The 72,089-nt window shown below is 40.1% G+C and overlaps 1 protein-coding gene across 3 annotated transcripts; it reads right to left on the reverse strand.

The window, feature by feature from the left end:
* Positions 1-36,432: 36,432 nt before the first annotated feature.
* Positions 36,433-52,685, reverse strand: LOC148018578 (Iron-sulfur cluster biosynthesis family protein). 3 transcript variants are annotated; one of them, XM_087661781.1, is made up of 5 exons: positions 52,310-52,685; positions 52,004-52,137; positions 37,368-37,476; positions 37,227-37,288; positions 36,433-36,643 (listed from the first exon to the last, which is right to left on the reverse strand). In XM_087661781.1, coding segments are annotated over exons 1-5 (576 nt in total). In that variant the 5' UTR covers positions 52,580-52,685; the 3' UTR covers positions 36,433-36,642. The 3 variants fall into 3 exon arrangements, 2 of the variants coding, with proteins under 2 accessions (XP_087517907.1, XP_087517906.1); XR_015687693.1 differs by having other exon boundaries at positions 36,435-36,643; positions 37,159-37,288; positions 52,310-52,684; XM_087661780.1 differs by lacking the exon at positions 36,433-36,643 and adding an exon at positions 36,806-37,103.
* Positions 52,686-72,089: the final 19,404 nt, after the last annotated feature.

A 72,089-nucleotide genomic window follows, 5' to 3' on the forward strand; every position in this document is an offset into this window, starting at 1 on the left:
CCGATGCTTTTGTATTTGTTGGAAAGAAGGCTAGGTTATCGATTACATGACTACTATGACTTATATCTTGTATAGTGTTTGAAACCTTAACATATTTCGAAAGAAGGGTGTGCTAAGTAAATTTTACATGGAACCACTCCTGATTCCAAGGGGGAGAGTAAATACGCGATGGAAAAGTTATCACGACTATTCCTGCAATGTTTGGAAAAGGATACCATTGTTTTTGTTGATTGATCAAATAATGTCCTAAATGCTTTTACATTAAACTTGTTGTTGGGATGTGATTTGGATGATTATTCCAAGTGCTTGTGTTTAATGGTAAATGCATGGCAGGGGTCTGTGATGACAAGTTGCCATGGGAAATAAAGGAATATTTCTTGGAACATGATATTAGGATTGACTACCTTGATTGTGCTTGATTCTTAATTAGATTAATTAAGGAAGGATATTTGTGCGGGTGGATCATCTCCAGGAACTTGTTTGTCCAAAAGACTGCTTGCTCTGTTTTCGTGGCTGTGCCGTAAATTACACAAATGAACCCTGTTCCCTAAAGGATTAATTAAGGAAGTTGGTTTTAAAAGTCACATGTAATTGTGGTAGGACCTAATTAGAAAACTAAAGCTATCAAGGGAAGCGGGTGGGCAGACGACAGGTCTGTCCTATGGTAGGGTGGTCCCAGAGAACTAGGAGGCTTGTCACAAGGAATGTTTCGTTGCGAGGTAGACTCGAGAAACCCTAGGCGACAAACCCCGAAACATTCCATGGGAGTGCCGGGTGCGGCGACGCTTAGATTCGTTTCTCGATGGATTGCTAAAACGTGCTTGGACACCCGAAAGGCGAGCAAGTTACACCTAGCTAGAAGGGCCAATGCATTGTGGAGAGAGGGCAATGCTCTTTCATGTTTTGGTGGATTTTATATTTATCATTGAGTTCACATATCCAAGTGACTCCTAATCTTACCGATGTATCCAATGCCAATTCTATGATGGGACGTGTGACCTATTCATGTGGTCTTGCATAAGGGGACTTGAAGGGCATGCATATGCTCTAGTGAAGGAATCTTGGTGTTACAATGAGCTATCCATGGAGCTTGTGTGGCCACATGAGGTGCAGGGTGGCTAGCTTGACTACTTTGCTTTTAGAGACAGCTAATAGTGTTTGGCCTTCTTTTTTTACTAAATGTCATGCAACAAAGTGTACACTACTAAACTATCTATGGTGCACTTTGGATATTCTTGTTCTTTATTTGTTCACCTATTCTAAGAGAGAATAACAAAAGTGATCATTTTATAGGTATTTGAGTACCCACCACTTTGTTTATGGATAACCTCTTTTTTGTTTATTCAATTATTAGTCAACCTATCTTATGATAGGACAACTCTTATATTTTTCCATAAAAGGAGGGAGTCTTATAGTAGGACAACTCTTATGTTTTTTCATAAAAGGAGGAAGTCTAGTCATAGTCAATGATTTATTCATGTACTTAGTAGAGAGAGCCTATGGAATGTGTTAATTGGCACTCAACTATTTATACTCTTGATCATCGTATTGGGTTTCTATTCCAAATTTCATCGTGTCCATTATCTTTTCCACCAATCTTGTCTGTTTTATTAAGCCACATTTGGTTTTTTTCATTCTAACAATGTGTATATGGAAACATTTGAGACCGCTCTCCAATGATGTCATATATATGTCGATGCTCCACTCATCACCTAGTCACACTCTATTAAGGGTAAAATGTGAAAGGAAAGTCAAATAAGTTCCATGATTTATTATTGGAAAATATGAATTTTGTGAGTTCCATTATATTGTCTTCAGGCACTATAATTTTGTGAAATAATTGTATTATCAAGCGAGCCATGCTCACTGCCATACAAATTAAATTATCATTCAAAATCTTGTCAACCCACATGAGATATGAGAATTGCAATTAGGTGCTCTATTTGATTTTTTACCATAGGCTAGTCTGCAAACCTTAGAAAAAGCATGTAATGAATAAAAGACTTGTTACAATCCCCATAAGGTGGGCAAGATAAGGGCAAGATTTAAAAGAGGTGAAAACCCTAACATTTTGTATAAAAAGGACGAAAAAGAATAGAGCAAGTTGCTTATATGTGTGCAAACTTAAATCTCTACACTTCTTATTATCAATTTTGCTTGCTTCCTTGAGAATGAAGGAGAGAAAGAGAGTAAGAATGCATGTGAGGGTGGGAGACTAGAGAGATGAAGCTCTTCCCATTCTCATTTTAGTAAGAATGCATGTGAGGGTGGGGGATTAGAGAGATAAAGCTCTTGCCATTCTCATTTCTTCTTATCCATATCCCTTTTGATGAGAAGTAGAATTAAGGAGGTGTGTGAGGAATGAGTTGAGAGAGAGTAAGAGACTCATATGTGAAGTTCTCTCTTTGCTTTTTTTATTCTCTTCTTCTTTATCATCTCCTCTCTACATGGCATGGAAAGGTAATTGCAAGGACATGGAGATATAACTCATGGACTACGACCAAAGAGGTGATTTGATAAGCTCATTACATCTCAATCTTGGTTTTGCATTTGTTGCTTTAGAGGAAAGAATAGGGAATATATGATTGGTTTGAGTGGAATGTGAAAGATGTGAGATATACTAACATGGTTAAAAGCTCTTGAAAATAATAAGAGTTCATCCAATGTCCCACTTGTTGTGCAAGTAGCCCAACATTTTGGTGGTGAGTTGATAAATTCACTACATCGTGATATTGATTTTTCATTTTTTAATTTCACGTATGGAAGAGTGAGTGTAGGATTGGTTTGAGTGGTACGTGACGTGGGTAGATATGAGATATCCCACTAACTTTGTTAACTCTTGAAAATGGTAAGATTATCCCAGATACCACTTGTTGTGCAAGTAGCCAACATTTTGGTACTAGGATCCTTGTGTTCTTACCATGTAACGAAATAGGAGTCTATTGAGGCACTCACTTCAAAACGTTCAAGGCTAGATTAGAAATGTCGGATCAATAGCATATTAGTTATTTGGATTAGCATTGAGTAGGATTTGATAGAAAGAAAGAGAGAGAGAGAGAGAGAGAGAGAGAGAGAGAGAGAGAGAGAGAGAGAGAGAGAGAGAGAGAGAGAGAGAGAGAGAGAGAGAGAGAGAGAGGAGAGAAACCAAAAACAAAACTCAAAAATTGTATAAACTTGTAATGTATCTGTTATCTCTCTTTGAGTATAGAGGACTCACTCACATGCACTAACCCACAAGAGTTTTCCTCTCACACAGTCAAGATTGACTCATTAGCATTGCAAGGATCAGACCTTCAAATTTTAAATCCACAATAAAGCACTCATATTTAGAGGTTGGATCTTGGGTCTTCATTAAGCATATTGAGGAGCATCAAATTAGAAAAGGGCGTTTTCTTTTCTAAAAGTGTTGTAGAAAAGCATAGTTGAAAAGTAGGAGTTAAGAAAAAGTACTAGTGGAAGAGGATTGGAGAAAATGCATCAACTTGAAAAGAAGAATTAAGTCTTTATATTAGAGCAAGAAAAGGATGCATGCATGATGCTTTCAAAGCAAAATTGAGGAGAAGAAGAAGAGTATGATCACTAGGAGCCCAAATGCCAACCGAGAAGTGAGATTTTGTTCAACCTAAGCATGAGCATCATCAAGCTCATTGTCTATGCATCATCATCATTAAATCATAGATATATTTCACATTCCCAATTGATTCGTCTTGAATGTATATAGGATTCAATTCAATTACACTAGTAATAGGGCTTTGATTTGCAATAATTGCTGACGTATGCGTTCGAGAGATTTGTTAGATGCCACACACCCACATTGTCACAAGCACATAATATTAATTGTTATCTTCTTGTGATTACTCGAGCACCTACCTACTTCTTGCACTCATAAGCACAATAGGCATACTAGGGTGCTTGTTCATGTGGAAGAACACTTGTCTAATTTCAATTAGGTGCAATAGCACACTCATAGACCACTTCTTGCACTTGCGCACTAGATCCACTCGTGCACATTGCTAAAGCACACATGCATGCACATGAGCAAGCACACTTACTCTTGCATAACAAATAGGACACTCCTGCACTCAACCTAGAAACACTCATGCACAAAGTAACTAGGACACAAAACCTTAGAAAATTTGCAACCTATAGCTGGTAGGACAGCACCCAGACACATATTAGGGTACGTTCAAGCGGACACAAGAGAGCAAACAGATTCTTGCATCTTAAGAGGTTAGGCCACTTGTGCATAGTAGGATTTGCAATTAGGTAAAAGTTATTTTTTAATTTTTTAAAACTTATATATTTTGGTAAGTAAATATATCAAAAAATTTTAATAAGTCATTGTCGTGATATTCTCGTGGTCACATCAAATCTAGAAATCTAGGCCGCCATAAAGGTGACAAAGATTGTCATAATGAAGATCTTACTCATCCTCATTAAAGTGAAAACTAATATTCAATTTGAATTTTTTTCAACGTTTGATTACTTCCCTCCATTCTCACTCTCTTCTTTATTTCCCATCCTTACTAGTTTCTTCTTCGTTTTCCTTCTTGTTTCTAATTCGCATACTTTTTCAATCCAATCTTCTAATCACATCCTTAGCTATAGATCAGTCATCGAATGATCTCTGTAGCTCTAGTAAAAGGCATCTCTATCATCTTCATATTGAGTTGGATATAGTGAGTATGAACCAATAAGGAAGAGAACAAAATCCATTACTATTACAAAGTCTACGAAACATATACTCAAGTTTGAAGGAAATAAGAATCTTGATCTTTGGTTAGATGGCAAGCTATTTCCCAAAGATCCTAGCAAAAATAGCACTCTGTCTTTCTATAATAGCTCTTCATTGTTGAGGTTCATTAGTGATGGTTATAATGGGTTCTTAGGCTAAACACTTAACTTGGTTGCAGAAAAGGATGTCCTCAAATTGAAGAACCATCTTTTATCAAAACATAACAACAAGTTACTGCAGAAACTAAAAGGCTATCAACAAAGGATTCATTTATTGGAGAAACGCATCAAATCTTATCAATGAAAATAAACTATTTTAGGACTTCAAAATCGACAAAAGGCTCTTAGAAATATTGAGAGTCTCAGATGAGGAGGAGATGGTTGTAGCAAAAGAATCCAAGCAGCAAGGTATTTTTTTTTCACTTTAAAAATATGAAATATGACTTTGTTTATAATTAATTATATTGATTTGCGATGTTAATTTTGTTTAGGTCTCCTCTTCAATCGAATGTAAGTGAAAGAGATTCTTTGAAAGCATCTTAGTTTTATTATCATCTTGTCCATTGAGTATGAACCAATAAGGAAGAGAACAAAACCCATTACTATTACAAAGTCTACGAAACATATACTCAAGTTTGAAGGAAATAAGAATCTTGATCTTTAGTTAGATGGCAAGCTATTTCCCAAAGATCCTAGCAAAAATAGCACTCCGTCTTTCTATAATAGCTTTTCATTGTTGAGGTTCATTAGTGATGGTTATAATGGGTTCATAGGCTATACACTTAACTTGGTTGCAGAAAAGGATGTCCTCAAATTGAAGAACCATATTTTATCAAAACATAACAATGAGTTACTGCAAAAACTAAAAGGCTATCAACAGAGGATTCATTTGTTGGAGAAACACATCAAATCTTATCAATGAAAGTAAACTATTTTAGGACTTCAAAATCGACAAAAGGCTCTTAGAAATATTGAGAGTCTCAGATGAGGAGGAGATGGTTGTAGCAAAAGAATCCAAGCAGCAAGGTTTTTTTTTCACTTTAAAAATATGAAATATGACTTTGTTTATAATTAATTATATCGATTTGTGATATTAATTTTGTTTAGGTCTCCTCTTCAATCGAATGTAAGTGAAAGAGATTCTTTGAAAGCATCTTAGTTTTATTATCATCTTGTTCGTTCAGTAGTTTCAAAAGATATTTTGGAGAAGAAAAAAATTAAAAAGGCAAAGAAACAATGCTTGGAGTCAAATATAAAATACCTCTCTTTGGATACTGAGTTAGTGAAGAAGACATTAGATAATATTGGAATCAGTCGATATGCTTAAATACAACTTTTGCAGTCAAATATGAAGCAAGGACAAGTACATAATTGCATACTTTCAAGGCCATATGTGATTAGAACTATTAAACAGGGAGTGAATAACAAGGTAATGGAGGTTATGGGTGAGCCTTTCCATATCAAGGCTAGCTTCAAGGGCCAAAAAAAGGAAGTTGTATTCAATGAACTTAACAATATTTTCCTTGACTTGCCCACCCTACAATGCTTTATGATTAGATTCTATGACTTGTCACACTAGAAGAGGCACAAGGAGCGGCTAGATTTGTGGTTAAGCTTAATGAAAGTGAGATTCTAAAATGTACAAAACTAGAGAGGGTCTCTATTACCTTGATGAATAGAGCACTTTCATCATATCATTACAATCACTCAACTTCATTTAGTGTTTAATCGAAACACAACATCTAGTGGCTAGGAGCATTCGAAGTAGATACAGAGGATTTTGATATATTATATTGGGTTTTTCATCAAACACCAATACCTAATGTTATTAAGAGACAAGCACGAGAAGAAGAGCTATTTGTTGAAGGATTTGGGAACTATAAGATTGAGTGGCACATATCTGGTGACTTAAAGACACTTAAATGTATGTACAATGTATCAAAGGGAGGAAACTTGAGATCTCCTTGCCTATATTGCATGTCCCCAGCCATAGAGTTGAACTCAAGCAATTGGAATAGAGCTCCCTCTAGGCACAACAAGGATCCATAGTTTTAGCTAATCCTAAATATTCCTTTAGTGAATGCCCATATCTGTACACTTTATACGCTTTGTAGGATAATTGAAAATCTTTTTCATCTTTATATAGAATTTGCATGGAAGTTGAAGCCATTATCAACTAGAACAGATGCTATAACAAATATTGAAAAAGTCTTATCTACAATTGGTTTACTTATGGTAATGTTGTTATTGAACCAAATCTTGAAAAGTCTAAGGATGAAAATTGTGTCCCCAAAAAGCCATCTATTGGTGGAGTGAAGGCTATAAGGTTCCTAAACTTTCATGGGAGACTTGGTAAGATAAACTTTAGGAATGGTGGCTCAACTATTAGATGCAATCAATGGAAGTACCTACGCAATGCAGTTAAGGATCATGCTGATAATGGACAAGCTTGGAATAGAAAAGTCAATGTTTGGGAAACACTAGACAAAGTATTATTTCATTATGACAAAACAGAGTGGAATGATGATGATCTCAAAGATTTCAAAAACCAATTGAACCTTTTTAAAAAGGCAATGACGGAAGCTTGGAGTAATCAACACTTCACTTACTATATGGTAAGAAGTTTGCATATGTATGTCTCTTTATTGTCTGACTCATATAGGGTTTTCTAATTGAATTTCTTTATTTATTAACTATGTAGTATATTTTATACAACCATGCTCCATATTTTATCAAGAAATATAGATCTCTATCTATTTGGTCAAACCCAAGGTATGGAAAAATCACATTATCAAGCAAGAACAAAATACTTTAGACACACAAGACATGGAGTTGGAAGATATAAAGCAAACAATTTATTAGAGATCTTTCAATGGTTCTAGAGACAAATTTGTCACAAATTCAAGCTCAAAGACACAATCGCATCATGTAATACATCATCTTTGGCAAGGACTATATCTACTATTACCCAAAGAAGAAAATAGGGATATTTAAACTCTTGTGCAAAGCAAAGATATTCTGAATGGTTACAAACTAGACAGAGAGATGGAAAAATATGGGTTTCAAGAAACCCTTAACATCTTTTAGTCTTGACTCTGAAGAGTCTTTAGTTTTAGGGAATTCACAAGGTCCTCTAAGAGAATATTTTGTTTCATCCCACTCGATGAAACCTCTACATTTCAGGAAGAAGGGGCTCAAATTCTTGGCATCTCCTACATGGGAGAGCAAATAAGAGGTAAGAACTCCAAAGTATCCTACCCTAAATCCACTGTATCCAGGCATGAAGCCAAAAACTCTTACAGCTTCTTCCTTCTCCACCAAAATTATCTTGTCTGAACCTCTATTGAAAGCTTGGGATCCAATCACCTTGGAGATAGCTTTCAAAGCCATTATTGGTAAGCTTGGAGAGCTTGACAACCTCCTATGATAAATTGCAAGTGTTTGATTATTTAAGCTTCCAATATAATGACCAAGGCCTTGACTTTTGCCAAGCTTCAATGGCCTTGAGCCCTTGGCTCTTCAAAGAAAGTTGTATGCATCTTCAATTTCTATCTGCACAATAAACCACAATAATATAAGATGTCAATAGATAAATATCCAAAAATATTTGTCTATAATGCATAACATACTCTAATATAAATCACAATGGATATCTTAGAATTATCTTTCATACCTTAGGGTTTTCATATTCTTCAAGAAGACTATCATCATATAGATTTGTTAAAATTTTTGGTTTCTCCTCTAATGGAGACTTCAGTTTCTCTTCATACCCCATGTTATCAATACCAAGTCTCTGTTGAATTTGTAAGTACTTTTCCTCTGTAGGTATCCTCTCCCTTTCATATTCCACGATCTGATTAATACAAGAATGCAAGGCTACAGAACTGCCTTGAAAATTCTCTCCCTCAACATCAAGAGTTGCTAGCAATTCCTCTTCATAACCTATAAAATTCTTATCATTTTGACCCCATACAGCAAGGATTGCCAAGCTCTTGCAAATCAAAGGGAACATTGAGTATATCTCTAATGTAAATAAATCTATATGTATTTCCAATTGCATGAAGAAAATCAAAGAGCTTTTCATCACAGGTATCCTTAGATCCTCCTCCTCCATTCCCTCGAAAGACAACTTCCTTTTAGTCATCTTGATTACTCACAAAAGAAAAATCAGAAAACAAAAACAAAAATAAGTGGCATAATATAAATCCATATTTGCTCATATCCAGTAGAATAAAGAAAGATTGCAATTTTTTTTAAGGAAATACAAGATGAATGAAATGAATTAAAACTTTATGCAGTAAAGAAAGCATGAAACTCCAAGTCTCATCGATCATTAACATTTATGACTCATGAAATACGAAAACAATGATTCAAACCACCTCACAGTTCACAAAATTGTGTTTCACACGTCAATTTTAAAAAAACTTGATGATTTCGTGTTTTATACATCCGAAAAATTTGAACAAAACAATTTGTCAAGAACATCAAAACAACATCGTTTAACATGTGTACCTGACGAATGTTGATAGAAAAACAAAGTAAAACCATTACATAATTTCTAAGTCCATGAATTATCTTTCTCCTCTTAAACCAACTAACATCTTCAATGCCTCAAAATTTAGGATTGCACATAAAAATATTAAGAGAAGTGTGATACCCGATATTTGCAGATTTTGCTCCTAAGAATAAATTTTCTTGTAAGAATATGCTTGGTTTGGCTTGTGATGCTTACAAGACAAATAGCTGGTTGAAGACAAGACAAGATACATGAAAGAAATAGTAACCAAAACCTAATCTTGAGTGCTCATATATACATGCCAAGGGTCACTACACGTCCGATCAAAAAGTATACTGCACTAATTCGGAGGAGGTGCGCTTAAAATAAAAATAAAAATGAAAAAAAAAACTTAAAAATCGGAGCCATAAAAGCACTATCATGCCGAAAAAGTGAGTGACATATGGCACTTCCTAGGTAAAAATTGTATGCAGTCGCACGTGTGAAATTTACTATGCATTACAATAGCCACACGTGTAAACCAACATCCTAATAAACCCGATTTCTGAACCGCAAAAGAGTTTTTTCGACCACAAAGCTCTCTCTATGCTCAACCGGACCAACACAACGCTAATTTGATCATAGTGCAAAATTATTCTTCAACGCAAGGCTACTAAAGAAGGCTTTATCGCCCAGCATACGCACCAAACCCGCGAGAATATAAGTTTTTTGCTCAAATATAAGTAAACTCTGAATCCCTTGACAATTTCTGTCAAATCATCCCCAAAAATACCAAACGTATGAAACACAATGGGTGCTAGGTTTCTCTTGTCCATGTGAGGCCTCCTTGTGTTTCATACAACTAAGGCCTACACTATTTCTGTCGTGACGTGGGTGTAAGCTTTTTCTTGTCCATTTAAGCTATCCTCGTGTTTTATACACCATGTACATGCATATCCAGGTTATAGAACTTTCAAAATCCTCTATGACCTTTCAATATCTTCCAAATGCATGTATCTATTGGAACAACATATATTACAAAGTCGAAATGTTTAGGGTAAATAATGTTGCCCATAAAGTAGTCTAAAAGCTAAGTTGAACTATAAAATTTTAAATATAAATTCCTTGAAATATAATTTTTTCTACTTGATAGTGAGATGGAAAATGTTGCAAGAAGGTACTAGGTGAAGCTACTAATTGGATACCACATATTGTTCTTTGATTAATATAGCAAAAATATGCACGTATGAAACATGATGGGTGTTAGGTTTCTCTTGTCCATGAAAGGTCTCTCCATGTTCCATACGACTAAGGCCTGCCATTATTCTGTTGTGACGTATGAAACACGATTGGTTTTATGTTCACTTCTCCAAGTGAGGCCTCCTCATGCTTCATACAACTTGAGCCTGCATTGTTTCCCTTGTATCTTATGAAACGCGATATGGTGTTAAGTTCCCTGGTCCAAAACGCCTCTTCGTGTTTCATACGTCTTGTGCATTGTTTTATTGAAATTGAATTTAGGCTATGTGGTTAGTGTTTGCTTGCTACTTAGTGATTGTAGATGGCTACTTAGAGATATTTCCTAATTTTTTTGTATTATTTGTTTTTTTGGATGTTTCAGATGGCTAGAACTAAGGCCACTACAAGGAAGCAGAAAGTTGATCCTAGAGATCTTACTTCAAAGATCCATCATTCCTCCAAGCCTTCCAAACTTACAAGGAAATCAAAGCCAAGAAGAAGGTTCTCACAGCGTGCGAGGTGCCTTAAGGAGATTAGAAGTGCAATGAAGGCTCTAAATAATGCAATTCCAAAGCTGTCTTTTTAGAGGCTTGTCAAATAAATATGTGACAAGCATAGTCTACATAGTTTTAGATGGAGTAGGGTAGGTCTCAACTATATTGAGGAGGCTACATAAGATTTTTTGATTGAGTTTTTTCAAGATTCTTATATATGTACTGCTCATGCATATAGTCTTATGCTTATAGACAAAGACATGATAATTCTTAGGAGATTGAGATATAGGTTTTCAAAGGTCCTTGAGCCAGTATCTCTTTTTGATGTGAAGGCTTTCAATATTTTAAATGTACCTCCATATAGAAAGAAGAAAAATGATCTTGCTTTTTACTATGTGATATTAACAAAAGATCTGATATGGTATTTTTGGACTTTGATTGTGTTCAAATTCTCAAGAATAAAGTGAGAGAAATGACTCGATTTCTCTTGTTGGGATGAGGTATAGTTCACCAAAATTTATTTTTACTCACCATATTTTTCTAGCAATGGGCTTTCATGTTGATACTTACTATCTCCATTCCTTTGTCAGGTGTGTAATGCATGAGCTCCCCTTCGATATACAACAAAAGATTGAGGTTCTTGATCCATCTATCTCATATTATATGAGGAGTGAGCTTGATGTAAGTGCTTTTGACCATTGGTTCAATTCAATTGAATCAATGGTCAATTGGTTCAATTCAATTGACTTTGAATCTTTGGAGCTTCTTCTAATTCCATTCAATGAAAAGTAAGTAATTTGATATTTTGTTAGATTTTATGATATATTGTTTTACTAGATTATTGAAATATTTTTATTTTCAGTTCTCACTGGAACCTAATTGTCAAGATTGTGGGAGAGAAGGAAGGAGTCTCACTTGTAGCTTTCTTGCTTGCACAATGGTGGAATACACACAGAGGTGGAGACTGAAAACAGTTTTCCTCTTCTTAGTTGTGTAAGCCAAAAAGAACTCTCATACAAAGAAATAGAAGAACCCTATATATGGATCTCAAACCAAACTCAACTAACTAAGGTGGCATACTAACTAAGCCACGAACTAGAGTAGATAAGGATAGCTATCATGTAGCTATTATTCATGGGCGGTGTACCAACCGCATCTACAACTGACAAGTCGGTGACATAAATGCACAACGGTCACGCTGGCATATCACGAGTGGAGCTCGATATCTCAACACTCCCCCTCGAGCTCAATCCCAATTCCTGCACACCAAGCAGGTCTCTGAACTTGCGCAGCTTCTCTGCGCCCAATGCCTTCGTAAATATGTCAGCTACTTGATCCTCTGTGCTGACATAAACTAGATCAATAAGAGCTAGTAAAACCCTCTCCCGCAATAGTGATAATGCACCTCAATGTGCTTTGTTCTAGCATGATAGACTGGGTTATTTGCCAAGTGTATACTGCTCATGTTGTCACAATAAATGACAACTGGCCCATCTGTAGACTGATGCATATCATAAAGTAGCTTATGCAACCAAGCTACCTCACATGCAGCCATTGATGCACCCCTGTACTCAGCCTCTGTGCTGGACAAGGCAACTGTAGGCTGTTTCTTGCTGCTCCAAGTGACTGCAGCACTCCCAAAAGAGAACACATATCCACTGGTAGATCGTCTATCAGAAATGCTACCAGCCCAATCAGCATCAGTGTATCCATGCAACTGTATCTGAACCCCAGTCTCATAAAATAGTCCATACTGCAATGTGGACTTCACATACCTGAGTATGCGTCTAGCCGCATCCAAGTGCGGTTTCCTTGGAGCCTGCATAAACTGACTTACTAATCCAACAGCATAGCTCAAATCTGGCCTGGTAATAGTCATATAAATCAAACTTCCTACTATGCGTGTGTACATAGTAGGGTCTTCCAGAAGCTCACCTGCATCTATGCTTAGCTTCACACTCTGCTCCAAAGGAACTGAAATAGGCTTACAGCCTGTCATCCCATATTTGGACAGCATGTCCAATCCATACTGCCTCTGCAAGAGCTGTATCCCACTTGGTGATCTAATCACCTCAATGCCCAAGAAATAATGCAGCTCTCCCAAACCCTTCATCTCAAACTTCTGCTTCAATAGCATTTTCACATGAAGGATATCTTCATCACTGTCACCTGTCATAATCAAATCATCAACATAAATGACAAGTAGCATAATATCTTTCTCTGTTTTTCTCACATAAAGTGAGAAATCTACCTTGGAAATCTGAAAGCCAATAGTGACAAGATACTGTCCTATCTTGTCAGACCATGCTCTAGGTGCTTGCTTCAAGCCATACAATGCTTTCTTCAACCTACAAACAAACTCAGGATGAACAGCATGCACATAACCTGATGGCTGCTCCATATAGACCTCTTCTTGCAAATCACCATGCAAGAAGGCATTCTTTACATCCATCTGATATAAAGACCATCCCTCTGATGCAGCCATAGCAATGATTGCTCTTATGGTTGCCATCCTTGCAACCGGACTGAATGTTTCTTCATAGTCAATGCCATATGTTTGTGCATACCCCTTGACTACTAATCTTGCCTTGTATCTGTTCACAGAACCATCTGCATTGTGCTTCACCTTATAAACCCACTTACAGCCAATTGCATTCTTACCTTTAGGCAAAGGTACCAATTCCCATGTAGCATTTGCTTCCAAGGCATCCATTTCTTCATCCATGGCTTTCTCCCATTTTTCTTTTCCCATGGCTTGCTCAAAAGAAGTGGGTTCTGGTTCCTGTATCACTTTGACCATATATGCATAGTGAATGGCTGTAAATCCATCATATTTCAGCCTATCCACAGGATACCTAGCTCTCGTAGGCCTGCGCAAAGTAGGTTCACTCCCAGGTGCTCTCAAAACATCCCTGGTCTTCCTTACTCCAGGTATAACAATAGAAGGAATATCCAAATCATCATCAATGCTATGTTCTGAGCCACTGGATTCACCATCCACATAAGAGTGACCTGCATTCACATCAAACATGGGCTGATCAACCTTCTATTTTCCTTTTCGTGATACCTACATACCACTATCTGCATTGCTTTGAGAAGATTCTCCTGATCTCAATCTGCCTGTCCATGGCGAAGAATGTGAACCACTGCTAGAGGACGCTCCAAGTCCACTAATATTTTGTGACTGCTGTTGTGAATTCTGTGCAGCATTACCATTTTGTGCATCTACATCATCAATCACATTTACTGGTTTATACCAGCTACTCATCTCATCAAAAACAACATCTCTGCTCACTGTAAACTTACGAGTAGAATGGTTATAGCATCTATATCCTTTTTGCTGCAGAGAGTAACCAATAAAGATGCACTTCTCAGCTTTTGGATCCAACTTGGATCTCAACTCATCTGGCACATGTACATAGGCAATGCAACCAAAAATTTTCAAATGAGAAATATTTGGTTTCCTACCAGTATACCTCTCCTCTGGAGTCATCCCATGTATTGCTGCAGTGGGAGTCCTGTTCATTATATAGACTGCTGTAGCAACTGCTTCAGCCCAATAAAAATCTGGCAAGTCTTTTTCGTTGAGCATGGCACGAGATACCTCTCCAATATGCATGTTTTTCCTTTCTGCAATTCCATTTTGTTGTGGGGTATGACTGCATGAATATTGCTGCTTTATGCCATGCTCCTACAAGAATCTTGCAAACTCATTTGAGAGGTACTCTCCCCCTCCATCTGACCTTAGGCATTTTATTTACAGGCCTGTTTCTTTTTCAACCATAGCTTTAAGAGTTTTGAAATGCCCAAAAACTTCACTTTTCTTTTTCATAAAATACACCCAAACTTTTCTGCTATAGTCATCAATAAAAGTGACAAAATAATGACAGCCTCCAAGAGATGTAGCTTTAGTAGTCCACACATCAGAGTAGATTAATTCCAATGGCTTCTTACTCTCTTGAACATGTCTAGGAAATGGTTTCCTTGCTCAACCTGAGACAATGCACTCTTACAATTTCCGGTTGTGCTACCTGCAGAGATCTGCTCCCAAAACAGAAAATGAAAGCAACGCTGCTCCTCTTACCAGAACACCGCGAGCTTGGCTTGCTTTCTTGAGCTCCTTACCACGAACAAGGCTCTGATACCATGTCAAGATTGTGGGAGAGAAGGAAGGAGTCTCACTTGTAGCTTTCTTGCTTGCACAATGGGGGAATACGCACAGAGTTGGAGGCTGAAAACAGTTTTCCTCTTCTTAGTTGTGTAAGCCAAAAAGAACTCTCATACAAAGAAATAGAAGAACCCTATATATGGGTCTCAAACCAAACTCAACTAACTAAGGTGGCATACTAACTGAGCCACGAACTAGAGTAGATAAGGATAGCTATCATGTAGCTATTATTCATGGGCGGTGTACCAACCGCATCTACAACTGACAAGTCGGTGACATAAATGCACAACGGTCACCCTGGCATATCACAAGTGGAGCTCGATATCTCAACACTAATTTGAATAGATTGTGTGAAGAGGCAATGTTTTCTCATCAATTCTATAAAATGAAGCCATGGAAATTCCAAGTTGTAAGTTATATGATCTAGGGTCTCCTTGATATTTTGATCTTTTTGTTGTAGGTACTCTAAATATTTTGATCTTTCTTTTGTAATAACTCTAAAGTTTATTGCATTTTTGGTACAGAGTTGTAAAAAGATTGATTGAAGTGCTAGAGAAAAGGCCTCTCATACCATTTGACTTACTTGCAACAATGCAATATAGACAAGTTGTAATAAGGTCTTGATTAATATGGTTAGAACATACAAAGAAAATTTATTCTAAAAACTACCATAAACAAGTTTCTTAGTTTTACTTTATATTGTTGATTGCAGTGTCCTCATCAGGATAATAGTTACTCTTGTGGCTGGAGAGTAATTATAAATGTCAGAAGATTGGTTCAATTTATTTATCTCAATGATGATAAACTTATAAAGGTAATGTGAAACATACTAAACTTTAAGATAGAGTTTTATTGTAAAATAGTCCATTGTAAAAAATAACAATGAACTAAAATTATTTTTTTACAAATGCATGATAGTTTACAAGGGACTACTATACAAGTGAGTATGTTTGGTATATAAGAGCAAAGCTCATGAAGTATATAATGGCCAATTGTATACAACCAACAAGAATGGACAATAGTGGGGGCTTGGACATTGAAGGAGAGAAGATGCATGTAACTATAGCAGGTGAAGCTATGCCTTCACCACCCAAGGCAACCAAAGTATCAAAGATAGGTAAAAGGACTGCTAGAAAGGATGTCCCTTCTCTTAAGAAAAGTTCTCAAAAAAAGTAGCTTTGCCTTAGATTGTAAGCCCTTGTGTATAAGTCATGGAGATGGCTGACAAAAATTTATACATGTATTTTATATTGACAGTAAAGAGATCTTTCCTTCAATATCCTTGCATAGTATATTCTTCTCTCTCCTTGTTGATATCTGTAAAAAAAATATGTTACAAATGTTTATTAATCAAAAAGTGAAATCAAATATATACCTAAGTGGATATAATATAATATAAAAACTTACTCGTTTGTTATTAAGTTGAAACACAAATGAGTATGGTAGTTCAATATCTTCATTCAATAAATCCATCCTCACTTGATGTAGCATACATGATGATCTAACCTTTAGGATTGCAATGATGTCCTCATTGTACTAAACACTATAGGTTCTTTGCTAAAATTATCAAGATTTTGGTCTAAAGCAGCCAAACTACCGCTAACATAATGCCATCTACTATAATAAAAGCTAAGGATGAAATTTTGAGTAGCAATCATATATTTACAAGCTATAGAGCCTTGATCTATCTTACGTATAATTTTTCTTTGTGTCCTAGTGTCCCATCCTTCATCAACAAATTGTACAACATGATCATATGTTAGTCTCTTCGTTGAAAGCATATCCTTTTATTTTCTTATCTCAGCATTAGAAAATAAGTCAACAAGTATATTAATAGGCATGAACAAAGTAACTTTTCTTAGCCTACTTGAGATATTGGGTTTTAATGCTCTCTATATGTCAGAAAATATTTTACATCTATAGCCCTCACTAGTAGTTGGACTCAGCAAAGGCCACTCAAAGCTTGAAAAATCTAGCAAAGGAAGGGGGGATATTGATCCCTATTGGCTACGCTGCATGGGGACAATATAAGAATGGTCATAAAAGAATATTCCATTCTCTGCAAGCTCTATCTTCTTTCTACCTTTGTACATCTCTTCTCCAATCAAGCCATACATCACATCAATCACATCAACAATAGACTCGACTGGTTGCCATTCCTCAAGATTAAAGGGATAGACATCTATAAGACAAATAAACAAATGTTATAATGTAAAACCTTAAACCAAGTTCAAGAAAATAATGACTTTACGAATCAAATCCTTAAAATTTGGTTTATGCATTGGAAGATTTGAACTTTCAGGTTCCAAATATAGCTCTCTATGCATAAACACATGTTGCACCAGAACCACTTTTATGCTATTCTTATTTACTCCACGCTTGAAATCTCGAATTCTACCCTTCCAAGCAGAGATGAATGAGCTCTCATATCTTCACATTTTTCCACGTTTTACATGTTGCATGGTGATCAAACTGCCTTTGCTAATGATTGTAGGAATCCATCTTCCATCTTTTTGGAATGAGTTAAACACTGATATGGATGTGATTTGGGAGCTTCAACACCTTGTTGAAGGTCAAATTTATGTATCCATAGTACACACACACACACACACAGAGAAGACTAGGCTATCATAAAGGAGGGAAAAACACGAGAGGGACAAAAGAAAGGAGGGAAAAAAATATGTGCCAAGATTTTTACTAATTTAAATTTAGAGTAAAGCTCTCAATATCATTAATTCAAACATATCATTAAATAAAAGTGGCAGGGATTGTATATCATTAATGCAAAGAATGTCATAATCACAAATAGAAGAGGCTAAAAATATATATTGATAATAAAAATCGTAATATTATATATTTATTTATTTATAAAACAATTTTTTATCTTTTTTAGAATAGAAGTTTCGTTATGAAGCCTTTGCTCCTATTGGTCCAGAGCACTCTCTTTCTATCTCCTAAAAGGCACTTTCAAGACCTCAAAGCTCCCCTAATGTACTACTCATCCTCTTTGGCAACCACCAATGCCATATGACTTACTTGTGTAGCACATTTTGCATCTACACTTTAACCTAAGCACATTGGCACATAAGGCAACATTTTTTCAATCACATAAGGCATGTTGTGCACAAATAGTCGAGGTTAAGTTGCAAGCCACCTTAGGACACATTCGAACATGTGCCCTAGGAACTTAACACTCCTTTTGCTTAGGAACAAAGCACCTTACCTTAAGAGCATGCAACTCCTTGCACTTAAGTATAGGCTAGTAAGGGTTGATCCCTTGGCCTTCTCATCATTCCCTAAGACATCTTAGGGAACTATTACATTTCACATAGGGCAAATCCCCACTCACATATCTCCCTAGATAAAACCCCCCTTATGCAATTCATTGCATCATAATATTCTTAGGCTTTTCCCTAGGTTAGCTTGTGACTCGCTTCCTACTAGGAGGATTTAATACTCCTTCCTATGCATTTTTTGTTTGCATGGATTCACACGTATAGGATAGAGTTCCCATACTTAGGGCATACACCATATCAAGTAAACCTAGGTGCAGCACGTAGGGCCCTAGACTCATCCTTAGTGTGAAACAAACTCCTAGGTCACACACAAACACAAACAACCCTACACACTCGCACACCTCACTTAATGCACACATAGTAGGTCTCTTGATTACATCTTATACACTAGGACCCACTTTGCAAATATACATCCATTCTAGCCACATCTCCTTAGGGTATAGACACCCAAAACTCATAATACCATCATAGTAGCACTTACATACTTAGACAATACCCATTGCAACTTAGATGCACCTACACAATCAACAACCAATAAACTTAGGAATAGACCTAGGATGTACCATTACCTAAGCCATAATAGCACTTAGGTAAACTAGGATCTACTCCTTAAGTATGAATTGCACATCTCCATAGAATCCTTAGATAGGGTTGCACACACCACCCTCCTAGGTGCATGAAGCCTTAGGTGTTTCTCAATTGACACTAGGAATGCTCTCCTTGCATTAAGACCCTAGGGTAAGTGTTACAAGTATATTCTCAAAGTGCCACATTAAAAAATATGTTGTGCACAACACATATTGGTTGCAAGAAAATAGAAATCATATTTGTGCACAAGGTTTGTGGATTAGGACCCAAGTGGCCAACCCATTACTCACTGGGCTAGGTATCATACATGGAATCGAGGAGCACACAAAAGCTCCCTGACTAGCCAAACAACTAGGAAAATATAGAGTAGGGTATGACCCTATAGCTTCATAAAGTGATTCAAGCAAGTGTGTGAAGTCGATAACCTCACATCGGATTCAAAAAAGGCATAAGCTTTCAAGCTATGTCTCAAAAATAAGGGGAGAATATGGTACACTAGACTTCATGCAACCGAGAAGTCCCAATTCTCTATCCTCAAAGACTTATTTATCATGTGATTTGCAAAAGTAAGATATGGGGATATTCTCATCATATGGCTCATGAAACAATGGGAGGGACAAAATATGTGAGATTCGCCAAGCTCTAAAGGCTATATTAAAGAATCCTTATAGAGAGAGAACAAAAGCTAAAGCCATAGCAAAAGCAAAAGATTTTGTCTAGGCTATCCAAGACAAAATTATCTATGAAATGATAGACATCATTCCACCTCACACATTTCCAAAATCAATGAGATTCTTATTGGGGGATAAAGGCCACCTATGTTTAGCTACCTATATTTATCTTGTACTTAGTATCCACATGCCCATACACTACAAGTTGTGGGTGCCCATCACTACATTTTTATTTTTTATTTTGTTATGGAATAATAAAGGAAAGGTAGATCACACATTGTGACTATTGGAGTTCCCACATACCAATCTTACTCTCTTGGGTTCAAACCTCCATAGCCATTTCTCTCTTGCTTCCACTTGAGTTTCTCTCTCATTTTCACTCATGCTTACCCTTGTAACTGGTAATAGAGTGGGCATTCAAGGAGCTTCGACCATTCTACTTTAGCCTGGAAAGAGATCTTCAACCAAGCTTCCATGGCAACCACTTTTTCTTCCATTTGAGGTCAATAGCATCTCCCCATATTTTCAAGTTTCTTTCCTAGATTCAAGAGGATCATCAACCCATTTGCAAGTAAACCATGAGGATCAATGGAAACATGCACAGCCCCAACACAATAGCTCACAATTTGCCATGCATTTTTAGGGGTGTGTTCTACATTGGTTGCATCACTTTCCTGCTCCTAGCACTGCTACTCATTGCAAACCATTTGGGGGTTCTTCCCGGCATCTTTTACTCCGCATCTTGTTCATTATTTTGGGGCAAAGATGATTAACCATTAAGTTATGGTTGTGGAAAAACCTATTGTTTACACTTTGGGCTAGCAAACTCTTGAAGTTTTATGCTTCTCAGATGCTTATATACTAGAGATTCAATGCTAGGATGATGTATTATTGCTTGGGAAGGCTTAGGGATCAGTGAAAGATTGCTTTACTTAGCCATTGGAAGATTTATTACAATCATAAACAATGGACAACAAGCTTATGTATTGAATATCAGTGACATACACGCTTTTATACTGCTCAAGGATGCTCTTGGATCAAATGCATGCTTATATTGTTGGTTATACTGAATATGCTCTTACTTGAGCTTTGAGATATGATTTCAAGCTTGGTTATATTCCTACTTGGCAAAGATTGAACTGGTCAATGATTTACCACTTACAAGCTTGGATATTTATGTCATTTCAATGCTCCTACATATGTTACTTGGTATTATTAGGCTTTTAGATGTTATAATGCATATACATTGACCTTATCTTACTCTTGGCTATTTTGGTTTGCTTCCAATGGGAGTATTTCTAGTTTTTTATTATAGAGCACATGTGGGATCTCTTTTATGCTCATCGATTTATGCAGAGCTTGTCCTTACAATCATTGACCACTATGGGCTAATCTCTATTCGATATCTGGGTCTCTAGTACTTCCTCCTTTTAGACACATTGTTAGTCATGGATACATACTTCATTATGTAATGAGCTTCACTATTCATTATGAGTAGTGAGTTGCTTGTAGGTAGGTAGGTGTATTAGGTGTTTGGAGATATTGTATGCACAATTAGCGTATGTACATGTTTACCCTGTGGTACATCTGTATGTGACATTTTTGGATTCTCTTTTAGTATTCGGTACTTGAAGTTGCATGCTTTTATTTGAGCACTACTACTTGCATTGCAAGACGTATTGCTATCTGGACTTCCTTCGTAGTGGGAGTGCCCTATTTTGAATATTTGCCTATAGTTATCTCATTATTTACTATAGTCTTATGGGCAACATTGCTCAAATTCAATTGTGAGCTACTTTATCAAGAGTTAACACGTCTATGTCTACTCATTGGAATGAGTTTCACTCTATTTGCAGCAATCTTATTTTGCAAAAGATCATCTCTGATGACAACACAAAGTCTATGTTTTTGTTTGTCACTCTTTTAGAGTCTTGGGATACCTTCCGTATTATTGTTAGCACTAACAATCCTGAGGATGATTGTAAATATTGAGATGTAAATGGAGCCTCACTTGCTGAGAAAGGAAATAGAAAGAATATTGATGTACTCATGTCTCATGCTCTTACTATTAGTGGCACAAATGATACTAAAGGCAATTATGACCATTGTGGTATAGGCCCACAACAGAATAGGTCTAAGTCTAGACCTCTTAGGCAGGGTGCAATAAATCACACAATCCTAAGTCATCTCTTACTTGTCATTATTGTCGGCAATAGAGACATACACAACCACAATGCCATAAGATGAGCCAACATAGGCATAAGAAAGGAAAAGGGAAAGCAGATGATAATGCTAAGATATCTAATGATCATTACAATGTCTACTATCAAGCTTGAGGAGCTAAATGCATTGGAGTACAGTTCTGATGATTATATTTTTGTTGCTTCCTCACTTGGTGCCACACAACTGAATAATGGTCACTCTTCTTTCTCTTATTGTCAGTTACTCAATTTGGGTTCTCTTTCATGTGATCCCCCATCATAGTTGATTCTATACTTACCATACTATTTTTGGTTCAATATGCTTGGGGGATGACCATGACTTTGATATTATTGCCATTGGTGATGTATGTTTGCACTTTCCTACTAGTACATCCTTTTGTTCTCCATGATATACGACATGTATTGGCTTTGACCAAGAGCCTTATCTCTGCAAATAGTTGGATAATGATGGATATCAAATTCTTTCGGTAATTCTCCATGGAAAATCACTTGTAAAAACCTCATCTTTGGCAACCTTGGTGGCTATTATAGACCTCCCTCATATATCTCTGTGGCAACGCCACCTTTGGTATATATTACTCAAAAGAATAAAAGTTGACTTGTTTTCAGTATCGCCACCCTTGGGTTACTCATGTTTTGATTCTTCTTATAGTTTTTTATATGGCAAGTAGACATATAACACACATAAGAAGTCTGGTTCTATACGCATGGGTGAGACTCTCGATCTTATTCATTCAAATGTTTATGGATCCATGCCATGTCAATCCTTGGGTGGTACTAAATACTTTCACATTTATTTATGACTTTTTGCATAAATTTTGGCATTATCCTATAAAGCAAAAGTTAAGAGGTTTTAGCCATGTTTAAGCACTTTTCTTACCTTGGTTGAGAACCAGTCGATGAATAAGCTAAAATGCCTAAGATCTGAACATGGGGGTTAGTATGTCTCACAAGATTTTGAGTAGTTTTGTGATTATCGGAGTATTAAGCGTCAATTGACAAGACCCCTTACACTTTACTCCCTTGAATGGTGTTACAGAGTGCATGAACATGACCATTTAGAAGAGGGTCATACAAGCTTACCTCATACATTTTAAATGAGGTAGTCACTACTACCTTTCACTTCATTAATAGATCCCCATGCACTGCTCTTGGTGGTAGGTTTGTTGAGGAGGTATGATTTGGTAAACATCCCTCATATACACACAAGAGTTTAGATGTGAGGCTTTTTGCCGTACTCCCAATGACAAACGCAACAAGTTGGATCCAAATTCCATCAAATGCATCTTTCTTGGATATGGTGATATAAATGAGATGGACTATTGCCATTGGGATTGGCATGCTAAGAAAGTTATCTATAGCCATTATATTGTGTTTCATGAAGAAAAGATGCATAAGCAGCCTAAGTAGGTCATTGAGCTATACAATGTCATCTTTCAAGAGGAGCCTCATGTTACCATACAACTAGCCCCAATTCGATACCTTGTAGTTACTCTATTGATGCTCTATCGGTCGACGATCAGCGTGTTCTATAGGACCATGTTGATGATGGATAGAGAGGTTTGGATGTACTAGGTCCACAAACAAATTTGTGATGCTCTAATAGAGCCTCATGTCCTCCTAACTGGTATGATCTTCTATGCATTATATCATGGTGAAAGATTTTGATAAGCACCTTACTTATGAGGAGGCTATGCACAAAGGTGATAGTTCCTCTTGGGAAAGAGCTATGTAGTATGAGTTTGGCTCACTACAAAAGAATCGCACTTGGGATTTGATTTCATTGCCTAATAGTAAACACGCATTGCCATCGAAGAGGGTGCATAAGCTAAACAACACCTGTGGTTGCCCTAAGACAACATATATGACTTGATTAGTTTGCAAAGGGTTTTAAACAGGAGAATGAATATGACATTGATGAGATCTTCTCTCTTGTGGTCAAGATGACTACCCTTACTAGTGGGTATTAGCCTTATTTGTGCAATTGGATCTAGACTTATAATAGATGGATGTTAAGATAACTTTCTTACATGGAGACCTACATAAGAACATCTATATACAACCTAAGGGGTTTGTGACAAAGGGCAAAGAATGCCTAGTGTACAAGTTGAGAAAGAGTCTTTATGGACTTAAATAGGCTCCTAGAGAGTGGTATCATAAGTTTGATGCCTTCATGCATTCAAATTCCTATATCCACAGCATTATGGATCCATGTCTTTACACAAAGAAGGCTCTTGATGGTAGCCTTATCCTTTTAGGATGATATATTGATGATATGTGATTGCTAGGAGTGCTCATGAGGAGGTGGATGTTTTGAACACTCAACTCAAGAAGAGCTTTGAGATGAAGAATATGAGATACTCTTTTCACATACTTGACACGTGCATTACACGCAATCACTCTAAGGGACTTCTCTACTTGTCATAAAAGGAGTACATTCATAGGGTACTTGGGCAGTTTCATATGCAAGGTGGTAAGGCCATTGGCACCCCTTTACCTTCCCACATGAAGGTCAGTCAAGAAGATTGTCCCTTGTTACATAAGAAAAGAGCTAAGATTGTCAAGCTCCCAAATGTATCCATAATGGCCAGGTTGATGTATACCATGATAGCCACTAGACCTAACATGGTGTTTGCAATGGAAGTTGTGGCTCGTTATATGGCCACACCCCTAGTAGGTGACATTGGAACGCCGTGAAGGGTATCATGCAATACCTTACAGGAAACACTAAGGACTTGTGTCTTTACTATGGCAGCCAAGATATTAGAGTCATGGGATGCTACACTAACTCATATGATGCACGAAATGCAAATACTAGGAAATCCACCTCTAGCTAATCTTCACCTTTGCTAGAGGATGTGTTTCTTGGATGTTTAGGTTCTAGAAATGCACTACCTTGTCTACTATTGGGGTTGAGTATACTGCAACCACCATTGGCACTTGCAACAAGGCCCTATGGCTAGAGCCTGTCTACTTACAAAACTTAGTATCACCTCTATGACTCCTACACTACATTTGAGCTCTATGAGTGCTATCCAATCAATAATAATCTGGTCTTTCATACAAAGACCAAGCACATTGAGGTCTATTATCACTTTATCAAAGAGGTGATTGAGGATACGCAAATAGAGCTTGTCAAGATCTCTACATACAATAATCTTGCTGATCTACTCACTAACAGCCTCCAAGTGGAATGTTATGCATTCCTTAGGAAGATGATGGGTGTATGATGAGATTATATCTTTTCTCATCCACTTGTATGCATATTTTGCATTTTCATTCTTCTCATTCCTAGCACATTTGCATTTAAGTTGGAGGTTTTGGGGGGGGGGGGGGGCAGGGTTAAAGGTCGCATGTGCTTAGTCGCCTATCTTTATCTTATACTAAGTGTCTACACACATGTATATGACAAGTAGTGGCCGCCCATCACTCTCATGCTTATCATTTATTCTTTACTATGAAATAATGGAGAGAAGGCATGCCGCACATTGACTATTGGAGTTCCCACGTACTAATCTTACTTTGTTGAGTTCAAATCTCCATAGCCAGTGCCCTCTTACTTCCATTTGAGCTTCTCTCTCACTCTCACTCTTGTTGCTCACCCTTTCTGTCCTCGACAAAGGCCGTGCACATTGATGACCTACATTGAGAGAGAGAAATAGAGCAAAAAATGACAAGGAATGGCATTGCTTCTACAAAAGTAGCTCATAACTTAGCACAATCAAGGATCTTCTTGTGGCTTTTCAGTAGAATAGCTACTAGAAATATCCAAGCTTGCAAGTGTCCTAAAACAACCACTACCATACCATCAAAGCATCCAATGTATACAATGTGGAGGTGACCATAACCTTTCGAATGTTGAAGGTTCCCATAAGTGTGTGCAAACTATGGATAATTTGGACATAAAGCAACATCTTGTAGGGACGCAACCCAATCCTAACCCTATACAAGCAATGCGTATCAACAACAAAATAGGGGACTCTATTATCCTAACCCTCAGAAACAACAAGTGGCTTTGCTAGCACCTATTGAGCAAAAGCTAGTGGTATAAAGGGCCAAGATTGACCCATCAAGCATACCAAGACCTCTTATTCCAATTGTCACTCACCCTCCAAGCAATGCATTTGTGCATAACATTGAAGAGCTAGTTGAAGAATACATAATGCCCTATGTCACATTTGATGAGGAAGACAGTTTTGTCCTTATGGACTATCATCCTATCCATGTCACAATACTAGGGCATGGATGAGAAAGAGGCACCATCCACAGTGGAAAAATCGTCAAGTGTTGAAATGATGAGCAACCTAGACACGTGTCACAAAGTACCTACAAAAAAACTAGAAGCACCTAAGGAAAATTGAGTAGACCAATGATGCCTTTCTACTCAACAATCCCCTCTAAAGGCAAAATAACACACATGTACTCCAACTATCCCAAAAGAAGACCTAGCAGAAGTAAAGCAATAGTATCCTTAGTACCTATTAGTCTCTTTGGTGTGGAAATGATAAATGTGAAGGACACAATGCCCGTCTCTATGAATGCCACTATGTGAGCTCAAAGCAAAAAGGTGAATCAACCACTACAAATGGATCCATTATAGGGAAAAATAGTTCTAAAAAAGAAGGAAAAAAGGAGCCGCAACCAAGGTGATATTGTAAAGTGAGGAGCTCAATGCAATAGTAACCAAAAACATGTAAATAATGCAAAGAGTGCAACCATAGCTCCTCACACAAAAAAGGTTGCAAAAACAAAGATAGGAGAGTGCTAGAATAATGAATAAAAAATCAAAACAAGGCTAAGAAATGTGTACAAGAAGCTCAAGCAAGAGAGCAACATCTACAAGCCACATATGACATGAGTACGAAAGGGCTATCTAACACAACACTATTACTAAATCCATTAGAATAACATTACCTCAAAAGATTGGCTTTAGATTCAATAGAGTAACAACTTTAACCACTATGTGATGGAACCCCATTTCATCGCCATGTTGGCCTCAAACAATGTGGCAATGCCACTAGGAATACTACTTAGAAGAGAACCTCATCCTTGTTTGTATGTGTGAAAGAATGGATCAGATGTTTATATCCTTTTTTATGACCCGTATTTGTTGGAAACATCTTTATGGAAGTAGATCCAAAGGTAGTGGTTGGACGTATAGTTACTATATAAGAGTAAAACTCTAATATTACATATTGTATTAGATAAGGATTGTGTCATCACTATACTATTAACAACTATCACTTTTACTTCACGTCTTTAGTGCCTCACCCTCACTTGTACTTTTACTCTCTTCCTCTTCCTCACTTATTACCAACAAGCAAGCAAAGTGGATAATAAGAAGTGTAGAGACTCAAGCTTGCATACTTTTACTCATTGCATGCTTTTTCTAAGATTTGTAGACTAGCCTATGGTGAAATTAATGTCTTGAATATAATTTACTTTTTCATTTGAATTTGCATGACTTGCCTTTGACTTTTTACCATTAACATTTCTCCTTCCCCCCTTTTGCTGAGAAGTGAAGTTGAGGGGGAGGGGGGTTGTGGAGAGAGAGGGAGGGATTTGTGTGTGAATTTCTCTGTTCTCTTCTTTTCTATCATCTCCTCTCTATGTGGCATGCAAAGCTGGTTGCAAGGACATGGAGTTACAACGTTTGAAGCATCAAGTAGGTCATGGAACTATCAACAAACCTTCTAGTTTGGACTACAAAAAATAGGTGAATTGATCAGTTTTACTATGTCTCAATCTTGGTTTTGTAGTCCTTACTTTTCAGAATGGAGTGAGTACATGATAAATTTGAGTAAAACATGAGGTGACTAGAGCCTACTAAGGTGGTTGATATTTAACTGAAAACAATAAGAGCCTATCTGAAGTCCATCTCTCTCTCTCTCTCTCTCTCTCTCTCTCTCTCTCTCTCTCTCTCTCTCTCTCTCTCTCTCTCTCTCTCTCTGAGGGCCCTACCCCGCCGCTTTAGTCTCTCCATGTTAGACCGACCCATGCGGGACATCCTAGGATGAACACCCCAGGAGTAGTTCCACACTGCACGGGGAGTACCTCTAGATTGTATCTAGTCTAGATATCATTTTGTACCTACTCAATTTAGTTCAACATAGCATAAATGTTAGCTTCACCGGGACTTTTGAAATCTCCCAAACATTTTGTATGCAACATTTTGGTCTCATAGGCTAACTTGGCCTGTTGTAGACGTTAATATAACTTTCTTTCTTTCTTCTTTCTTTCTCTACATATATGCATAAAATATGTAAGTGTGCAAGTGCAATTCAATCATTGATGCGTTTGGCTTGGGACTTTCTTCTTGGTCACATCAGTGGCAAAGTCCAGAGATTCCCTTTGTAAACCTTGTGCATTCTTATAGAAACACATGCACATGCTAAATCAAATGGTTGGTATATGGTTGAAGAAAACTTGTTGCCATGTTGAGAGTTTACATTCATCATAGATTTTTGCAAATTGATCTACTCTAAAGGTGTCAAGATTCTTATATTCTAATTACTCAAAAGGGATCCAAATTGTGGGAGTTACACCAATTCAAATTCTTCTTATTTTAAGGATGCACGAATTCAAATTCTATCTCAAATGCTTCCTGAATTTGAGCTAGTACCTTAATTACAACTTACACATCATGAGTGAGTGATTAAGACCTCCTTGAATGGATGATCTTGCCCTCCAATCCGATGCCGTTATGTTAAAGCTTATCACCTCAATCACATAAGTATGAAAGTCATTTGAAGAGGGTAAGCTTATGTGCAGAAAATATGGCAAGATTTTTAATGCCAATTTATCCCTTCATTTTGTTTCTTTTTAGGTGCACTAGTAAATATCTATTGAGGTTCTTACTTAACCAAACTTTAAGTGCCATGTTGCTAGTTGGATTTTATATGCTGAAGTTTAGCTAGTAATTTTTAAAAGGTGTTAATTTGGTACATGTTGCTAGTTGGATTTTTTATGCTAGTGATAGGCCAATAATCTTTTAAGAGTTAATTTTACGAATTTTAAACATTTTTTTGTAATACCTAGTCTTGGGATTAACAAGCTTCTTAAGATAACCTTGATACCTAGGACCTTTAAATTTCTCTAATGATACCTCACAATCCACGTGACACTTAAAGGGGAACAAGAAGGTATTAACTAATTAGAAATAATATTTCTAAATTTTTAGAGGCAATCATATGGATCTAGAACTCCCACTTATATATTGCCTACTAATATTGGCAAATGTGATAAGCAAGAGAAGGGGTATGTACCCTTTCTAGGTTAAATTTTTCAAAATATCTTTACAAGACAAATGGATAATAGATTGTGCTCACACTAGAATCATCCTCCTTAGAAAGCTTGGGAATGAGGAGGACAAACATCAAGTGTTAGACTGGACAAGAGCCCTTACTCATAGGAATATATCAAGGGAATTTACACATCCAACAAGTAAATCACCTAGCGAGACTTGAATCGACAACCATATGATTATAAGGACAACTTTACACTACTAGGGCATCCCCTTTGGAACACAACATGGAAGCTTTAATATTGTAGAGCCATAAACAATGTTGTGTACCTAGGATTGATAAAACAAAATGGTGTTAGATGGCAAGATATATATAAAGCTCATTATTGGTCTCATTCTTTCACCCATTTTGGATTACTCTTTTTCATGAGAGAACTATATCCTTGTTTAAAGGTGTGAAACATTGGTCATCAAATGTTTTTTAATGATCCATAATTGTTGGAAACATCTTCACAGGAGTAAATCCAAAGGCAATGGTTGGGTGTAGAGTATATTTATGAGATGGAGTCAAACTCTAATATTACATATTTATTAGATAAGGATCAAATCATCAAAGTTTAAATCTTTTTTAATGATCCATAAATGTTGGAAACATCTTCATGGGAGTAAATCCAAAGGCTATGGTTGGGTGTAGAGTATATTCCTGAGATGGAGTCAAACTCTAATATTACATCGTGTATTAGATATGTCCAACAGAAACCAAGCAACACAAAGATGAACGTGGTACCATTGATCATCACATCCAAATCAAAATTCCTCTTGGCCTAGCTTACTAACTTCAATGTATGTATCCACCACTTCATAATATCTACACAAACTCTGGACTTTGATCACATAATCAATCCTTACATTATGATTGTGTCCTTGAAAATACATCGGGAGAAACTTAACCTTGCCATGTTCTCATTATGTTCAAAGTTCATCTACCATCAATTGCCAAAGAATGAAGTTAAGTGAAAGAGAAGAGAGAGAGCTTTGTATGGCCTCTTATTTATATGACATGCCTTACATAGACCTTCTTAAAAAATAATAAAATATATTTGCCTCCTGTAGTTTTTCCCCACCTCCTTTGGACATACTCGCTATGTCATTTGAAGATGTCAACTCAACAAAATTGCGAAGGTAAAATGCCCTATATTCATATCCACTACTAGGCTCTAACCCGTTATTGCTTTAAAATCTGATGCAACTACCATATCAAATTCCTAAGTGGCATATATAAGTTATATTCATGATAAAATCTTTCATCTTTTGTCATATGATCCCTCTTTCTTTTTTTAACCTTTGGGAGGTGGGGGCCTGGGAGAGAGAGATTGGATATTGTCTATCCCATAAAAGGTAACTTGTAATGATCAAGGTATAGGCACATTCGTGAGAGGTTTTAATCTCCTATCAATGAGATACAAGTACTCCAAGGTTGCTAAAGAGTGGCCAACAATGTTGAGGGAGGAAAGGATTACAAGCAAGTGTGAGTGGCATGATTGACAAAGGCCAATGGGCTCCATATGGGGGAGCCATAGACCTTTCCGAGGGTGAGTTTGGTAGAGGTGGTGTTGAGGAAGACGGTGGCCCTGTCCTTAACAAGGTGAGTGGGATTGGGGTTCTAAACGGGCACGTTGGGGAAGCTTTGGCTAGACAAGGCCAACATAGGTGACAAGGGTAGCACGGCTGACAAAGATGAGTGGGACAACAAGGCCGATAGTTGCAGGTAGTGATGGCAATGATTGGCATGAAGGAGGATCGACAAGCGAGTTTCCAACAATTTGTCGGTGTGTAACAAACACGTGCAAAAATGAATACAAGTAGCAAATCTCTAAATGTTCGAAATGACCGCATCTCCTCATGCAACAATTAGACAATGGAGGCGACCTCAAAAGAGAGGAGCCCAAGAGGACTGTGTTGATGGAGGCTACAAGAGCCGAGCTTGATAAGTCAAGGGATGGGGTTAGAGGGGGTTAAGGGTGAGGTGGTGAGCAACAATTGCAACATGGTGTTAGGAAAGGTCAATGAAGGTGGCGGGCCGACGAAGGACAACTATCATACGCAAGAGTCTCGATGATTAGCCAATGACAAGCAAGCAAGCGGTGACCCACAAATGGCCACACAAGTCTCCACATCATAGGCTAGGGCACCGAAGATCAAGCAGACAGTGGCTAAAGGCCTTCAGAAGATAGCATCACCCGAGGCAAGTGACAAGTGGGGTGAAACAACATGGGTGTTGGGTCTAGTGATCAACAATCTAGGGCAACCATGGCAAGTTTCTAGCGAGGTGCAACAACAAGAGCAACAAGCCAAGTAAGCAATGGTGCCGAATGACAATTAGAATATATTGTTAGCACCAAAGCAAGCAAGGGGCCCGAGGCAAACGGCATCAAACAAGGCTATGGTGGCAACATAGGCAACAATGGCAACAAATCAAGGGCAGCTTGCGAGTGGTGGCAACATGGCAAGCTCAATGGCAATATGCTAGCAAGCATGTCACCAAGTGGCTAGGTATCAAAAAGCTTGAGAGAGAGAGACAGAGAGAGAGAGAGTGTGTGTGTGTGTGTGTGCGCGCGCGCACACGCACGCATGCATGCCTTCACATATCTAAAAGGCCAATGTGGCCAACAACCCTAAAGCATTAGAAAATTTGTATCTCATCTTAAAAGATAAAAGATATGCTTGTGAGACTAGATGTTAGATCTTTCTAAGAACATATTATCGATGCAAATACAAGTGGTATCACTAAGAAAAAGGAGGTGAAGAAAAAAGATAGAAATGCTCTTCTCCTCAATGAAGTATCTTCTCGTGGGGTGGAAAGATAGCTATGTGATTAAGGCACCTCAACATTTATCTTCTATGGTGCTCCATGATAGCTCTAATTTGCCTATGATAAGGGTATCTAGACCTCCTCTTCTATGGATGCGGACATCCTGCTTGACTAAGTGTCAATGTCCTATCTCTGCTCAACTATGGTAACATGTGCATATGATACCAAAATTGAATGGAGCTTTTCCAACATTGTAAGATAGTAGAGTAAAAGATGTGGAATAAGTTTCAAGTTAAAATTTATTTGCTACATGGAAATTGGTCAAAACAACACTCATCAACACTATTTGGTGCTCTTTAAAAAGTTGACAATTCTTATATAATTTCAAATCTCTTAATTGAAATACAAAAATTGCATATCGAAGTGTATTTTATGGAAGTTTTAGCTCGACAAAAGATTTTTGGATATAGTTTTGATTAGAAAAATAAAAGCTTTTGATTTTGTGTAAAAATAACCTTAAAGATGAATATAAAAATATACACTTCCTAGCTTGTTTTGATCCTCTTTTTTTTTCAACTATTACCTTGTGTTCGTCACATTTTCCTAAAACAATTTCTTCTTCATCTTTCTCATTGATGAGAAATGAAATTTTTTATAGAGGGTTCAAATTACCACAACTGTAGTTTTTTTTGCCATAAGAGTATTATTAAAGCTCCATAAGAAAAAATCTCAAACATCTCTAATCCTCAAACTATACTTAGGCCTTACTTCATTATATTTGAAATAACATATGCATATGATACCAAAATTGAATGGGACTTTCCTAACATTGTAAGATAATAAAGTAAAAGATTTGGAATAAGTTTCAAGTGAAAATTTATTTTCTACAAAAAATAAACTCTCAAAAGTGCATGAAAATTAGTCAAAACAACATCATCAAAGCTATTTAGAGCTCTTTCATAGAAGTTTGAGCCTAATAAAAGATTTTTTGAGATAGTTTTGATTAGAAACAATAAAAATTTTCAATTTTTTGCAAAATCAATCTTAAAGCTGAACATAAAAATATACACTTTCAAGCTTGTTTTAATCCTTTCTATTTTTTTCCAACTATTACCTTATGTTCGTCACATTTTCCCAAAACCATTTCTTCTTTATCTTTCTCGATGATAAGAAATTAAATTTTTTGTAGAGGTTCAAATTGCCACAAAAGTAGTTTTTTTGTTACAAGACACTAGTATTAAAGCTCCATAAGAAAAAATCTCAAACATCTTTGATCCTCAAACTACACCCAATGTCGCAAAGTGCGAAAACCCTCACAAAACAAACAATGATATCTACCTCAAATATCATAATATGTTATACATCATGTGTAATGCTCCTCAATCTCTAGCTCTCTTATCATACAATTGGCACGTGCGGTTCTTAATCTACATACCCTCCCATATGTCTCTCTTAATCCTCAAGTGATGCATTGAGATGTGAACCTACCCAATAGTTGTACATAACCCATGTGGCGACTGAGTATCCACATAGCTCGTGAGACCATCTTGAGAGAGCTAAAGAAAACTGCTATCATTCTCATGTCATGTGGGGAAAGGGGTTTGATCTAAGTCCTCTTTGTATCTAGTCTCAATAGTTTTCTCTGATCACATGGTTGAGCTCTAACCGAGCGTAGCGCTATCTAGGCTATAATCATAGTGGATTAATTTGTCAATTTGTAGACCATGCAAACTCATTCATTTACCCATCCAAAGTATATACCACGATGTCTATCAGTCTCCACTACTAGCTATATAAATGAAGTAAATGCTAGTCGTGGATATCTATCCTAAGATAGCTATGTAAGCAAGTCACTGCTTGGAGCAAGGCCTCAACTACCATAAATGCTATCCCCCATCTCCACTCTAATGATCTCATGTGGGATTGAGTAGTTCGCTCATATCATATGTGATATCATCTCATGATCAATGGTTGTTCATAATGCTTAGATCTCATTACTAAAACGGCTAAGGAGTTGAGTATCATAAACTTGGGTTCCTCAAGGTTCACCTTAAGGTCTCTATCTCTACAAAAGGTCAATAAAGCATCTAAATGACTCTTTGGTCCCTCAATGAATCAGATATAGGCACAATGTCATCTACATAAAGCAATATTAGCACCAACACTCTTAACTAAATTGGCTCCAACCCCTCCTCTATTACTATGGTCTAACCTCATCTCTATAAAGCCTAAACAAAGTAGGTGAGAGTGGGCATCCTTGTTTCACTTCAATAGTGGCGTTGACTGAATGTGAGATACCCCCTAGTGCCTATACCATGCCTATCAATGTCTAATATAAAGTGTATATACGCTATTGTATTTCATCAAGGACACCATTATCATGTAGTCTCATGAGTCTGGCATGTGACATCGTATCAAATGCCTTACAAAAATATATTTTTCTTGTGTACTCGATCCTCCTCAATAATAGTCCAAAGCATTGTATATCATCGAGGACACCATTATCCTATAGTCTCCTCATGAGTCTGGCATATGGCATCATATCAAATGCCTTACAAAAATATATTTTTCTTGTGTACCCAATCTTCCTCAATAATAAGCCAAAGCATTGTATATCATTGAGGACAACATTATCCTATAGTCTCCTCATGAGTCTGGCATGTGGCATCGTATCAAATGCCTTACAAAAATATATTTTTCTTGTGTACTCAATCTTCCTCAATAATAGGCCAAAGGAAAAATACATTGGAGTCTGGTATATCCATGTCTAAAACCAACTCGATATGCCGATCTCATGTTATGCATCTCAACCCAATCAATGAAGGCTTGCTCCATGATAGATCTATAAATTTTATCTAGTATGTGGCCAATCATAATTGTCATATAATTACTAGGTATAATAGGATCACTCTTGAAAAGCAATACAATCATATGGTTTGACTAGCTAGTTGAAAATCTCTCACAAACTTCTGTATTGAAAATATGAGCCAACATTAGTGCCAAGATAATCGCAAGCATGTGCAAAGTGTTCAACCCCACTAATCCATCACGACCATGAGCTATCCCATTCTTTAACTTCCATATCACATCACTCTCTTTTCGATGAAAAAACTACAATATGTCAACCTAAATACAAATGGCAAGGGCACATGGTCCTCACCTAGAACATCATAAAGCTTTTTAGCATAAGCATGCCAATCCTCAGGACTAGTAATTTGAATCAGTGGGCTAACTCTCATGAAGCCTTCACGCTCTTTTGCCCTCTCATCCCAAAAACATAAAGTATATCTCTAACTCCAATCTAGTCAAGTATTCCCGTTTCTTTTTCCACACTAGGCATCTAAAAAGTGTATGCCCATGTGTATGTACACCAAGTTCCACTTCTCACTGGAGATATACGCATCTTTCTATAATCATAATCATACTAACCATTCTATGGGGCTAAGCACTTTGGTGGCATAGTGGATGGCATCATATGTGGGAAGGTGCGAGCTATTGTAACATTTAGCATTTCAGATAGCCGTCTCATGAACTAGTCCAATGGAGTCTACAAACGTATCATCATCAATGAGTTTCAAACTATGGTGTTGCATACATTTGAGGTTGCCTCCCTAAATTTATAACATTGGAACTAGGTACATATGATTTTGCCTCATGTACACATCCACATGCCATTGTGAAGATCAAGATAGCATGGTCTACTACGAAGCCAATCAATGAGGTTGAGATCCCAAAACTCCTAATATCTTGTACTCAGCTCAATGAACCAATCAAGTAATCCACAATACTCACTCTCTCCTTACTACCCCAACATGTAAAACCACTTGATCTTGGCCATTGTGATACCCCATCAAGGATAGCTAGGTTATGTGCACTCCCGAATGCTGAGAGATGTGTCTCATGTTCTGTCGATCAACTCTCTATCTTGGGCTAATCTAAGTAACTCCACCTCATCTAGAGCAAGCTTTTCAAACAACCTCATTACCTATCATAGAAAGCAGCTTAACTATTCCCTATGTAAGTATTGAAGTCTTCTACTAGAGACATCCCTAAAACTCGTGAATCTCATGATGTCCTCATAAAGTTATGCATACAAGGATCCTTGTCTAGTGGCGAATCTAGAGTATACCGAGGAGAAATAATATAGAACAATATAAATATCCTTAGATTTATCTATACACACTCTAATCCACATGTATCTTGCTTCCACGTCTCTACGCACCACATGGACTACATCTCGCAATCCTTCTCTAAAAACTACGACTAAGCCACATGATCCCTTCATCCCTCAAGGCCTCCTAGGTTGAGGTCAATATGTACTTTCCTGAGTAAGCCATTACCCACACAGAAGTGTGTTTGTGGTGCACACACACAGTTGTGAGAGAGAAGATCTGAAGAGAGGAAAAGAGCACACACAACTTAAATTTTTAGTAAGGGATTCAGCTCAATGCCCTAATAGTATCGCTTCAAAATCCTCTGCATGGGACTTTGTATCTTTAATATATTTATTTATTTATTACAAGGTTTCTTACTGATCTCACTGTTCATATGTGCTTTAAATCAATCCCTATTGAAATATGCAGCATTGGCTTGCATTCCTTAGAGTTACACTTTGTACCTGGTAATCCCCATGTGTAACAAATTTGTAACTCCGCTGATACTAATCTTTCTTACAAAATACCTGCAGGTAAGCCATACTCAGATCATTCTCAAAATGATTAAGGAAATAAAAAGCACAAGGGAGGATGTACAAAGGGGACATGGGAGTCAGACATCACTTCCAAGATGGCCTAAATGACAAGATATGAGAACCAACTTATTTTCACAAGTGCAAACACACAGGTAGCAATGTATACCTCAGAGGGCTTGAATTGGCATTAATATGTTTTCAAAATTCTTGGCTATACAAATCAATGATGCCTCTCTTCTCTCCCTTAAAACCGAAGACATTCTAGAATACCACTGAAACCAGGCTGAGGCAGCCCTACCTAACGAGTCAGATCTATATAGAGGCAGAATGGATAAGATATCACCATCCATCCCAATCATCTTTAAAGATAAGACCAGAGCGTTAGTCTTTACTTCACCAAAATCTTCCACTTGTTATTAGATTTCACATTTACCACGCTGATATTTTGATGCTGCATCAATATTTAAACTTTTATAAGATGTTCAGAGTAAGCCTTCATTTCTTACTGTCAAGCAACAGGGTAAAGCTTAACATTCCCAAATGCAACGTTGGGGGGGGAGAGAATTATATGTACTATTTGACATTGAAAGAGCTCCCACATCCACAACCGCCAGAAGCATTGGGATTTTGAGTGACCTGAAAAAAATAAAGAAAATAAGACAAATAGATCCTAAAACATTCAAGCAAGTAGATCATCCGCTTAACAGACATGTACCATAAATGAAGTTCGAATGAGTTCTTCAATATAATCAATTGTTGCTCCTTTTAGGAAGTCCATCGAAATGTTGTCAACAACTACTTTTACTCCATCTTTCTCAAAAACCCTGCAAAAATATTTCTCCATCATCAATTGACAATCCTCCCTACATGTATGCACCTGTGCATGCTAGCATCTGGATGTATTTCAGTAACCATATGCCGTGTATGTTACATATGATGTCACTCTTTTTGCCACAGTATAGCTAAATCCATAAAATGTATCAGAGAGGTACTGCTTGTGACAAAGTTTACATGTTCAATCTGTTGCTCCTATTATATGATTTTAGGTGTGAAATTCAACAAGTTTCAATATTGTAATGAAGCTCAAATGGAATTGGTACAATTAAATTTCCTGAAGATTCTGGTTTCTTGTTTTCCTCTCTTACAAGTTAATTTCTCACCCTGCTTACCAGTATGTTAAAGGTATATGAGAATCTCCAGCATGTACTAGCAAAATGCAAAAAATGCTAGAGCATCCTTCTGGACATTTCTTGAGGCCTCTTATGATAATCTATCACCTAAAGGCAAGTTGAATGACTAAAAAGGGGGTGGATGGTCAATTGAAGTTGAAACACGCCTTTAGAAACCCAAAGGGCAGCTTAATCTGCAAAACACTCAACCTTAATTGTGAAATGAAGCAATACAACAATTAACACACTTAACACAAGGGGAGTTAGAATGCTCCTACTCAAAAGACACAGACACAAAGGCCCCAAAGCTTGGCACCCCTTACAGTACTTCTTTAAGAATATTGAAAGCTACTCCAACTAGATACAAAAGAGCCTGTCACTACTCTAAAACCAAGGGTGTCAGCCACAAGCAATCAACCAGCAACTTGTTCTTCAGCACCTGCTCTCACAAATCTGCTTTGCACTGCCTCCTCACTCAGTCACCAGTTGCTCCCACCAATCATGGCTTAAAAGCATCAGATCTAACCAGATTTGCCATAGAAACATGCAATCTCTGTGCAAAACTGGAAAAAGCACTTGTACAAGTGCCCTTTGAGGATAGAGAAGGCTGCACAAAGCTTGCACGCAACTCTAGACAGCAAGTCTACACTGTCCAAAGCAGCCCACAGCTATTATTAGCACAGTATGACCTGTTTATATCCTTGCTCGTTGCTTTCCAGCTTTGACCCATGCCCTGAAGGGATTTAAAATAGCATGTCCTTGCATTTACACAGCAGAGAAGAGAGAGAGAAACTAACCACTAAGCTGTGGGAACAGCCGCACCTTCACTACCAGCTGCCACAACTGCATCAAAAACTGCCACATCTGCCCAAAACTAGCACACACTACTATACTTCCGTTTTTCCTAGCTTTTTCCTCACATTTTCACATTAAAAACATTTTTTGTGATGAAATATTAAATTCAAGTTCTTGGCCTAAACTTTAGCCCTACTGCACAAACCTTCCTATTTTAAATAAAACTTTGGCACTAAAGTTCATAAAGCCCAAATTTATTTAGATGTGCACATCAAACTTGAGTCTTTTGGGGCTTTCTAAGGTAAACCTGCATAACCACCTAAAGCTCTCAAGGAGTACGGTTCTGGTTAGCATAGACCTTGGCACAATCCTAGGTTGTTTAAATGCTTTCTTTTGCAAGCATCAACATGTACATGCAAGAAGTCAACTTCAAACTGCATCTCACTGTTAGAGAGTCAGTTCCTGGACAGCAGTGTGCAGAATCTTACGGCCAGAGTGCCACGTCAGCAGAGCAGGTGCCACATCAACAGTACGGCAGGATGCCACATCAGCAGGTCAGACAGGTGCCACGTGGCACAGGTGCAGTCAATCAGCAGTTTGCACAGTCGGACTGTTTTATTATTATTTTATTCAATCGGCTGCATTTACTACGGCCGACCTGGTGCTGGGCACTATTCTTTTCCGGCTATTTATTGTCAATTGGTGGCACGCTCTGACATATTCTGATTGTGAGATCTGACGAAGACAGACTGCAGAGATGGACAGCACTCGGGCTAACGGAGATGGAGATCCTCAAGGCGGAGACACACACAGATATTTTCTCTGCACCTGTGTACATTTCTGCACTCCTATACAGCATACTACACTGCAGATTTTCCGCCTTACACTGTCTCCTTTTCTCTCTCTCTTTTTTTTTCATAAATTCTCTCTCTCTCTCTCTCTCTGTGTTCACTCTCTCTCTATCTTTGTCCTACGCTTCCGCATCGCTGCACTCTGACATGGTATTAGAGTGGTGAAGACAAACTGACTGAGTGCTGTACCTACCTGAAGAGGAGATTTCAGCGTGACACAAGGCTGTGTTTCCAGCATTCGAGGGCGATCGGGAGTGCTGTGCATCGGATCAAGGCTGAAGCGAGTATGGACATGCGGGAAAGGAATCTAGTTGATGAATTTGCTGCAGATTGTTGCTGTTTGAAGGGGAGGAAGGCTATGTTTTAGGTCTTCCAGTGCAGATTTTACCTTTTCATCGCCTCCGGCAGCTGAAGAAGGTGTGGAAAGCGGAGGAAAGAGCCCTATCAAGCTGCATCTTCACAGTCAAAAGGGGCTACTTTTGCGTTTGTGCAGGTATTACAAGTGAACATGTCTTCAGAGACTGACTTGGAGTTCCAGGCGATCATGGACAGGAAGGTGCCTGTCCTACTAGCTCTTCCATCCGATCAGAAGCTTGATGGTGACAATTACCGCATTTGGCACGTGATGATGTTGGCCATTTTGGAGTCTTATGATTTGGCGAAGCTTGTGATGGAGGAGATCAATCGGCCGTTGGTGATAGATGAGTCCAAACTCTCTTCCAATGCTCGTGCGGAGTTGACCAGAACTCAATCTCATTGGGACAAACTGAATGCCAGGATTCGTTCTTTTCTTTTTCGGTCTTGCACTACAACTATGATAGCTCACATCGAGCACTCGACGGTGGCTCGAGAGATATGGCTAGAGCTTGACCAGATGTACAACCGGATGACCTTGATGAAGAGGGTTTCTTTGGAGGTGCAGATGCAGACCTTGTCCGTTAATAAGTCTTCTTCGCTTTGGAAACACATCAACAAGCTTCAGCAGCTTCAGATGCATGTTCAAAATGCGGAGAAGCCTATTTCTTTTGAAGACATAGCAATCATTGTGTTGTCCCAGTTACCGCCACGATTCAGTACTTTTTATTCCGCTCTTATTGCATCAAGGCAGGAGTTGACTTTTCGGTGGGAAGAGTTGGTTCCTATGGTCTTGGACCAAGAGGAACAATTGAAGGGACAAAATGCTTCCAAATCGGAGGCTTTGGTTGGTCAAGCATCTCAGAAGAAGGGGAAGGACCAAAAGAAGGAGGAGGACAACAAATCCAAGAAGGACAAGGAGAAGGAATCGACCTGCCATATTTGTGGTAAGACCGGTCATTGGAAGAAGGATTGCCCCGACAAAGACAAGAAGGACACCAAGAAGAAGGACACGAAGGATTCTGGAGCGGTGGTTGCGCCCTCATCAACTGCTTTTCTACACTTAGCAGTCATTGAGGACTCTACACCGAAGACTTCTGATGCTGCGATGACAACTCCCCAGGCTCGCGAGTGGATCGTGGACATTGATGCCTCACGGCACATGACTCCTTCCCTTGGTGTTGCCCATTTGCGACCTTCGCGTGGGCAAATTCTCATTGGAGACAGCTCTTCTATGTCTATTGCTGCACGGGGTGAGATCCAGCTTATTCCAGATGGACGTGGTGGTACCCGCACTTCCGAGGTATTGCATGTGCCCGACTTGGGATATCATTTACTTTCGGTCCATAAGATTTGCGCTCTTGGCCTCTTGGTGGAGCTTGACAATGATACTGTTCGAGACCTTGATCGTTGATCGACAAAGATTCTCTCTGCAAAGTATGAGGAGAATGGCATCTACAAATTGAAGTCTTCTATAGCTCTTACCTCTCAAACAGAGTCCGAGCTATGGCATGCTCGGTTTGGCCATTAAACCATGAGTACCTTCGGAAGGCGTCGTGAGGATCATTTGTCTAAGGTTTGCCGGCCATAGTGGTGAGCCATCATCCATGTGTCTCTTGCATTCGTGGGAAACTGCATCGGGATGCGATTCCCAACAAAGCTTTGTGGCGGTCTACTTCACCTATGGAGCTTGTATCTACGGATCTTTGCGGCTCGATGAGGACCGAGTCCCTGAAGGGAAGCTTGTACTTTATGTTGATCGTCGATGACTACAACAAGATGACATGAGCCTATTTCTTGACATTGAAGTCAGAGGCTTTCTCTCACTTCAAGGATTGGCTTCTCTTTGAGGAGAACCGATCTAGCCGACGACTGAAAACCTTGCATTCAAACAAGGACAATGAATTTATGTCTAATAACTTTGCTCGTTTTTGTGCAAATAGGGACATTCACCAGGAGTTTGCTAACACCAACACTCCTCAAGAGAATGGCATGGAGTACTGACAGACACCTCAATTTCTATGGGCCGAGGCAGTGGCTACTACAATTCACATCCTCAATCAATCTCCCACTTCAGCTGTTGATGACAGGATGACACCTTTTGAGGCTTACTTTGGGACTAAGCCTGATGACTCGTATTTCAAGATCTTTGGGTGTGACGCCTATGTACACATCCTGAAGACACAGCGTGACAAGTTCGAGGCAGCTTCCCGATAACAGGTTTTTGTTGGCTACAGCTCTCAGTCCCAAAGATATCGTCTGTTTGATCTCATCAAGCGGGATGTCTACATGAGCCAAGATGTGCAGTTCGTGGAAGTTCCAGCCATAGAGGGGGGTGAGGAGCACCCCGTCCTTGGAGATCATGAGGAAAGTTGGGCTCCCGACACAATTCATTTGGAGCCCGAGCCTCTTGATGGAGATTCTTCTTTTGATTCGGAGTCTTCTCTTCCACCGGCCACCCCAGTGAAGCTTCCGCAGGTAGATGTTCATGAGTCTTCAGCAAATGGAGAGCGACAAGGAGAGGTCCCTGGCCTCCTCCTCGTTGGACCCATGACACACTCCGAGATTCAGGGATTGAGGGGATCCTTGAGGAGTGGGAACTGCAGGATGGACCGCAAAGGTCACGAAGGAATCAGACACATTCTTCGGAGCTTGTTTGCTCTAACTATTGTTTGATGACCCGTGTTATGCAAGATCATGAACCCACTTTAGTGAAGAAGACTTTGCAGTCTGACCATTGGCGAAAGGCTATGAAAGCCGAGTTGGAGGCTATTGAGAGGAATGGCACTTGGTCTCTTGTGCCTCGTCCCTCTCACAAGAAGGTGATTGGCATCAAGTGGGTCTTCAAGACCAAGTACCTTAGCGATGGTTCTTTGGACAAGCACAAGGCTTGCCTTGTTTCTAAAGGTTTTGCTCAATGCCCAAGCATTGATTTCCATTATACTTTTGCCCCCACTGCTCGTATGGCGACTATTCGAGCTGTTCTTGCCTTGGCTGGTCATAGGCAATGGCCTGTCTATCAGTTGGATGTGAAGTTTGCCTTTCTCAATGGTGATTTGCAAGAGGAGATCTATGTTGAGCAGCCTCCTAGCTTTGGATCCTCGGATTGGAAAGTTTACAAGTTCAAGAAGGCCTTGTATGGCCTCAAGCAAGCTCCACGAGCATGGAACGAGAAGATCATCTCATTTCTTCAGTCAAAGTTGGGATATCAGCGCTCCACGGCCGATCTGCAACTTTATATGCACACTTCTGAGGTTGGTCATGTGTTGTTTGTGTTGTATGTTGATGATTTGATTCTGACAAGGGATCATGCACAGAAGGTCCATGCACAGAAGGTCCATGAGACCAAGACAGCTTTACATCAGACGTTCGAGATGACGGATTTGGGGCTTCTTCATTTCTTCTTGGGTCACGAGATTTATCAGTCTGAGGGGGATTTTTATCTCTCAGTAGAGATATATTCAAGAGCTCTTGGTGACTTTTAAGATGGAGACTTGTCGGACCATTTCTACTCCTATGGATCCGAACTGGAAGACCACTTCACACTCTGATTCTCTTGTGACGGATGCTTCCCGCTACCGTCAGTTGATTGGATCCTTGATTTGGCTTCTCAACACTCGTGTTAATCTTTGTTTTCCTGTGGGTCTTTTGGTAGGGTTCATGAGTGAACCCAAATAGGTGCATTGGCAAGCTGCCTTGAGGATTCTTCGGTATTTGAGGGGGACCTCGTACTTAGGGATTTCTTATCTAGCAGGTACAGATGCTTCTCATCTTGTTCTTACAGGTTGGAGGGACTCGGATGTGGATTGGCAATGTGGACCACCGATGGTCTACTACAAGCTATTGTTTTACCTTGGATATAGGTGTTATCTCATGGAGTAGCAAGAAGCAGCCCACGGTCGCTCTTTCTTCTACTGAGGCAGAGTATCGGGCTGCATCTTCCACCACATGTGAGGTTGTATAGCTTCGAAGATTGTTAGAGGAGCTTGGCTATCCCCAGACTCGTCCTACTCTTCAACGGTGTGACAATGAGAGTTGCATTGCCTTGGTATGGAATCCTGTATTCCATGCCCGGAAAAAAAAATTGAGATCCAGTATCACTTCATTCAAGAGAAGCTTCTGGATGGGACCATTGATGTGGAGTACTACAAGACGGAGGATAATCTTGCAGATTTGTTCACGAAGGCGCTTCCCCAAGCTCTTCTTCGGCAACATTCCAAATCCCTCAGTCTTTTGGCCTATTTAGGATCTGAGAGGGGGTGTTAGAGAGTCAATTCCTAGACAACAGTGTGCAAAATCGTACGGCCAAAGTGCCACATCAACAAAGCAAGTGCCACATCAACAGTACTGCAAGATGCCACATCAGCAAGTCAAATATGTGCCACGTGGCACAGGTGCAGTCGGTCACCAATTTCCACAGTCGGACTGTTTTATTATTATTTTATTCAATCGACTGCATTTATTGCAGCCGACCTAGTGTTAAGTACTATTCTTTTCCGGCTATTTATTGTCACTTGGTGACACACTTTGGCATATTCTAATTGTGAGATCTGACAGAAACAGACTGCAGAGACGGACAGCACTCGGGCTGACGAAGATCGAGGTCCTCAAGGCGGAGACACACGCAGATATTTTCTCTGCACCCGTGTATATTTCTGCACTCCTATATAGCATACTACACTGCAGATTTTCTATGTTACACTGTCTCCTTTTCTCTCTCTCTCTCTCTTCTCTCTGTGTTCACTCTCTCTCAGCCTTTGTCCTACACTTCTACATTGCTGCACTCTGACACTCACCTCCCTTGAGCTCGACGCATTGGTGGTCGCAGCTCATAACGGTACCAATAGTCGAATGCTTCATAAGATTGTAAGCAAACTCAACATGTGGAAGATAAACACACTCCCAAACAGATTTAGATTGTCCACAAGAAACATATGGACATAGCATATCTTTGTAAGAGTACAACAAATGCAAAAGTGTATGGACAAGACTAAAAGACAATGAACAAAGAGAAGAGGGGGAGAGAAAAGAGACACTAGAACACAGAAATCTGCAGTAAATGAATGCTGAAATGAATAAGGCAGATGTACAAATGGGCTGTCCAAGTATCTCTCTTACCACCTGAAAACAAGTGAAGTGGGCTAGCAAAAGGCTGCTAATAAATAGCTGAAAATAACGCCAAAAAATGACCAAGTTGGCCAGCTTAAACTAGCCGACCAGCTGCTGAATATGGCCAACTGGCTGAATAAAATAATCAGCAAACTATGATCTGCTCAGATGTGCCACATCAATGGTCTCGTCCAAGATCTTCTCCCAAATGAAATGGTATTGAATGTCAATGTGCTTCGACCTAGCATGAAACACAAGGTTCTATGCCAAAGCAATGCAACTCTCACTGTGTCATGTAGTGTCATAGGACGTGTTTGCGGACAACCAAGCTCTCCTAGTAACCTCCGAAGCCACACTCTCACATATGGTAGAAGATGCCACTCTATACTCCGCCTCTATAGAAGAAACAGCACTTGTGCGCTGCTTCCTGCAACACCACTAGATAACACCTACACCCAAAGTAAAACAATATCCTATCGTTGACCTCCTATGGTCAATATCTCCAACCCAATCTGAATAATTCCAACCTCTAAGAACCAAAGCCGAATCTCCAATACCTGTTGGATAATGAATACCAAGGTCAAGGGTCCCACTCAGGAACCACGAAATCCTCATAGCAGCCTTCCAATGAATCAACTTGGATTCACTCATGAACCCTGCAAGCAAACCTACAAGAAAGCACACATCAATCCGAGTGTTAAGGAGCCATATCAATGGCCCAATCAACTGTCAGTAGCCAATAGCATCAACCAACACTGAATCTACACGAGCCGTACCCTTCCAATTCGGATCCATAGGAGTAAAAAAGCATACCATTGTCGGGAGATGAAAACCCCCCTCGGAGTCTACCAAATCTCATAACCTAAAAATAAATGGAAAAAGCCCATATCCGTCATCTCAAACATCTCATATAGAGCCTCCTTTGACTCCTTGACCTTCTAGACATGGACATCCGTCAAGATGAGATCATCCATATAAAACATGAACAACAGATGCCCTTGAGCTGAGGTGTGGACATACAATTGGGAATCAAAAGAAGAATGCCAATACCCAAGTTTCCTTGGAGGAACACAGAGAGAGAGAGAGAGAGAGAGAGAGAGAGAGAGAGAGAGAGAGAGGAAAGAGCAAATGTGGGCATTCAGTTTATCCTAATGTGCCTACTGTTAGCAGTTTAGTCAGCTCATGTGTGAGTCTAGGATCTGTCAGGCATTCTAGTATTATTTAGGTATTTTTTAGTGGTCATTTAGGTGATTATTTTGGCATTTTATGCTGGCCAACCTAATCAAATTTATGGAACTATTTTATTCTATTTAGTCGGGCTCCTCCACATTCATTCATTCATCACTTTTGTAGATCCAAGGCAATGCCCTACGAAGAAGGAGAGCCGGTGGCAATGCCCAAGCAACCAATGACTCACTTTTGTACGTGATTGTCTCATGTTTGGTACATGGATTCCATTTCCCAAGCACATCTCAAAGTTCTCTTTTGCAATAATCTTGTGTTTTCTCTTTTCTCTCTCTTCTATCTTGTGTTCAGCTGTCTATTTCAGCATTCTTTTATGCTTCCATTGCCCCATCCACTTCTGACATAGTATCAAATTTCAAGGTCTGCAATTATGCTGCTGTTTTTCTGCTGGTTATAGGTCCTCCGCTGCTGATTGCTGATCTTCTACTGCCCTTCACTGATTAGGTGACCTATCTCTACTACCAATCAGCCTATTTTCAGCCATCTGCTGCCTGTGTTTTGTCTCCAGTAGTGTGCGTTTTCATTTTATGCTTTATTTTATTGTGGCATTACTGCATTTAATGCCAATTTTTTCTGTGTTTTGACTCCTACAAGCTAGGCGACTATATTTTCAAGTTCTATTGGCTGTAATTTTCACCTTCTGGCTGTATTTGATCAAATTTTGTCCTTTTGTAGCAACTACTTTTGTTCAGCTATCTTTGTTGTGCTTTTGATCGCAAATTGTGTCCTTTCCTAGCAACTCAATATGATCAATGTTGTGCTTTGGTTGTCCTCTCTCTCTCTCTCTCTCTCTCTCTCTCTCTCTCTCTCTCTTTCCTTTTCCTTTCATTTTCTCTTCCTATCATCTCCAGATGGCTCCCCCCTTGTCGTTCTATTGATGGCAAACTTCACGGCCTTGATTACCTGACATAGAGTGCTGTTATAAAACCATGGTTTGTGCAGAAGCAATTATGGTACATTGTTTCTGGAGCTTTTGAGCGTCCTGAGCGTCCCACTTCTCTTCCAGTTGATTTCGACAAGGACAACTATGAAGTTGTGCTCATGTGGGATAATGATGATGCCCATGCATATTCTGCTCTTCTTCGTCGTCTCTCTAAAGAAGTTCTTCCGGCAAACACCTCTTGCAGGACTACTTCAACAGCATGGGACACTATTTCTTGAGCTTTTGAGTGTCCTAAGTGTCCCACTTCTCTTCCAGCTTTCTAAAGCTATTAAGGTACATTGTTTTTGGAGCTTTTGAGAATCCTAAGTGTCCCACTTCTCTTCCAACTACTTTCAACGAGGCTGTGCTTACGTGGGATAATGATGGTGCTTGTGTATAATCTACTCTTCTTCAGTGTATCTCTAAAGAAATTTCTGTTTCATTTGAGCATATTACTTCACTTCCCTCCTATCCCACCCTCTTCTATATCACACCTTGATCATCTCTCGTCATCTTTCCAAAATCTTGGATTATACTCCACATCTGCATCACACACCCTAGGGGTTGGATCTACCATCTCCGCTCCTAGCACCTTTTCTTTCTCCACCCCATTCTCTACCTCTTTGCACCATGGTACTTCATTAGGGGAAATGCCACCCTTTAACACACTGTCTCTCACCTTTCAGCAAATGAGCACACCCATAACTCCTGGGTCAACTATAGGCATCCCCCTCACTATCCCCAGCTTCACATCTCCAATGACCACTCATACATAGGGGTTTCCATCCTCAGCTTATGGTGCGTCTTCACACTCTCCTTGGGTTGCACCTACGCAGGGATTCCCATCTACTCCCAGTGTTCCCATCCCACCTCCTTGGGTTCCTCATGTGGCTACCATGCCCATGCCTAGTCAGCCCATCCCTACCTATGGATCCACCTTGCACACTACCCGCATGCCTAGTGGCACTCTGGGGCCCATTCCCAAGTGTACTCCACTCCCCCATCCTACCCCCACTACACTTTTTCACACTATCCATCTCCGAGCACTACCACTCCTGTTGCAACGGCCAAGAATGCCTTCATGGATAAGACACGTTTTAACGGGTCAAATTTCACTACTTGGTCGAAATTCATGCAACAAGTGCTTAAGTCTCAGGGTCTTTGGGACCTCGTCATTGGTCTAGAGCCTATGCCGGACTCTCGACTAGCTCACCCTGACTACATCCGTCAATGGAGAGTCCGCAATGCTACAACCAATGTTGAGCTGATGCAGGGATTGCTTCCTGAGTTTCACTCTCAATTGCAGCACTTCTCACTCGCGTCAAAGCATTGGAGTCACCTTCTCAACCGCTATGCAGCTCGTGATCGTACTCGACGCATCAATCTCGACTTTGAGCTTCAAGAGTTCTCTCTTAAGAAAGGGGATGATCTGAAAGTCAAGCTGGCTGACTATAGGCGGTTACTTACCGAGTTCGCCACTACTGGCTCTCCAAAGTCAAATGACGATCAGGTTACATTCTTCTTGAATAAGTTGCCCGCAAAATACTTCAATTTCATTCAACACATCATCTCCCAACCTCGATTGCCAACCTTCTACGAGTTTGAGCGTCAGTTCTTGCATTACGCAAGGCTACATGATCAAGTCCACAAGAAATCCTCATCACAGCCTTATTCAGAGCAGAGGGGATTGGTTGCTTCTTCTTCGGAAGGGAAAACCACCAGTGGCAAGAACTCGCTAGATGCGAAGGCAAGCCAATCAAAGGGTGACTCCTCTTCCTCCGATGGAACCAAAGAATCAAGATCTATCTGGCAACAACTCCCTAAGAAAAACCGGTTTTGCACACACTGCCAAAGAGCAGGCCATGTGGACGAGGAGTGTCGCTCCAAGGCTCAAGGTCTTCCACCTAAAAAGCCTCAGCAAACCGCTGTGACTTCACAGTCCAGTGGGGCTACGCCTTCCACTGCTACCCTATCTGCTCCTCCAGCCCCACAGCGACTGTTGGACATGTGGCACCCGAACAGCCTCAACGGCCATCCTTCTCTACTCCTGAAGGATTGGTTGATTGGTTTGCAGATTCCGATCCCGTTGCACTTAATGCATGTATCTCCCTTTCCTCCCCACCTCGTCAAGCGCTCCCTTGGCCGAACCCTGCTGCTAGACGTACGCGATGGTGGCCACCTTCTTAGACTAGCATGTCTCTAGGTCCTTTCGGATACCCTTGGTTAGTCTAGCATTCATTTTTTGCACTCTTAGAGTCGGGCCCATAGGATTTTTGTCTCTGCATTTTAAGTCTTCCACTGCATTTACTCACACACACATACACATTTGCATCTTTGCACTTGTTCCTTTAGTTAGCTTTTCATTTTTGTTTTGTTTTGTTTTTGGAGCATCTCACTACTGACCTCTATGATTGCAGACTTTGATCTCCTTTGCAGGTTTTGTTTTCAGTGTAGGGCTAACATGCAGGTTTGTCCAGTCCTATCTGGGCTGGAGACTTGGGACGTGCGCCGTTCCTTCATGGTTTCATCAACCTTGGAGTTTTGCTCTTCTACCAGCATGGAGGCTTCCCCTCCCGAGGCGGATCGTGCAGCATTTCTCTTGATGCTATCATGGCGGTAACTTCTACCTAGCTCTTCCAACTGGGATGCTTCCTCCTCCTCTTCATTCCTTATGGTTCTCGGCTCCACAGAAAGACCGACATCAGGCTCCTCTTCCTTCTTCGGCATCTACATCCAGGTTGAGAGGGGGTTCCTACCCTTCTTGGTATTCTACACGCTTCAGCACTTTGTCTTGAACATCGACTTCTCCCCCCTGTTGTACCTTACCCTTTGCATTGCATGATTTCATCATCTTTGTACTAGGACGCTTGGGCAAGTAAACAATTTTTCCATGAGAGACACTGTCCAAGTGACACCTGCTGCATGAGCATTCTTCAGTATGTAGCATACTTTGCATCTCATTGTGCAGAGCACCACTTGAGCAGATCCTAAGCTGTTTCCACCGGCGGCTATTGTTACCACACCACTATCCTTCTTCATCATATGGATACCTAATCACCTACTTTTCCTCGTCATCGACACCCTGAGTGGATGGGTTAGCTTGTACTGTTTTGTGATGTGTTGGGTATCCCTCCCTACTTCCGTATTCTGGGTCACTATTACTCAATCGGCCGCATCCCATAAAATTTACCACACTTCTTCAAAAAAAAAAAAAACACACAAAAGTTCCATATAGTTCCATCCGCCTTTGTAGGGCTTGGTAGGCCACTGGGCAGCCAACATGCACCCTTTGTCCGATACCCTGTCCTCTCTGGGGTAACTACTTGGATTTCCTTGGTAAGATAACCATCACCTCTGAAGTCTTGGTAGGCCACTGGGCAGCCGACATGCACCCTTTGTCCGATGCCTTGGCTGCTTTGGGATGGGACGCCTTGGGATACATAAGCATCACCATGACTGGCCTAGCCTTTCGGCTCAATTTTGGGCCTAAGAGAGGGTGTTGAGCTAAAATATGCGTTACTTGCTAATTAGTCTCTTAAACAGCCCCAAAACACACTAAAAATGCTCTTTTAGAGCAAAACCCTAAAACGGGGAGCGGTTCGAGAGAGTTCAGTGGAAACCCTAAAACGGGGAGCGATTCGAGAAAGTTTAGTGGAAACTCTAATTTTTGGGGCGCCCTTCCACATCTATAAATAGACAGGCTGCCCCCATTCAGCAATCATCCTTGTTTTGCAGGTTACACCAGCCCACACACCCTCTGCTACTATTGGCGCCCAGTTTTCAAGCTGCAGCCCGCCTCCATCTGCTGTCCAGCCATCATCGACTGCAGCCACATCATCTTCAGCCTGTCCATTGCTGTAGGCGACAGCTCTCAGCTACTGGCGACTGCTCCAAACTGTCCCAGACTGTTGTTCAGCCTGGTGTCCATCATCTCCAGAATCAACCAGCCTACGTTTTCAGCATTGCAGGTTCTGACACTCTCAGATACTGTTTCAGCCTGCTGTTTACAATAGACTGTGCACGGTTTACAGCCCCCGATCGATGGTACACTGCTGCATTTACCAATTTCCAGCCTCCAGACTGCTGCGTATTGGTGACCAGCCTGCTGCCATTCACTATTCAGCACTCCTATACTCCGACTGGTGGTCACAGACTTGGGATCCGTCTTCAGTGGACGTCACACTCCGACATTGCTCTGCCCTTGAGCACACTGTACACTCTTACATTCATTTACAGCATTCATTCACTTCAGAGTTGTGTTCTCTCTCTCCTTTCTTCTGTTTCTGTTTCAATTTTGAGTTTTGCGTTTAGGGTTTGAGTTTTGCCCTCTGTGTCTGTATCTGTGTCTGTGTCTTTGTGTTTCTGTCGTGGTCGTATACTATGTGTGTCCTCAGTGCAAACCCTTGCAGTCTTCTTAACAGAGTGGAGCTTGCAAGAGGTTCCCCATGTAAGGGTGTGGTATCAATACGGCAAATAGTACAATACGTTGGTCACAATTTGAGTAATAATAATAAACCGTAAACTTATTACTTACAACTCTATTTTCATAAACTTTGTCCATAAACCATGGCAAGTACCCATTTAATGAGTGGATTGGCCTTAATACGAACTTTCCACTCATTTGCCACATGCCAATGGCTGAAAACTATTGCTGTTGTCCAATTAAGCATCCAACATGATCTCCACAGCAAAGCCACAAACAATTGCATATATGGCCTAGCATCAGCAAGTGACAAGAACCCCCAACCCACAAGATTGTCAAAGTGCAGTGGTCTATTCATACACCTGCCCTGTATTTTTCAAACGATTTGCTCTTGAAACAAGTGCCTTAAGAATGAAAATCACTCTTGCGCACTCTATATAGCTGAAATTGAAAACAAAATATCAGGGAAAACCATTGCCACACCTGTCCGAGCTGCCCTGCTTATTTTCCAACGCAAAGATGTATTGAAATCCTGAACAGCCTCCACCTTCCACACTTACGCGCAGCATTATATTCTCCCCTTTGTTCTTTTCTTCTTGCATGATTTCTTGAAGCCTCTGAGAAGCAAGGTGAGGGCTAACAAGGTTATACATCAGCTACAATTTCACATTATGTATCAGATATGATGTCACAGTGCAAGGTTATAAATCAGCTATGATTTCGAAGAATGGCTTGTGCAGCCCCGCTCTTTATCTAAAGCTCTCATGTGCCTTCTGTAGGGAGAGTTACCTTGACACAGTTATCAGAGATAATGAGATCTTGAGGCGATGGAGATGACGATGGGGAGCCATGTGCTGTAGCAACGGGCGACGAGAAGAGGCGAGCACCAAAGAGTGATCGATTACCGTGAAGGATTGAAGGGCTGCCAATGGCGTTTGGGGCCCTAGGATGAGGAAACTCAGGCCAGGGATGTGGCGAGAAGCGCAGGGCAGCAGCAGCAAGCGTCCTCGTGCGGGCTATCAGTGCTGCTGCTGCGAGACGAGAGAGGGAGAGAGCCATTTCCGCAATTCCATCGCCCGGAGAGACACACCCACACAACCGCCCCTCACACCGCTCGATTACACGACCAGTTTGACCCTCTGCAAGAAGGCAATCTTCTTCACGTCAGTGTTCACAAAAACCGAGGTTTAATTTCGAAAAACCACTTGCACAAATTTCAAAGAAAATAAAATTCAAACAAGAAAACAACATATATGTGTGCTTAGTACATTATGAGAGAATTTTTAATTGAAAAATGGTCATAAGCTACACGAGTAAATTAGAAAACCTTTCAAAATTTAAAGAGGAAGGTTAAATACCTTGAGTTGATAAGTGATTACATCACTTAAAACTCGAATCCGCTTTACTTTTTTGGGTGCAGATGTAAATATTCTTTTTGTATGCGTATTCACTGTAACCGCATTGCAAAAGGTTAAGACCCATCAGGCTTGAACTTCACAATTTTTTTTTAATTATAAAAATAGCAAATATGTGGATTTAAAACCTCCTAGACTCTTTGAGCTAAAGATTTTTATATCTACTATCAAAAGAAGGTTTTTCATGGACATTATCCCACATATTAATTGAGATCAGTGTTTTTCTTTTAGGCGAATTTTCGCTTTTTAGGCTAAAAATAGGGTCATTTTTTAGTCCCCCCAAAATCATAATGATCATCTAATATCAAAAATTTAGGCATAAAGTTTGAGTTTTGATTGCTTAAAATAGTTATTTTTATAGAAGAAAAAGATGGATATCCACATACATCCATACAAAAGTATACAGCAACATGTGATAAGGTACCTCTCAAGTTGAGGACCTTGTTGCCAAATAATGATCAATTCTCAAAGAGAGGTGTTTGAAAAAAAATCACTAATTGAGATATGTTGTAGTTTAGGCAATATACTATACCCCTACATCCGCCTTAGTTATTAAGGAGGCCCTTCTTTTGCTTCTTCAAAAGAGGAGCCTATGGGATGTGTCTACAAGAAGATCTTCACATTTGCCAAAGGAGATATCTTACAAGCCTTAGTGTTGATAAGGAATGAAGAACATTACCTGACTTAGAAAATCTAGAAATCAAAATAGGTGAATTTGGTTTTGTTAGATTCAAGCTATCATCCCTCATCATAAGAGAGTAAGTACCTCCCCTTAGTGGACTCGATGTCTTGGATCACCCCATGATAGATATTCTTGCCTTGAGGAGGGTACATTGTTTCTAGAGAGTCATATTGATCAAGGTGGGATCCTACAAGTTAGTTAAAGGATCATCGAGATCGTTTTGTATATGATGGTGGCCTATACTTGTGGTGGCCATAGTTAGTCATTTTCATTTTCATTGTTGTTCTCCAATTGAGACGACATGGTCAAATGTACTCATTTATTTGTCTTGTAGGCCATTTTGGTTTTTTGGAGACATGAAAATTTATCAATTTGTAAGGACCACCATTGTACTATACTCCCTTTAACTACCATTTAACACCCAAGACGATATTTAGCAACCCCGCCCCTCTTCTTCTTTCATGTCACAATACAAAGTCATTGGCCTCATGATGAGAAGGCTTCATTAGAGATGGGTGAAAGATAGTGGCAAGTTTGGACCTCATTGGGAAGTTGGCAACTTCACATGTAGAGGGCCCAATTTCTAGCCTCATAAAAAGTAGTGATTATAAGGAAGATCAAAGGAGGTGGATGGCATATGGGAAGCCATAAAAGGAAAGTATAATGGCACAACAAAACAAGAGGAGGGGGATTAGGTGGCAATATAAAGAAATGAGCAAAACGAAACTCTAAGAAAAGATTGTGTCAAAATATAAGGCATAGTTTGGCACTCCCTATCAATAATAGTAGTTCACTAAATCATACTAAAGTATTACTTCGGCATCTAAAATTATACATGCATGCACCTATGGAAAGAATACTCATTCTACTTAAATTAGTTGTAGTTAGTCGTTAAGATGTGTTAAGTGTGCACTTACACAACAAAAAAAGTAAAACCCTTCTTGAACTTGCAAGGCTAGTAGTCAAATTGAGGGTTTGATCCAAATGATAACAAGAAGAAGCTTCTTCATGTTGCTCTCATGTGAGAAACAAGAACATGGCAAAAATGAGAGGTCAATTAGCAAACTTCTTAAGCATGACTTGTCACGAGGTCAAATACACTCATTAGGCAATGACTTTAGAGATCCAACCTCATCAACAAAAACAAGGTAGGCCACCACAAGTCAGCTCAAAGCACCTTATTTGTAGTTGTGTCCCCATTGAAGTGCCATCTTAGTATTGCCCCATGTGCTTCTTAGAGCATATCTAGCATCTTGTGTTCACATACCTTGTAAGGAGTTAGGTATGCTCTTAATAACTCAATTCCCTACTCAATCTAAAATTAGTGCAGATTCGACAAATCTTCCATGACACCCTATGTTGGTTTTCCACTAGTTGCCATCCTGCAATATATCTAGTTACACGAGGTTTATTAACAAGATAGAGCAACGCTTGATGGTCTACAAAGAAAGCCAATGGGGTAGCCAAAAGATAGAGTTGAAACTTCTTCCCAATATACACCAATCCGTCTCTTTCTATTGTCAAGTAATTCATTCTACATCAATGAGCACCCTACTTGCAAAGCTCATTTAAGAATTTCATGCTACACATGAAGCTAGCATAAAACTACTACAATAGCAAGCTTGGATGCATCTATGTGAATATGGCATTGGTCAAGCCAAATAGCAAGACAATATATGCCAAGTACCCTCATTCTATGGCAAAGATAGTCTTGTGCCTATCATCCGAATGGACTGGACTATCGTACCTTAAGAATCCATTAAGAAAGTTGTTGTTAACCCAAAGAGGCAACAAGCTACATAAGGCCAATCCAAACTAAATGATTGTAAGTGAAGAAGACTCATCATTGGTAAGATTCTTATTTTACGAAAAAAGTGATGTACATTTTTAGCTCGATTTATCATTTTAGGCATTTCCAAGTTCACAAGATAGGTATTTGATTATTTCCATCTATAGCTTGTGAATATGAGATTCTTATATTTTTGTAAAAGTTAAGAGCCAAGCTCACTCCTATGGATTTTGTAAAATCACTAAGAGTTAAATTAGAAGACCTACAAAGGTTATACATGTTGCATATAAGCTTATTCATTTTTACATGTACCCTTTCCATATGACATCGTAAATAAATCACAAGCCTAAAGTTGTACAAGACAGAAGGATAGTGGAACAAAGTAAAGGGTATCCAACCCCAAAATAAAATGCTAATGTCTATGATGTGCAAAGGGTAAATCTCATTCACTTTTTTATTTCCACTCGTTCACTTCTTTCTTCCATCTCTTCTTCCCCTCTTGCTTTTATAGAGAGAGAGAGAGAGAGAGAGAGAGAGAGAGAGAGAGAGAGAGAGAGAGAGAGAGAGAGAGAGAGAGAGAGAGTGTGTGTGTGTGTGTGTGTGTGTGTGTGTGTGTGTGTGTGTGTGTGTGTGTGTGTGTGTGTGTGTGTGTGTGTGTGTGTGTGTGTGTGTGTGTGTGATGAGGGACTAGTGTGGAGAAGGAGGCTATTACACCTTCTTCCTCTCTTCCCTTCATCCATTCTCTTCTCTCAACTTGGAGCAATGGTGGCTCAAGAAGCATCCATTGAATTGTAAGGCAACCAACATCTTTTCTTCCATTTGAACTACCATGGTGGAAATGTATGTTAGGTGACTCTATTACAATCTCACAAACTTTCTTTGCTTCCTTGCTTTCATGGGAGTGACAGAAGAGAGCATATATGTTTCGAAACTAGAGCATAATCTAGCTATGTGAAAGATAGTTTGATCCATCACAAGATTGAACTGTTAAAGGAATAAGAGATCCATTGTTAAGCATAGGTATAACAACTATCGGCTTGCTTGCATGTCACATGTTCAAGCATATGTTTTGCATATAGAAATGGATAATTGTCCCTCTTAGGACCATTATTGACTTTTTTTAAATAATTGGCACACTATTTCTAGATAACATTTTGAATTTGGGTTATACCCCCAACATAAACTACATTGCTAATATAATAAGATAATTGGCCTTTAATGTGGTCACCACTAATCTTGTTTAAGCTATGGAGCTTATGCTTATTCACATGAATTCATTGCGTTATGTTTTTGATCTTTTGTTTCTATAATTGTAAAAGCATCCCATTCACTTTCAAGGCCCAAAGATCTACCTATTGCACTTTTTTGCTTTTGAAAAAAATGGATATCCATATCTATTGAAGTTATCATTGGCTATGTGAAAAAGTAGCTTGATGTTTTCAAGACATTGTTTAAGACCAAGTATTTTACCATCTTGAGCACTAGAACTATCTTGGCACCCAAACCATGTGCTCGATTTCATATGTGAACCCAGCTTTGAGAAGCTTGTCTAGCTCCTATCTAACTTTAGGTACATACATTGGGTTCATTGTGAAAGGGAGAGAAGGATCGAAGCTTGGACTCAAGAACTATGGCGGGAGAGCAAGAGCAAGAGAGAGAGAGACAGGAAATGGGAACTCCAACAGTCACAATGTGTGGCCGGGCCTTCCTTTATTCAAACTGTCACTAAAAGAATAAAGAATAAAGTGACGGTGACGAGCACCCGCCACCTGCAGTGTGTAGTGGCGGTGATTGTCAGTGTAGTAATACACAGGCGGCTAGGCAGAGGCGCCTTTACCCCCAACAACCTCCCACTTAAAGGGGAATTTGCCCTAGTGAGGCGTGAAAAGAAAAAGAAAAAAGACAGTACAACATGTACACATGTACAGCAGGATGAGGAAAGACGTCATCTCATCCCACGCCCATCAACCTCGTGAGGAAGGCAAAGTGCTTTATAGAGAGGCTTTTCATGAACAGATCTGCAGGATTCTGGTCAGTCGAGGTCTTGACAAGATCAACAGACTTGTCCTCAATGACCCCACGTATGAAGTGATACCTCACCTCAATGTGTTTTGTCTCTTCGCATGGAAGACCGGATTCTTGGCTAACTGAATATCACTCATAGAATCCAAATGCAGTGTAGGGATAGCATCAATACCAAGGTCAACAACTAAACAACCCAACCAAATGGCCTCCTTGCAAGCCTCAATGGATGAAACATACTCGGCCTCTGTAGTAGAAAGGGCCGTGCATTTCTGCACTCTAGACATCCAAGAAACAGCACCTCCAGCATAGGTGAATACATAGCCAGAAGTGGACTTCCTACTATCTGCATGTCCTACATAATCAGAGTCAGTGTACCCCACGACTCGTGTATCCTGGCTGCCATAGCATATGCACATATCTGCAGTGCCCTTCAGGTACCTCATGATACCCTTCATGGCATCCCAATGCTTCTTGCCATGTATAGCCATATAGCGTGCCACAACACCAACTGCAAAGGCAATATCTGGACGAGTGGCTATCATGGCATACATAAGACTGCCCACTGCAGATGCATAGGGAATCTTGGCCATCTCGGCCCTTTGCTCATCTGTCTACGGACAATCAGCCTGTGATATCTTCATATAAGAAGGCAATGGACAGCCAATAGGCTTTACGTCCTGCATGCGGAAGCACTTAAGGACTTTATGAATGTATTCCATCTGTGACAAGTAGAGGAGTCCATGATGCATGTCACATCTAATGTGCATACCAAGTATGTGAGCGGCATGTCCCAAATCTTTCATCTCAAAGCTCTTCTTGAGCTGAGCCTTAAGAGCATCTAGCTCATCATGAGCTTTCCCTGCTATCAGCATATCATCCACATAGAGTACCAAAATCAATAAAGAACCATCACAAACTTTCTTCGTGTAAAGACATCGATCCATAGCACTCCGACTGTAGCTCTGTGACTGCATAAAGGCATCAAACTTATGATACCACTCCCTAGGTGCCTATTTCAAGCCACAAAGACTTTTCTTCAATTTGCACACTAGGTGCTCCACCAGGTTCTGCAAAGCCCTTAGGCTGCTCCATATAAATCTCATCATGCAAGTCCCCATGTAAGAAAGCCGTCTTGACATCCATCTAGTATAAATCCAAGTCAAGCTGAGCAACCAAAGCCAAGACTAAGCGCAAGGTGGTCATCTTAACCACAGGAGAAAAGACCTCATCAAAGTCCACACCATGCTCCTGCTTAAAACCCTTTGCTACCAATCTAGCCTTGTATGCCGGCTTGGGGTGTCGAGGGGTACTTTTTAGCTTATACACCCACTTGCATGGCAAAGCCTTCTTGTCCATAGGCAAGGAAACCAAATCCCAAGTGTCATTCTTATGCAGGGAGTCTATCTCAGACTGCATAGTCCTCTCCCAGGAGTGACTGTCACCCCTGTGCATAGCATCATCATAAGTGAAAGGCTCTCCTGCATCTGTAACCAAGACATAATGCATCAAGGGCTGAAATCGATTTGGTGGACATCTATCTCTAGTAGACCGTCTCATGGCAGGCTTTGCTACCTGCCCAGCTGCCTGTCCAATGCCCTGACCATGAGCATCTGTTGCAACTGTAGGCTGTCCAATTGGCTGTGCGGGAGCTCTCAGCTCCTCCTGAAATATGACCCTGCGGATCTCAGCTACTCTCTCAGGCTGCCTATGCATTTTGTCTTCATGGAAGACTACATCATGACTGCGAATGACTTTCCGCGCCTGCGAATCCCAGAGATGGTAACCCCATCTCGCCTGCATCCCCATAACCAAGGAAAATGCATTTGACACTCTTGGGATCCAGCTTACTTCTCTTGTCCCTGGGCACATGGCAAAATGCCTCACATCCAAAGACACAGAGATGCGCATAAGAGGGGGGTTTTCCAGTTCATACCTCCTCTGCAACCTGGAAATCCAAACCACTAAAGGGTGATCTGTTTATGACATGCACAGCTGTACTAACTGCCTCAGCCCAAAAGCTCTGTGGTAGGCCTGCATGGCTAAGCATACTGCGTATACGCTCCTGGATGGTTCTATTCATCCGCTCAGCCAAACCATTCTAGGGGGGTGTAGGGGGCAGTCAACTGACGCTTAATACCCCTCTCATCACATAACTACTCAAAAGCACATGAGACATACTCACCCCCATTATCTATCCTTAGGCATTTTAGCCTATACCCAAAAGACATATGGCCCAAACGGGCATTGCCAAAGAGATACATGTGGGATAGAACCCATAGACAAAACATGATCAAGGGAAGAAGCTGATACAATCAAGGGGTAGAGAGTACCAGCCTTGGCACCTCTTGCAATCACAAGTCTGCAGAGTCTCCAAAATATACATGATAACTTGCATCATCAAGCTATCTAGTTGACATGAGACTGCGTGTTAAAGCAGGTACATGACATACATCCTGCATAACAAAACTGCTGCCAGAAGGAAACTGCAGCCTAACATCACCAATGCCCACAATATCAAGAGAGCTGTCATCACCCAAGCGCACAGTACCCGAAACAGTACGGTATGAATGAAGCCACTCTCGGCAAGGTGTCACATGAAAGGATGCACCTGAGTCCAAGAGCCAACACTGTGCATACATAGAGTGTATCTCTGTCATCTGCAAAGCATTATCATCAACATCAACATCCTCAGGTTGCATAACATTATCATCAACATCCTCAGGTTGCGTAACATTGATCTCTTCAATTTTAACACTGGACTTTGCAATAACTATGCTGTGATCAGAAGACTTATCATGCACTTTGTCTTTCCCCTTATCTTTGCGCCTTTAATTGTGCAATTCATGGCATTGTGGCCTAATATGGCCCTTTTTCCCACAAGGGTGGCAAGTAACATCTGCATTCCTACCACGGGATTTGCTACGTGACTTCCCACGAGATTTGGATCGAGATTTCTGATAATCTCGTCCACGGCCACTACCACTGCCATGCTTTCCATATCCATCATTCTTGCCTCTAACTATCATAGCATGAGACACACGAGAGGCATCCAAATTCTTATGGTTAACCTCTTCCTGCAGAAGAGCACTCTTAACATCAGATAATTTCAAGGTAGCAGTAGAGGCACATAATGTAGTGCGGAATACATCCCATGACTCATTAAGAGTACCAAGCAAGAAAAGAGGAGTGACATTCTCTGCAAAAGTGATATCCTGCGAAGTCAAGTTCTTGAGTATAGCATGGAACTGGCTCAAGTGAGTAGACATAGTCACATTCTTCTTCATGCGCAGATCCATAAGCTGCTTCAGCTAATACATTTGACTCGCTGGACTTTTCTTGTCATAGAGATTCTTGATTTTATCCCACAACTGCCATGCACTCTGTTCTTCCTCAAATACATTGTAGTGAACCTATTCTGTGAGAACAATACAATGGTGAACTTGCATAACTCATCAAGCTCAAGCCATTCCTCGTCTGGCATAGTTGCAGCCGGATGCCTGCTTAACCTCAAAGGTTTGATCTGCGATTTCTGCACCAACACCTACCAAATTTGGCTCTTCCAATAAGAGTAATTCGTACCATCAAGCTTAGTGATGTTGAAAATAGCATGATCAATGGACGAACTCGCCATAATGCAGGCTGGAAGATTGTAGACAGTTCAAAACTACTTGCTGTTTACTGTAGAAAATGACCAAAAAATCACCAAAATCGAGGAAAAATGCCAAAGAAAATGGAATCAAAGCTGCTGCCTACCAAGTACTAGTGAAAGTACATCATTTCAGAGTGTTTCAGCATGAAAAATCCATGTCAGTCCATACATATATGCTTGCTGTAATAAATTTCAGATTTCAGTAAAAGAGAGCTAATAATGCCAAAATCGAATCCCAAGGAAACCAGATATTGCCAAGACCAAAGCCGGCATCATGCGGGCATAGCATAAGTATATGACGGTCGATAAGCATGAATCCAACACCCAAGTATGTCATACAAACATCTTCCAGTGAGTAGGCACACCCCCCAGTCAACGGGGCAAAGTGTTACTGCCACTACCAAAACTTGACACAAGTAGGTGTTAGTTCACAAAGATACGGATCCAAAACTGAGACTTAGCTCATAAGCATACAGTGAACCAAGACATATGATGTATCATCCCAAAAGGTAAGAAGTCCCAAAGTCTCAAGTGTCTGTAACTGCTCAATGGCATGTAACGGCTCAATGCATAAAAGTACTGCCTACTCAATGTCTGATAAGCATTCAAGAATGCTCCCACTGGCACAAAAGTCGTATGTACGAGCTCAAGAGCTCAAGCCAAGGCAAGGCACAGTGCCAATGACATAAGTCCAAGACAATACATCAATAGTACATCCCGAACATGTAGGAGGTAAAGCATGCGTATGTAGCATCCGTAAGCATGTAAGACATCAAATACATCCCAATCCAAACTCTGACAAGGCAAGGAACATCCAAGACTACTCCAGATAATCCAAAATGCATCCAGGGTGGAGCTTCAATGAGCACTCAAGCTCAACGTATGCATAGGGTAATCAACCGTGACATGAGCATCAAGCCATAGGCAACAGGTATGCATAAACCCAAGGAGCATCACTGTCAAAGCATATACCACTGTCAAGCACGAACCATGTCAATGAGTGCATAATGTCAAAGCTCTTCCAAAAGCATCCGGATTCAATGACAAGCTCAAAGTCGTACCTCGATGATCAATACATCATAGCATAACCTAAGACATACATCCGGAACCAATAGGCATATGTCAAAGCATGAAAGATAGCTTTAGTCCAAGAGTATTCAGCATGCATTTACTGTTATAAACTGTGTATTTCCAGTCCCAAAATCAGGCCAAAATCATAGCATTACATGTAGCTTCAATCCCCCAATCAATCGGGATGCAATAGGCATTAAACCGATTATGTAGTCATGCCCAAACAAGTATAGGCATACAAATACATGTTGTCTTAGACCTGAAATCTGTTGCAGAAGATTTTGTCATCAGAATTTAGCAAATCTGACATCACCATCGCATCCGAAGCATGCCAAAACCCCAACTTAGACTCTTACCTTGCCTGAATTGGGTTCCGAATGCCCGAGATATGACAAAAAGAGTGATTTTTGGGCCAGATTTTGAAACATGCGCAAAAAAAACGTGAGCTGGCTGGGGGGGTCTGATGTCCCATGTGTCAATAATGGGGCCCAAAAGGGGCACAAATGAGGGCCAAAGAAGGCCTACACCAAGCCTCAGCAAGCCTTGATAGACTGGAAGCAAGATCCAGGTGAAGGAAGCTCCAAGAGGTGTGAGCTATGACTGCCCACAACTTGTTTACAGCCTATGAGACCTGAGAACTGAAGTAAACCCTGAAGAATAATGATCAAATACCTCTGATGTAATGCCCTAAAGGTGCCCAGCAATGCCGGGAAAGTGCTCGGGAAGCCGGGAGTTACGGGAGCTCGAAGGAGTTAGATATGGCTGCTGGGAAGGAGACCCAATGTGAGTGGGGAGTCGATGGGAAGCTGAGAATGCCACGAACCAAGCTCGAGTCAGGAAGACGAGCTCTGACACCAGTTGAAAGGGAGAGAAGGACCGAAGCTTGGAATCAAGAGCTATGGCGGGAGAGCAAGAGCAAGATAGAGAGAGACAAGAAATGGGAACTCCAACAGTCACAATGTGTGACTGGGCCTTCCTTTATTCAAACTGTCACTAAAAGAATAAAGAATAAAGTAATGGTGACAGCCGCCTGCCACCTACATTGTGCAGTGGCGGTGACTGTCAGTGTAGTATTACATGGGCGGCTAGGCAGAGGCGCCTTTACCCCCAACACATTGGGTATGGTTGTGGATTTACAAATTAAGCATCAACTACCATTAAAAATGGTATATGTACCAATCTTAGGTCATATTCCTTAAAAGGTAGTGCAAGAGTGGAAGCACAAGAACAAGCAAGAAAGAAGTAGAGCGGAGGTTCAAACAAGAGAGGGCAAGACAATATGTGGAAACTCCAACATTCACAATGTGTAACCTACCTTCTTGTATTCTATTGTCATAATAAGAATAAAGAATAAATTGACAATGATAGACGGTAACCACTTGTAGTGTACAAATATGCGGGCAGTCAATATAACTAAATGTCAGTAGCTAGGCACAAGCAACCTTTAACCTCCAACAACCTTCCATTAAAAGATGAATGTGTCCAAGCGTGGAGAAAACAAGAAAAAGTGACAAAGTACAAAGTATACATAGAAGTACAACATGATGAGGAACATGCATCATCTCATTCTATGCTAATCATCTTTCTAAGGAAGGCATAGCGTTCCACAAAGAGACTTTTAGTGAGCAAATCTTTAGGATTCTCATTAGTCGAGATCTTGATAAGCTTGATGTGCTTATCCTCAATTACCTCTCTGATGAAGTGATAATAGACCTCAATGTACTTGACCTTCACATGAAAGACCAGATTATGTGCCAACTGAATGGCACTCATAAGGTTTGAATGTAATGTAGGAGTCATAGCCATACCACTAGCCTAACTATAAGGCCTCCTTGCAAGCCTCTGTGGGCTGCAATGTACTTGGCCTCGGTAGTAGAGAAGGCCATGCTTTTTTGCACCCTGGACATCAGACTTCCTACTATGTGCATGTCCTGAATATAAGTCTGTATGACTCGTGACTCCTATATCCCAACTACACAGCGAATGCACATATCTGCAAATGCCTTTAAGGGCCATTCATGCTCAGCTACCCTTATCCCCTCTAATGTAAGGAGGATTCACATGCTTACACTCTCAACAATGTGAATAATCATCTATGGATGTAACAAAATACTTCATGCCACCCAATGACTAGAAGGGCATGGAACCACAAACATTTGAATGTGCAAGAGCCAACGGCTCACCCATGCGCATAGAACTAGACTTTTTATGAGAGTAATGTGTCTATTTGCCATAAAGATAATGATCATATGAATCAAAACATGAGTAATTAAGAGGCAGAAGATATTGCAAACAAGTAAGTACTTTCATTCCTTCCAAAGACATGTGCCCGAGATGATGATGCCATAGAGATACATCTGGAAGATTGGTCACAACCAAAATATGGTCAATAGACTCGATGACAAACAAGGGATAGAGGTTGCCAATCTTGGCACCTCAAGCAAAAAAAAGACCACTATGAGTGATCTTCCTTGTAGAATTACCAAAATATATATGATACCTATCATGATCCAACTATCGAGCTAAAATAAGAATTTAATCAAAGCCTAAACATGACATACATCATGAAGCATAAAAGCCAATTTGTAGTCTAATATCACCTATACCAATGATATCCCCAATGTAGTGTCATTATCTAGTCTAACAAAAACTGTAATAGTGTGGTAGCTATGAAACCAATGACAATGAGAGGTAACATGGAATGAAGCCCCTGAATCAAGAAGCCAACACTAAGAGTAAGAAGGTAGAGTATTCGTTAATTGAGTAGCATCAAGTGATGAAGCAAAAGTATGTAATCATCGAAATTGTACTCCAATGTATTTATCTCCTCTATCTTCACACTAGACTTACACAATGCTACGAGCATCTAAAGATTTAGCATTATCCTTATTTTTCCCTTACCTTTCTAGCTTATTATCACACATCTTATGGCATTGCAGCCTAATGTGACCTTGTTGCCCACAATAATGAAATGTCAAAGAAAACTTATGACCGCGGGACTTACTATGTGATTGCCTATAAGACCGAGACTTTTGCCCTTGTTGGACTATGAGTCTCTACCACAATTATTATTTTCATTTTCACAAATTTTACCTCTAACTGTAAGTGCATGAAAAGTGTAGGTTGCATCAATATTCTTCCTACTTACTTCTTTTGTAAGTAAAGTACTCTCTACATCATTGAATTTAAAACCATCTTAAAGAGGATTAGCACTTATATCAACCTAAAATGTATCCCATGACTTTGGTACTGTGAGAAGCAAGAATAAGGACTTTATGTTATCCTCAAATTGAATGCCCTACGAGATAAGCTAGCTGACAATAGAGGGGAAGTCATTCAAATGAGTAGACATAGAAATGTCCTCCTTCATGTGAAGGTCCACAAGCTTCTTTAATCAATACAATTGAGATATATCAATGTACTTGTCATTAAGATCATATATCTTTTCCATAAATCATATGTACCACCATCACTCTGTCAAAGAACATTCAAGTACACATGCTTATACAAAGAAAATATGACAATGGACTTACATAACTCATCAAGCTTATCCCAATCATCTTCATCCCAATTTTCCAGCTTTATGCCCTTGGCTTTCAATGGCCTAACATGTTTCTTTTGCACCAATACTTGCCATATTTACATCTTCCAATACTGGAAGTTGTTACCAGCCAACGTCTCGATGTTCAAAATAGCATGATCATTGAATGCATTTGAAGTACCCATCATTATGTCTGCAAAGGACTACAAAGTACAAGAGTATGGGCCATTGTAATTACAACGAGATTGTCTCAAAATTGAGCCAAAAGTGAGGGCAAGAAGTAGGGGAAAAACAGTGTATAGATATCCACAAATAGAAGGCAATAGAGTACTCAAAAGTTTCAAGTATCTTAGTGCTCTTTTGGCTACTACCCAATGAGATATTTTTTGACTCTACATCAATTGAGCAAGTGAATTGACTACATAACAAATATAAGGCCTTGACATAGTCAAGGAGATTAGGGAACCAATGAGTTTTCTATATGTAGTAACATCATAAGAGTAGTATTTTCCTCCTTAATTAGCTTGAAGGTTGATTCCATGGATATAGATAAGAATAAAGAATAAAGTGACAATGATGGGAAACCCACCACTTGTAGTATACAAGTGTGCAGGTGATAAGTACAAGTAAATGTAGGTGGCTAGGCACAGGCGGTCTTTGACCGCCAATATTCCTTCCAAGTCTCATACCATTCCACAAACACATTAGAGCATTACCTCAAGAGATCTAACAACTTGGCTTCCTTTTCACCGATGAGGTTGTTGACAATGAACACAAGACAATATTATTTACCCTCTCCAACCAGGGTTACCTCCTTTACTGGTGGATCCTTCGATTGGTTTGTCGGTGTCCCCTTCATGCTTTAGCCTCTGGTGGAATCATTACAACTCGATTTTCTTTTTTGAACTTTGTGAAGAACTTAAAAAGATCATGAGCCTTTATTTGCAATTCCACCTTAGAGTCCTTGGTACCCCTCAATTGCTTTTTCTTTCATCAGCTTAAGTGACAAGACATGCCTCTTTTGGTATGCTTAGCTTTAGTGGATTGAGGAATATCAAGGTCATTGTTCATGTTAATTCATGATTTTGAATTACACTTTGTCACTTGTCATTCCCTCTTGATTAGGCGTGGTATTTTCCTTCGTGTGCTTCTACATGGTATAAGGTGGCTAAGTGTAGTATCTCAAGTGTGGCTTTTTCATAGTTTGGGACATCTAAAGCTTCTAGCCACTCTAGCATGGTGTTAAGTCCAATCAATACACCGTGGAGTAAAAATCTAGTTGCACTTTTTGGAGATGAGTGACTAGGAGATATAGGGTCCATCCATTGGTTTGTAATCAATCATTTTAAGTTTTTTACCTTAGACTTCATCCTCTAACTTGTCACCTTACTCATCTTCTTTAGAAGAGTCATCATCTGATTGCCTTTCTAACATTTCTATGTCTTGAGCAGCTAAGAGTGCACAATCACACATGAGGTTTAGATCATGCACCTTCGTCTTACTCCAAGTTGAAGCTTTTGAGAGCTCTAGCAAGGGATGCATAAGAAAACTTGGCCATCTCGGCCCTCTGCTCATCTGTTTGTGGACAATCGGCCAGTGAGACCTTCACATAAGAAGGTAATGGATAGCCAATAGGCTTCACGTCCTGCATGTGGAAACGCTCAAGGACTTTATGAATGTACTCCCTCTGTGAGAGGTAGAGTAGTCCCTGATGCTTGTCACGCTTAATGCGTATACCAAGAATATGAGAGGCCTATCCCAAATTCTTCATCTCAAAGCTCTTCTTCAGTTGAGATTTAAGAGCATCCAACTTATCATGAGCTTTCCCTGCTATAAGCATATTATCCACATAGAGTACCAAAATAAGCAATGAGCCATCACGGGCTTTCTATGTGTAAAGTCATGAATCCATAGCACTCCTGCTGTAGCCCTGTGCTGCGTAAAGGCATCAAACTTCTAATACCACTCCCTAAGTGCCTGCTTCAAGCCATAAAGACTTTTCTTCAACTTGCACACTAGGTGCTCCCTGCCAAGATCTGCAAAGCCCTTGGGTTGCTCCATGTAAATCTCATCATCCAAATCCCCATGCAAGAATATAGTCTTGACATCCATCTAATAAATGTCCAAGTCAAGCTACGCGACTAATACCAAAACCAAGCATAGGGTGGTCATCTTGACCACAAGAGAAAAGACTTCATCAAATTCACCTCCATGCTCCTGTTTAAAACCCTTAGCAACAAGTCTTGTCTTATAAGCAGGCTGGGGTGCCTAAGGGTACTTTTCAACTTGTACACCCATTTGCATGGCAAAGCCTTCTTACCGTTAGGCAATGCAACCAAATCCCAAGTCATATTCTTATGCAGGGAGTCCATCTCAGACTGCATAGCCCTCTCCCAAGAGTGACTGTCACCCCTGTGCATAGCCTCATCATAGGTGAGAGGCTCTCCTGCATCTGTAACCGAGGCATACTGCATCGACGGCTCAAATCCATCAAGTGGATGTCTAGCTCTAGTAGACTGTCTCACTACAGGCTCTGCTGCCTGTCCAACACCTTGGCCATGTGTACCAACTGTTGTTACAGGCTATCCAACTGGCTGTGCAGGAGCACATGGCTCCTCATGGAATATAACCTTGCGTATCTCTACCACCTTCTTAGGCTGCCTATGCATCTTGTCTTCATGGAAGATTACATCATGGATGCGGATGACTTTTCGTGCCTGCAGATCCCAAAGGTGGTAACCATCTCACCTACATCTCCATAGCCAAGGAAAATGCATTTGGCACTCTTAGGATTGAAAGGTGAGAATGATCGAAGCTTTCTTGGAAGTGAGCTATGACGGAGAGCAAGAGCAAGAAGAGAGAGAGAGACACAAATGAAAACTCCACCAACAATTACAATGTGTAACCAGGCCTTCCTTTATTCAAACTGTCACTAAAAGAATAAAGAATAAAGTGACGGTGATGACGAGCCCACCTGTAGTGTGCAGTAGCGAGTACTGTCAATGTAGTAATACACGGGCGGCTAGGCAAAGGTGCCTTTACCCCCAACAACCTCCCACTTAAAGGTGAATCTGCCGCAGTGAGGAGTGAAAAGAAAAAGAAAAGACAGTATAATGTACACATGTACAACAAGATGAGCAAAAATGTCATCTCATCCAACACCCATCAATCTCTTGAGGAAGGCAAAGCCCTCGGTAGTGAGGCTTTTCGTGAGCAGATATGCAGGATTTTCGTCAATGGAGATCTTGACAAGCTTGGCTAGCTGAATAGCACTCATAGAATCCGAATGCAGCATAGGTATAGTATCAATCCCAAGGTCATGAATCAAATGACCCAACCATATGGTCTCCTTGCAAGCCTTAGTGGCCACAATATACTTGGCCTTAGTGGTAGAGAGAGCCATATACTTTTGAACCTTGGATATCCAAGAAACAGCACCTCTAGCATAGGTAAACATATAGCCGAAAGTGGATCTCTTACTATCTACATGTCTTGCATAATCGGAGTCAGTGTAGCCCATAACTCCTATATCTTGGCTGCCATAGAAAATACACATATCCGCTGTGCCCTTCAGGTATCTTATGATACCCTTTACGGCATCCCAATGCTTTTTGCTAGGTGTAGCCATATAGCGTGCCATAACACCAACTGCAAAGGCAATATCTGGACGAGTGGCTATCATGGTATACATCAAACTGCCCACGGCTAATGCATGAGGGATCTTGACCATCTCGGCCCTCTACTCATCCATCTGTGGACAACAATCGACTTGTGAAACCTTCACATAAGAAGGTAATGGACAGCCAATGGGCTTTATGTCCTGCATGTGGAAATGCTCAAGGACTTTATGAATGTACTCCCTATGTGAGAGGTAGAGTAGTCCCTAATGCCTGTCGCACTTGATGTGCATACCAAGAATGTGAGAGGCCTATCCCAAATCCTTCATCTCAAAGCTCGTCTTCAGTAGAGATTTAAGAGCATCCAACTCATCATGAGCTTTCCCTGCTATCAGCATATCATCCACATAAAGTACCAAAATAAGCAATGAGCCATCAAGAGCTTTTTTCGTGTAAAGACACAGCTCCATAGCACTTCTGCTGTAGCCTTGTGACTGCATAAAGGCATCAAACTTATGATACCACTCCCTAGGTGCCTGCTTCAAGCCATACAGACTTTTCTTCAACTTGCACACTAGGTGCTCCTGCCAGGTTTTGCAAAGCCCTTAGGCTGCCCCATGTATATCTCATCATGCAAATCCCCATGCAAGAATGCAATCTTGACATCCATCTGGTATAAGTCCAAGTCAAGCTGCGCGACTAAGGCCAAAACCAAGCGTAGGGTAGTCATCTTGACTACAGGAGAAAAGAGTTTATCAAAGTCAACTCCATGCTCTTGCTTAAAACCCTTAGCGACAAGTCTTGCCTTATAAGCCAGCTTGGGGTTTCCAGGGGTAATTTTAAGCTTGTATACCCATTTGCATGGCAAAGTCTTCTTGCCCTGAGGCAAGGCAACCAAATCCCAAGTCATATTCTTGTGTAAGGAGTCTATCTCAGACTGCATAGCCCTCTTCTAGCAGTGACTATCACCCCTGTGCATAGCCTCATCATAGGTGAGAGGCTCTTCCGCATCTGTAACCAATACATAATGCATCGAGGTCTCAAATCTATTAGATGGACATCCATCTCTTCATTCCCTTCAAGGACATATGGCCCAAACGGGCATGCCAAAGAGATACATGTGGGATGGAACCCACTGACAAAACATGGTCAATAGAGGACACATCAACTACAAGAGGATAGAGGCTGCCAGCTTTGGCACCTCTAGCAAGCATAAGTCTGCCACGAGTGATCTTCCAGGCAGAATCTCCAAATGAAACATGAAACCCATCATCATCAAGTTGCCTTGTAGACATAAGATTGCATGTAAGCGCACGTATATGACGTACATCATGTAACAGAAATGTACTACCAGTAGAGAACTGTAGTCGTACATCTCCAATGCCAACAATAGCAAGTGACCTGTCATCACCCAAGCGAACTGAACCAGAGACAGTATGGTAGGAGTGGAACCACTCACGACATGGTGTAACATGAAATGAAGCACCAGAATCCAAAAGCCAGTACTACGCATACATAGAGTAAACATCAGTCAACGATGTAGCATCGCAAGAACTAGCTGCAAGTATGTACTCCTCATCGGAGTCATCAGTTTGCATGACATTTATCTCCTTGATTTTCACACTAGATTTTACACCCTGAAGGTTAATACTTCATTGCATATCCCAAAGATATAGCCCCGAAACCAATAGGCATAACCAAACTGGAGGTAAAATAACTTGTCAACCAAGGTAGCATAAATCCCAACCAATAACGAAGTGTCCACATCCAAATCAAGGCTCGATAGCTCTCAAATAGCATATCCGAGCATAAACCATGATGACCAAGCATCAATACATCCGACAAGACACCCGAATGTCAACAAAGAGCATTATGCATAAGCCGTCCCTAATAAAACCTTGATACCCAAAAAATCTACAGCATTAAATCCCTACATAAATTGAGCTATGGAAGCTCAAATCAAGTCTCAAAGCATCTCAAAACATTGAACAAACATCCCCAAAGTATGCGGGCATCAAATACCAAGCCTCGGAGCATCACATAAGCTAAGAGCATGACATTTTCTTATTATAAATCAACTCAAATCTATTGTAGAAAATGTTCTGATCAGAATTTGGAAGATTTGACATCGTTATTGCATCCGAAGCATGCCAAAACCCCAAGTTAGACTCTTACCTTGCCTAAATCGGGTTCTAGATACTCAAGAAATGAGAAAAATGGGATTTTTGAGCTAGATTTTGAAACAGGCGCAAAAAAAACGTGAGTTAACTGTGGGGCATGTTGGTTATTCTGAGGATAAGGGGGAAAATGGGGGCATATAAGGTGCCCAATGAAGCCAAGGAACACCTGCAAAGAGCCTATGAGGGCCGGGGAGAGGCAAGAGATGAAATCTTATCTCGAGGGGAAGAAGTTATGGCTGACATTGAAGCTCCAAGCTCTAGGTCTTCAATCCGGGCCAAGCTGAAGTAATGATGGGCCAAGCTCCATGATCAAGCTCTAATCCAAAGCTCTGATACCAATTGAAAGGTGAGAAGGATCGAAGTTTGCTTGGAAGTGAGCTATAGCGGAGAGCAAGAGAAAGAAGAGAGAGAGACACAAATGGGAACACCAACAGTCACAATGTGTGACCGGTCCTTCCTTTATTGAAAGTGTCACTAAAAGAATAAAGAATAAAGTAATAATGATGGGCGCGCGCCACCTGCAGTGTGCAATGGCGGGTACTATCAGTGTAGTAATACACGGGCGGCTAGGCAGAGGCACATTTACCCCCAACAAGGATC

This window comes from Lygodium microphyllum, chromosome 21 (genome assembly GCF_053477565.2).
Source record: "Lygodium microphyllum isolate KBCC chromosome 21, Lygodium_microphyllum_v1.1.10, whole genome shotgun sequence".
Classification (NCBI taxonomy): domain Eukaryota; kingdom Viridiplantae; phylum Streptophyta; class Polypodiopsida; order Schizaeales; family Lygodiaceae; genus Lygodium; species Lygodium microphyllum.

Excerpts from the sequence above, each read along its gene's own strand:
- LOC148018578 (XM_087661780.1), bottom strand. The coding sequence starts at position 52,579 with ATGGCTCTCTCCCTCTCTCGTCTCGCAGCAGCAGCACTGATAGCCCGC. Across the intron at positions 37,477-52,003 it reads AAGCAGGGCAGCTCGGACAG|GGTTTTTGAGAAAGATGGAG; the intron begins GTGTGGCAATGG and ends ATATTTTTGCAG. Across the intron at positions 37,104-37,226 it reads AGCTCTTTCAATGTCAAATA|CATCAAAATATCAGCGTGGT; the intron begins GTACATATAATT and ends ATATTGATGCAG.